Genomic DNA, 67,307 nt, shown 5'->3' with positions numbered 1-67,307 from the left:
CTGTTTGCACAGCAAACTGCAACTGTGCAGGGGATTAAGGGGGCTCCGGGGGAGGCCGAGGAGCCGTGTTGACAAAGCGGGGTGGAAATCCGGCGCCATCAATTCCGCGGGCGCCTCTGGATTTGGCAATGACACCGCGGGTGACTTTCCCGCTGGGCAGATGGAGGGGCGCTGACCCCTCCCCATCGGGGGGCAGATGGCCAGGAAAGGGGGACCCAACGGGGGGCTGGTGGCCCTGGGGATGCTGCAGCGGACTCCAGGGGGAGGTGACACGAGTTCGGTCCTGCCGTCCCAAAATCAAGGACAAATCTGCCCGTGGTCCCCATTGCTGCTGTCCCTTGGGGCGGTGGGACATTGTCACATTGGTGTCACATCGACAGCCAAAGGCTCAGAGCTCGTGTGGGTCAATGGCACCAAAGCATGGAGAGGGGACAGCTCCTTCATCCATCGGGATAAACCTCGGTGATAAACATCCTGGGAAAAGCCTCCTGGCACTGGGGTGTCCCATCCCACCGCCCCATCCTGGTGTGCCCCAGCCCAGTGTGTCCCACCCTGGTGTGTCCTGTCCTCGTGTGTCCCATCCTGGTGTGTGCCAGCCCAGTGTGTCCCATCCTGGTGTGTGCCAGCCCAGTGTGTCCCACCCTGGTGTGTCCTGTCCTCGTGTGTCCCATCCTGGTGTGTCCTGTCCTCGTGTGTCCCATCCTGGTGTGTGCCCCAGCCCAGTGTGTCCCATCCTGGTGTGTCCCATCCTGGTGTGTCCTGTCCTCGTGTGTCCCATCCTGGTGTGTGCCAGCCCAGTGTGTCCCATCCTGGTGTGTGCCAGCCCAGTGTGTCCCACCCTGGTGTGTCCTGTCCTCGTGTGTCCCATCCTGGTGTGTCCTGTCCTCGTGTGTCCCATCCTGGTGTGCCCCAGCCCAGTGTGTCCCACCCTGGTGTGTCCCATCCTGGTGTGTCCCAGCCCGGTGTGTCCTGTCCTCGTGTGTCCCATCCTGGTGTGTCCCATCCTGGTGTGTCCCAGCCCGGTGTGTCCTGTCCTCGTGTGTCCCATCCTGGTGTGTCCTGTCCTCGTGTGTCCCATCCTGGTGTCCCCCAGCCCACTGGGCCGGCCCAGTGCATCCCACTCTGGTGTGTCCTATTCCAGTGGGTCCCCTCCCATGGTCTCCAACCTGCTGTCCTGTCCCTCTGTCCCCATCCCTCTGTCCTGTCTCTCTGTCCCATCCCTGTCCCATCCCTCTGTCCTGTCTCTCTGTCCCATCCCTGTCCCATCCCTCTGTCCTGTCTCTCTGTCCCATCCCTGTCCCATCCCTCTGTCCTGTCTCTCTGTCCCATCCCTGTCCCATCCCTCTGTCCTGTCTCTCTGTCCCATCCCTGTCCCATCCCTCTGTCCTGTCTCTCTGTCCCATCCCTGTCCCCCTCCCTGTCCCCTCCCGGTGCCGCCGGGTTCCAGCGCGGTCTGGGATCGCCCTCTGGCGGTCACTGAGGGAACGGCTGCACCGGGACCGCACCGGGACCGCACCGGGACCGCACCGGGACCGCACTGGGAACTCACCGGGACCGCACCGGGACCGCACCGGGAACTCACCGGGACCGCACCGGGACCTCACTGGGATTGCACCGGGACCGCACCGGGACCGCACCGGGACCGCACCGGGACCGCACCGGAACCGCACCGGGATCTCACTGGGATTGCACCGGGACCGCACCGGGACCGCATTGGGATCTCACCGGGACCGCACCGGGATCTCACTGGGACCGCACCGGGACCGCACCGGGATCTCACCGGGACCGCACTGGGATCTCACCGGGATCTCACCGGGACCGCACCGGGATCTCACTGGGACCGCACCGGGACCGCACCGGGAACTCACCGGGACCGCACCGGGAACTCACCGGGACCGCACCGGGATCTCACCGGGACCGCACCGGGATCTCACTGGGATTGCACCGGGACCCTGCTTTGGGCCCCTGCCCTGCGGCCCCTCCCAGCCGGGATCCTCTGGGATCCGCTGCCCGGGATGATTCGGAGCTGGGATCCCCAAAACCGGGACCTCCGGATGCACCCGGTGGGATCGGCCCTGCCCGGCATGCCCGGCAATTAGCAACCTGTTAATTGGGATGGGGAGCTGGCAGCTGACTGCAGTTCTGCCACCTGGGATGTTCCTTAACTGGGATCCTCACTAAGTGGGATTGTAATTAACTGGGATTTTCATTAACTGGGATATTCCCTAACTGGGATCCTCACTAACTGGGATTGAAATTAACTGGGATTTTCATTAACTGGGATATTCCCTAACTGGGATCCTCCCTAACTGGGATCCTCACTAACTGGGATTTTCATTAACTGGGATTTTCATTAACTGGGATCCTCCCTAACTGGGATCCTCACTAACTGGGATCCTCACTAACTGGGGTGTCCCGTATCCCTGGGGATCAGGGATGGATCAGCACTTCAGGTGTCTTTGGGAGTCAGACCCTGATTCCCAAAAGCCAATTTTTTTCTGGAATTGGCTCCTTTGGCACCTCCAGCATCCAGAGGAGTTTGGGTACGGAGCAGGAGCAGAGTGGGAAGGGCAGGGCAGGAGCCCCAGGAGAACCACAGCTCCAAAAGCCCCAGAATAGAGATAAGGAAGATTATGGAGAAAAAACCAAAATCATCATTTTACCCTGAGGTGCACAGAAAAAGCTCTGAACATTACATAGCCCTGCTGAAGGATCCATCCCATCCCTGGGGTGACCAAAGCCAGCCCTGGGGGGACCTGTCCCACTCCCAAGGTCCCATTCCCAGCACCCAGCCCTGCTCAGGACAGCCCAGTTTGGGATTTGGGGCACGTTCTATCCCAGCTCATTCAGCTGTGGATGCCATGGAGCTCTCTTAGAGCTCCCAAGTTCCAAAAGCTCCTGTGTAAGGAGTTCCTCAGGTCAGGAAAATCTGCCAGGGTTTAAAAATTTATTTTTTCTTTGTTTTTCCTACATTTTCACCCTCAAACAGCCACGGTGACCTGTGCACCTGCTTGGGAAAACCTCCCTGGAGCTGGGTCAGGTCTTTGGAGAGAAGAAGTGGAGCTGCATATCTTAGGGTGCTTAAGGGAGGGCTTTGCTCTGCATCCCAAATGCGGGTGGGAGACCTTTAATAAGTGGGGAAAAAGAGAGGATTTTCTTGGGGCGGATGTAGAATTCTGATAAAATGATCCCACAGAGGACGAGGGTCAGGTGTGGATCCTCCTCAGCCACTTGATGGCAGTGGGTATCCAAACTCTTCCCTTTTCTCCAGGAATTGCAGCTGAATTGGTGGAAAATGTTCCTTTTCCCGGGGAGCTGGGGGTGTCCCTGGCCCCCAGGGGGGTGCAGAGGGATTTTGTGGGTGAAGGACTCCCAGAGCTGGGATGGACACCAGGACAGACGGACAGAGGGACGCTGCAGGGCAGGGGAAGGACACAAAGCCAAGGGGGCTCTGGGATCACCCCGAGCCTGACCAGGGATCCTGGAGGCTCCATCCCTCCCAATCCACACCTGCCCAGACGCCCCGGCCCAGGGCTAATGAGCAGCTTTGTCATTAATTAGCTCAGGAGCCGCAGCCTTCACCAATTAATCCTCAAAGCCTCCAAATTAGGCACGAGCCATGCCTGGATTCACATCAGGACCTGCTGGAAGGGTTTGTGGGCAGCGACCCCAACTCCAGCTCCCCGAGTTTCTGACACCCCCCTTCCACCTCTCCAGGACAGGATTCTCCCACCTGGAAAAGGAGGATGTCGAACAGCTCCTGGGTTCCTCTGGCTCCAGTTCACCCCGAGCTTTTGGATCCCAGCCCCACGGATCCCAAGCAGCGCTGGACACCAGAATTCCCATTTCAGCTCCACATCCCCGATCCCCCTGCATCCCAAAGCACCCCCGCGTGGCAGGATCCCCGTTTTGGCCCCCGGATCCCGATCCCACGGGTGCCAGCAGCATCCCACCCAGCCCAGGGGTGCTGGGACCACCCGGCCGTGTCGGGGCTCCAGGGATGTTTGCTGAGCTCCATCAAACCCAGAGGAAAAAGGGAACAGAAAAAGGGAAAGCACCTCCTATCCAAACACAGCCGAGCCCACCAAGGGCCTCCCGCCTTTTCATCTTCCCAAGGCCGTAATTAAGGCTCAATAACACCAAATCTGCCACCCTTTCATCTCTGCCCCCTCCCCAGCGCCTTTATTTGCCCGCTCCGGTGGGAGGGGTCCCGCAGCCGCTCCAGGGAAGGTGGCATCGCCCCCACCGTGCCCAGCTCGGGATTTTGCTGCTTTTTGGTGCCCAGACCCCCCCGGAGAGCTCCCACCTGCGGGCCGGGGGCAGTGCCGGGGGGCTGGGGTCCCCCAGAGCAGAGCAGAGCAGAGGATGCTCCTGCCCGGGGCAGCTCCGTAATGACTTTCCCAGCTCGGGTAATTCCCGTCCTGAGCGCTGCAGCCCGGTTCTGCCCCCCGGGAAACCGAGCGAGGGGGCTGCTGTGGCCCAGATGTGCCCCCGGCCCGGTTCTGCCCCCGGGGAAACCGAGCGAGGGGGCTGCTGTGGCCCAGATGTGCCTCCCCCAGCCCCATTTCCTCCCCAATAAAGCCCCGAGCCCCGGGGGAGTCTTTGACCGCCCCCCCGGCCGAGGTGTGACTTTTCCCAGCTCATTAGGGAAAGCTGCGGGGTTTTGAGGAATCTCAGCCCCTAATGACCATCTGAATCCCATCAGCCGAGCTGGGGGGCGCAGGGAGAGCCCCCCGCCCCCAGGGCATCCCTGGGCTCCCCCATCTCCAGGTGCTGCTCCCCCTCCTCAAAGCCAGGCCTGGCAAAGCCGGGCGTGTCCGGGCCGTGCCCAGCAGGGACCCCCGGCTGGAGCGGCACCGGCACCCGGGGGGGCGGGAGAGCCTCTGCTCCCTCCTCCCTGAGCCTCTGCCAGCAGGTGAGCCCCACCTGGCTCCAGCTCCTCCTGCCACCCCCAGGGAGGTTCCCCGGGGAGCTGGGACGTGTCCCTCAGCCTGGCACCCCGGGGGTGCCGATTGCAGCGCTTCCATTACAAGGGTGGGGAAACTGAGGCACGGCGTGGCTGTCCGAGAGCCAGGAAGTGTTTGAGCTGGACTCCAGCAGCAGGTGCAGGTCCAGCTCCTGGGACGCAGGGAGCAGATTTCCATCTTGTCAGGGATAGACTGAGCCCGGGGGGCCGTGGAGCAGGGTTAGGCTTAGGCTTAGGCTTAGAGTTAGGGTGAACAGCCGTGTTGGAAAGGCTTTACCCTTTGCTAGGCAGGAGTGTGGAAGGGAATTGGAGGAATCCCAGGCCTGGAAGTGTTCTACACACCTGGGAGTGGCCCTTGGGGACACGAGTTGGGTGTTGGGGACACAGGTTAGTGTTGGGGACACAAGTTGGGTGTTGGGGACATGAGTTGGGTGTTGGGGACACAGGTTAGTGATGGGGACACGAGCTGAGTGTTGGGGACACAGGTTAGTGTTGGGGACATGAGTTGGGTGTTGGGGACACAGGTTAGTGATGGGGACACGAGTTGGGTGTTGGGGACACGAGTTGGGTGTTGGGGACACAGGTTAGTGTTGGGGACACGAGTTGGGTGTTGGGGACATGAGTTGGGTGTTGGGGACACGAGTTGGGTGTTGGGGACACGAGTTGGGTGTTGGGGACACGGGTTAGTGATGGGGACACGGGTTAATGTTGGGGACACGAGTTGGGTGTTGGGGACACAGGTTAGTGTTAGGGGACAGGAGTTGGGTGTTGGGGACATGGGTTTAGTGTTGGGGACACGAGTTGGGTGTTGGGGACACAGGTTAGTGTTGGGGACAGGAGTTGAGTGTTGGGGACATGAGTTGGGTGTTGGGGACACGAGTTGGGTGTTGGGGACACAGGTTAGTGTTGGGGACACGAGTTGGGTGTTGGGGACACAGGTTAGTGGTGAGTGTGGTGGTGCTGGGTTAATGGTTGGACTCAATGACCTTTCCAAACCGAATAATTCCAATGATTCTGTGGTTCCCAGGTGAAGATCTGGTTCCAAACCCCGAGGATCAAGTGGAGGAAGCAAAGCCTGGAACAGCACCAAGCCAAGCTGGCCAGAATGGGTTTGGGCACCAGGCAGAGCAGCCCAAACTCACAGAGCCACCACGAGGAGGACGAGGAGATCACCCAGGGGACAGGCAGGAGGACACGTCCCTGTCCCCTGGCGCAGGGACAGCCCCTGCACACAGCGTGGCAGAGCTGGGAGCCAGCTGTGCGCATTACAGGATGTATCAGAGCAGCAATAGCTAATTTATCCAGGATATAAGGGCACCCCTGAGCCTTGGGGGTGACAAATCATTGTCGATGCAACTCTCGGGCTCATCCTTGCAGGAATAACCCCCCCTTTTCCTGCAGGGCTTCCCTGGAGCTGACCTGGGGGAGCAGCAGCCACCTGCAGCCTCAGCCCATCCCAGAGGCGTTGGGTCCCAGCTCAGGACCTGCACAGGGCCCCTGAACCCTGCAGAGGATTTGTGCTCAGAAATCCCAGTGCTGGCTTCCCCTGCAGGGACTGCAGGGCCAGGACAGGAGGGAAAATGCACCTGGAGGCAGAGCTGTGAGCTGAGCTCCTGGGGTGACATCTCAGCCGGGCAAGGATCAGCCAGGCTTGATTTTCACTCTTGGCCCTGCTCAGGCAGAGGTGGAGGTTTCAAATCCAACAGTTTTGGGATGGACTCTGAGCAGGGGATGATCCAAAGGTGGGATCCACGGGAAGCTGGGGCGCTCCTAGAAAGGTGCAAAGCAAGTGAGGGCCTGGGATCCCCCAGTGGGGACATGGGGCGCTCAGCTGGGCACTGCCAGCTCCTGGAACTGGACCTGGTCCCTGTCTGATGGGTTTGGAGCTGGGGAAAGGAGCCTCAGGTGGAGGATTGCGTTGGGCAGGTGTGAAACCTGGGGCAAGGACAGGGGGACAGTCCAGGGAAACGGGGGACAGCTATGGGGATGGTGCAAAGAGAAGGGATCGGTGCAAGGAGATGATGCAGGGTGTAATAAAGAATTAACACAGGGAAAAGGGGACAGTGCCAGGAGAGGGGACAGGACCAGGAGAGGGGGCAGTGCCAGGAGAGGGGACAGTGCCAGGAGAGGGGACAGTGCCAGGAGAGGGGACAGTGCCAGGAGAGGGGACAAGACCAGGAGAGGGAGGATAGTGCCAGGAGAGGGGACAGGATGAGGAGAGGGGACAGGATGAGGAGAGGAAGGATGGTGCAGGAGAAGGGGAATGATGCCTGGCAATGAGGATGGTGCAGGAGAAGGGGAATGATGCCTGGCAATGAGGATGGTGCAGGAGAAGGGGAATGATGCCTGGCAATGAGGATGGTGCAGGAGAAGAGGAATGATGCCTGGCAATGAGGATGTGTACAGAGGAGGAATGATGCTGGCAATGAGGATGTGCACAGAGGAGGAATGATGCCTGGCAATGAGGATGTGCACAGAGGAGGAATGATGCCTGGCAATGAGGATGGTGCAGGAGAAGGGGAATGATGCCTGGCAATGAGGATGTGCACAGAGGAGGAATGATGCTGGCAATGAGGATGGTGCAGGAGAAGGGGAATGATGCCTGGCAATGAGGATGTGCACAGAGGAGGAATGATGCCTGGCAATGAGGATGTGCACAGAGGAGGAATGATGCTGGCAATGAGGATGCCGCAGGAGAAGGGGACAGTACAAGAAGAGCCAGCACAGGAAGGAGGGACGCTGTGACGGAAGCTGTCCTTTGTCCCGGCTGCTGCAGGATTAGCCGGCACATCTCAAAGAGCCCAAACTGAGCTGAAGTCTTCTCATGTCTGCCGGGAGCCCGGCCCGGGCGCGGCTTTAATCCGCCCCGAGACAAGAGGGCTCCCGAGGCTGCTTCAATGCGGCCCGGCCGGGGGCTGAGCTGATTGCGGCTCTCTCCTTGTTCTCAGGACACCTTTAATCCCCCTCAGCCCCGGGCAGGAGCCGGCTCCTCCCGGGAGCGGTGGGGGACCCGGCCCGCTCCGGGGATGCTCCCGCAGGCTCTGCCCGGCCCTGCGGGGAACGGCTGGGCCGGGGGTGATTTAATTAAAACCGGGCTCGATCGGGTTCTTAAAATGTACTTGTGGAGGAGACGGATTAAATCACATTCCTGCGGCACCTCGGGGTTTGGCAGGGAGGTTTTTGTCCCTGAGGGGGAGCGGAGGCTCGGGGTGGCTCTGTTCCCTCGGGACAGCTGATGCCAGCCCTGGTCCTCCTCCCGGCCAGGGACTCACCTGGCCGCAGGTGCTCAGGCTGGGGAAGGGACTTGGACGAGGCAGGGATTGCTGCTGCTCCGGAGGGGATGAGGAGAGCCGAGCCCCCAGCTCTGCCCTGGTTACGGGATGGAGTGGATGGCTCGGAGAAAAGCTGGATTCTTCCCGATCGTTCTCTGTCCTGCTGAAGCCTGCGGGCCTGGGCAGGAGCTCGGTTCCCTCCTCTCCAGCCCGGCTGGCCCAGCTCGGCTCCACGAGGAGCGGGATCAAGGCTGGGCACTGGGATCCTGCTGTGCAAAATGAGCGACAGAGGTGCTCGGGAAGGTCCTGGGCTGGATCGATCCACAGGGCCTTGCTCCTCTCATCGCCCAGGAAATCTGTGTATAGGAATAGAGCCATAAAGAATAAAAAGCTGTGTGTCCTTCCCCAAATCCCCCCGCAGCCCAAAGACCCCGCCAGTCTCTCCCCACCCCACGGCTCTCAGAAAGACTCCGCTTTTTCACCTGTCTGCAAAACCCGGGGTGGCTTTGGGTGACAGATAATTAAAAGGAAGTGAGAATTAAGCAGCTTTATTAAGGGGATAAAGGTTATCTGCCAGACAGCAGCGCTGAGCCCTTCCCGACAAATCTCTGGGCTCCAGAGATCAGCGGGAGCTGGTGGGACCGGCAGGGAGAGCAGGGAGAGCTTTCCCAGGGACCGTGTGGGGATCGGGGGATGATTGATTGGGATGATTGATTGGGATGATTGATTGGGATGATTGATTGGGATGATTGGGATGAATGCAGGGCGCTGCTGAGGAGCTGCGAATGGCCGGGAGGGAGAATGGGATGGGATGGGGTGGGATTGGGATGGGATTGGGGTGGGATTGAGGTGGGATCGGGATGGGATCGGGATGGGATTGGGGTGGGATTGGGATGAGATTGGGATGGGATTTGGATTGGGATGGGATTTGGATTGGGATGGGATTTGGATTGGGATGGGATCGGGATGGGATCGGGATGGGATCGGGATGGGATCGGGATGGGATTGGGATGGGATCGGGGTGGGATCGGGGTGGGATCGGGGTGGGATCGGGGTGGGATCGGGATGGGATCGGGATGGGATTGGGATTGGGGTGGGATCGGGATGGGATTGGGGTGGGATTGGGATGGGATTGGGATGGGATTGGGATGGGATTAGGATGGGATTGGGGTGGGATTGGGATGGGATTGGGATGGGATTTGGATTGGGATGGGATTTGGATTGGGATGGGATCGGGATGGGATCGGGGTGGGATCGGGGTGGGATCGGGGTGGGATCGGGATGGGATTTGGATTGGGATGGGATCGGGATGGGATCGGGGTGGGATCGGGGTGGGATCGGGGTGGGATTGGGATGGGATTTGGATTGGGATGGGATCGGGATGGGATCGGGGTGGGATTGGGATGGGATTGGGATGGGATTTGGATTGGGATGGGATTTGGATTGGGATGGGATTGGGATGGGATTGGGATGGGATTGGGATGGGATTGGGATGAGATTGGGGTGGGATTGGGATGGGATTGGGATGGAGCCATTGGGGAGAGGATGAGCGGGTGGAGCTGAGCACTCAGGCTCTGAGGGTCCCCTCCCTGGGGGTCCCCTCCCCGCTCTCCTGTTCCTGGGGACCCCGCACCCCCATCCTGCTCCCCGGGCACCTGGAGCCCCTTCCCCGAGCCGCAGCCCCCGATTTTGGGGTCCCTCCGTGGGATGAGCGTGTCCCGAGCGGGGGCAGGGCTGCAGAGGTTCAAGGCAAAGCCCTGCGTGCTCCGGGCTCCATCCCCTCGTGTAATCTTGTTAAATGGTCAGGGAGCATTGCCCCGGCTTCTCCCGCCCCGCTAATTCCCGATTGAAACATCAAATAAGTTTCCCGAGGCTGCTGGGCGGCTCTGCCCGCTTTCAGTGGGAATATAAAACACACTTCATGAGCAACGGGAGGAAATCCCAGCACGTCCCGTGTTTTCCAGACCGGCTGGGATGGATTTACCCCAAGCTGCCTTGCACGAGGAGCAAAGGCATCACATGTTTACATTAAACACTCCTGGATACACGAAAATAAGGATGAAATGCCTGGAAATGCAGCAGAAGCGGTAAAACTGAGGATTCCCCTCTATGGACTGAGCATTGCAGTGACCAAAATCTTCGGGTTTAAAAATCCTGGGTTTAAACCAGTTCTGGTGAAATCAGCTGTTATGGGGAAAATAATAATAATAAAAAAGGAAATTTCACCATCTCCCTCTTTGACAAACGGTTTGTGGCAAAAAATAACCCCCCTGTCCCTGTGGCAGTGTCATCCCAGCATGGGCGAGCCGGGATTTCCCTGGGGGGAACCTGGCACCAGAACCCCTCTGCCTGATGAGATTTGATTGTAAAAAGCAGAATAAATCATTAAATCAAGCGATCTCTGCCGCTGAAGGATGGATACGGGTGACCTTGGTGTCCATCCCGGGCACGGGGTGATTTTATTGTAAAAACCGATTAAATCTTTAAATAAGTGAGCCCTGATGCTGTGGGATGGAAAGGGGATGCTGACGGAAGGTTTGCGACTGGCGGGCAGATAAACGCTTCCCAACGCTGCTAAAACCTCATCCTGGGGTTCATTTCACGGCTCTGAGGTTCCCGTGCCTCAGTTTCCCCGCCTGGGGCGCTGAGCCCGCTCCCAGCCCGCACCCCCGCCGGGAGCCGAGCCGGATCCGAGCCTCGGGTCGGCCCCATCCTCCCCCAGCCCATCTCTATTGATTTAATAAGATGGAGGGGAATTAACGGGGCCGGAGCATTGGGATAATGCGAGATGAACAAAGGGGCAGCGCTAGCAAAGATGCTGCCAGCTTTTAATGATGAGGCCGGGCAGATCCCCCGCCAGTTGTCCCTTTGGAGCGGCGATTAAGAACATACTGTTATTGTTAAGGCCCAGAGATAAATCCCCGCACCGTTTCTGATGTGATCAGCCGGGGCTTCTCCCTACAATTTGTGATCCTATTGTGGACGGTGTTTGCCCTGGGCAAGGAGAGTCTGGGAACCACTTATGAACCATCCTTTGGTCATTAGTCTCCTCATTAGGAGAGAACAATGTGGGGAAAAAAAAGATAATTGAAGGGAGCAGCGGGCTGATGGTGCGCTCAGGCCCGGCCCGGCGCTGCCTCAATCATTAGTTTGTTTATAATTCCCAATTAATTTTAAATGCGCGGGTTTGGGATGCTCTGGACACCTGGAATTGCAAGTCCTGTGAGCAGAGGCTCCGGGGCTGAGCGGGACGGGAGGAGCGCGGAGCATCTTCGGTATTCACTGATTTTGGGGGGTTCTCCCAGGCTTTGCCGTGGGCTGGACGTGATTCCCCACGGAATCCTGGAATTCTCGGCTTGGAAGAGACTTTTAAAGGCCTCCAGCCCGGGCACATGGCACTCGGCGGGGCTCGGAGGGACCCCAGGCAGCCGCGGTGGGGCTGGGGGTGCCGCACATCTGGCTGAGCTGTGGGGCCAGATGTGGCACCGAGGAGAAACCGGGAATGAGCCCGATGGAGCGGGGACATCTCCCCCGGGAGAAACCGGGAATAAACCCGATGGAGCAGGGACATCTCCCCGGGAATAAACCGGGAATGAGCCCGATGGAGCAGGGACATCTCCCCGGGAATAAACCCGATGGAGCAGGGACATCTCCCCGGGAATAAACCCGATGGAGCAGGGACATCTCCCCGGGGACAAACCGGGAATGAGCCCCTCGAGCAGGGACATCTCCCCGGGAATAAACCCGATGGAGCAGGGACATCTCCCCGGGAATAAACCCGATGGAGCAGGGACATCTCCCCCGGGACAAACCGGGAATAAACCCGATGGAGCAGGGACATCTCCCCGGGAATAAACCCGATGGAGCGGGGACATCTCCCCGGGAGAAACCGGGAATGAGCCCGATGGAGCAGGGACATCTCCCCGGGAATAAACCCGATGGAGCAGGGACATCTCCCCGGGAATAAACCCGATGGAGCAGGGACATCTCCCCGGGAATAAACCCGATGGAGCAGGGACATCTCCCCGGGAATAAACCCGATGGAGCGGGGACATCTCCCCGGGAGAAACCGGGAATAAACCCGATGGAGCAGGGACATCTCCCCGGGAGAAACCGGGAATGAGCCCCCTCGAGCAGGGACATCTCCCCCGGGACAAACCGGGAATAAACCCGATGGAGCGGGGACATCTCCCCGGGGACAAACCGGGGCACAAGGCGGCCCTGCCCCGCCCGGCTCCTGCCTCGACATACCCGGCTGATGAATCAGCCCCGGCTGGGCCGGGACCCTGCCCCGGGGAGCGGGAGGAGGGCGAAAAGCCCTAATTCCTCAGGATGCTCGATATTATCAAGTGCTAATGAGGCCTGGATGGGGCTGAGGTGCTTTGCAGGCCATTATCCCAAATTAACCTGACAATGAGGCCGGGGAGCGGTGTCTGAAGGGCGGCTCGGGTGTGTATTGCCTGTCTGGGCTGGGGACAGGGCGCTGCCTCCTCTGCCTCCCCCCGGCACAAACCGAGGCCCTTGGGCTTCGCAGGGGATTTTCCATGGCACGAACACCGAATCGTGGAATGGCTGGGGCTGGAAGGGACCTCAAGGACCATCTCGTTCCACCCCCTGCTTGGGCAGGGTCACATTCCACACTCCCGGGCTGCTCCAAACCCCCTCCGAGCTGGCCTCGGGCACCTGGAGTCAGCTCCTGGGGAGGTTTGACAAGCAGGAGAGAAAACGAGGTGACAAGGATGGAGAGAATGGGCACAGACCTTGGGACGAGGCTCTCCTGTCAAAGTGCCGTGTCCCCAAATTGTCCCGTCCATCCTCTGCTGACACCGGGCTCTGCCAGGGTCCCGGGCTGGACCTGGGCTCCCTCGCTGCGGTCCTTGGGGACCCTGAGAGGAGCTGAGGTGCCAGAAGCGACTCCTGGTGAATCCTGTCCCTCCTGCTGCAGGAGGACCCCACCCCAGCGCGGTGCTGAGAGGCTCCCGCAGCTGCCGGGGCCTGGCCGAGGGTGACACCGGCGAGGCAGGGGGGGCTCCCTGGCACCCACCTCCAGAACACCCTCACTAGAGCCGCTGGCCAGAGGAATTCACCTCTTCGAGGCCTTACACACACCCACGATCCTCCTGGGAGGAAACCCCCGCTCCTCTCCCAGTGCGAAGAGGGATCCCCGTTCCCCTCTCCCAGAGGATCCAGTTTGGAAAGGGTTAATCACAGCTCAGGGAGCCGTGGGCTTTGGGGACGCTCCTTTTTGCCCACAACTGGTTCATGGATTATTATTTACCGTCACTTTGGACTAGCACAGGAGAAACCTTAGCAGAAACCGGACCTAAACCCAAAAGTGGTGCTCAGAATCCCCATTTGAAGGCAATTTTCACTTAAAGACCCGAGCTGGGGGTTTCAGCCCCCTCGGGAGCGTGGGATCCACGGTGCCAGGGATGCTCCCGGGCCAGGAGATGCTGCCAGGGGGACTCAGCTCGGGCTCCACACGCACACAACCCCCGGCAGGGTTTTCGCCTGTGCTTGCTGCGGCTTTGGGGGAATTTCCGCCGCCCCTCTGGGGATGGGGATGGGTTTGGGAGAGGGATGGAAATGGAGCCGGGCTCTGCTCACCGGCCAGAGGCGAGGTGTGAAATTTCTCATGGGCGAACAAGTGAGAGCTGCGGGGTGCCCAGAAGAAGGGGGACAGAAAAGATGAAGCGGGGAGGGGGGGAATGAGGAGGAGGAGGAGAGAAAGCAGCAGCCAGGGAGGAACAAAAATCCCTAAAGCACCAACCTGGATTGAAGAGTGGGGCGTTTTCTATGGGGGGATTGTAAAATGCGCTCTCTCTTTCCCCTTGGCAGGGGGGAAAAGGGCCCCCCCTCTATCTGATAGTCATTAGCATCAATTAGCCCCGTTTGAAGTAGGCAACATCTTTGTCTCTTTGCAAAAAAAGAAATAAAAAAACCTTTCAGGGAGCCCATAATAACATCTGGAGCAGGAGAGGCTGAACTCCAGTTCCCCACTTTCATCTCTTGTCGAGGGACTTGGAATGTTAATGCAGCCTCATTCTTTAATGGAGTTATCAGGAAATGCTTTTCACCTCCTTCCCTTTGCTCGGGAGGGATGTTTACAAAGGGCTGGGGGCTTTTTGGGGGGCTTTTTTTGGTTGTTGTTTTGTTGTTGGGATTTTTTTTATTCCTTCCCTAAGAAACTCCCCCTAAGAGATTCCCCCCCCACACTTTTTCCCCCCTTTTTATTTTCTACGCTCTTGAAAAACAAAACAGGAATAAAATATAATGAATAGGATCTAGTGAATAAAATAAAGTATATAAAATAACCAGAAAAGCAGAGAGGATGGGATGCCATCCTTCCATGTCCCCTGGAGGCTCTGGAGCTGCTGTGGGCAGGGCAGGGGGGGATCCTGGCCAGAGCCCCCTGTCCCTCCCGGCTGCTGCATTTCCCAAGTCACTACCAGGAGTGAGAATTCCCAGCTTTCCCAGTAAAATGCGTTAGTGGAGCACACGGAACGGATGGGAACCGATGGGAACCGATGGGAACGGATGGGAACGGATGGGAATGGATGGGAATGGATGGGAATGGATGGGAACTGATGGGAACCGATGGGAACGGATGGGAACGGATAGGAACGGATGGGAATGGATGGGAATGGATGGGAATGGATGGGAATGGATGGGAACTGATGGGAACGGATGGGAATGGATGGGAATGGATGGGAATGGATGGGAACGGATGGGAACAGATGGGAACCGATGGGAACCGATGGGAACTAAGGGGGACCAATGGGAACCAATGGGAATGGATGGGAACCGGGACACGGTGCCAGGCAGCGCGGGGAAAGCCCAAGGGGAAAGTCAGCTGGGGTTTGGCATCCGTCTGTCCATCCCTGAGCTCCCTGTCCATCCCTGAGCTCCCTGTCCATCCGTCTGTCCATCCCTGAGCTCCCTGTCCATCCCTGAGCTCCCTGTCCATCCCTGAGCTCCCTGTCCATCCGTCTGTCCATCCCTGAGCTCCCTGTCCATCCCTGAGCTCCCTGTCCATCCGTCTGTCCATCCCTGAGCTCCCTGTCCATCCGTCTGTCCATCCCAACAGCTCCCTGTCCACCCATCTGTCCATCCCTGAGCTCAGTGTCCATCTGTCTGTCCATCCCAGCAGCTCCCTATCCATCCCTGAGCTCCCTGTCTATCCGTCTGTCCATCCCTGAGCTCCCTGTCCATCCATCTGTCCATCCCAGCAGCTCCCTGTCTATCCCTGAGCTCCCTGTCCATCCCTGTCCATCTGTCTGCCCAGCCCTGTCCATCCCTGTCCATCCCTGTCCATCCGTCTGTCCATCCCTGAGCTCCCTGTCCATCCCTGAGCTCCCTGTCTATCCCTGAGCTCCCTGTCCATCCCTGTCCACCTGTCTGTCCAGCCCTGTCCATCCCTGTCCATCTGTCTGTCCACCCATCCTGCAGGGGGATCCGTCAGCCCCCCTGCCCTGCCCACAGCTCACCTGTCCCAACACCCTCACCACAGATCTTCAATAATCGCAGCAGCTCTGGCGTGGCTTTCCCTGGGAATCACCAGCCAGGACTTGTGATAAAGAGCAAAAATCACGAACTGATCCCCTCTCAATGACCCTAAACCTCACGTAACGTGTTCAAGCCCACACATCCTCCCTCTGGTCCAGCCGAGCCGGGAGCTGTGAACCTCCAAGGATGTTTTTTGGGAGAGGCTCCAGCACTCGGCCAGCTCTGAACGTGTGATTCCAATTAAAGCCGCGCTTCCACGGCAGCGGGACCAGAGCTGCCTGTTTGGATAAGGAGCAATAAAGCAGCAGCTGTATTTATTCACCTATTTGGAAGCTGCTGGAGAAGGCAGGATGCTAAAAGGCAGGAAAAAACATGTTTTAAAGGCAAACTTTGGGGGCTCTTTTGTCTCCTGTGGGCATCCTCCTCCCTGGGGATCCTGTAGCCATCACCAGGGCGCTTCCTCATGAGCAGGATAATCCTGCCTGTGTATTCCCACTGCTTTGAAACGCTCAGAGATTTTTATGGTTATTTCTATGGATTGTGCAGGGTAAAGAAACTTTAAATGGCACGAATCCCTGTTTAAGGCAGGATTTAGTGGTTGTGGCCTGTGAGCCTGTGCATGCAGGGATGGTTAATGCCGGGTTATTAAACCACAGGGGATTTTTGCTCTGTTTATTAACCTGGAGGCTCTGGGATTTCTCTGTGTTTGCACACACCGGAGTGAATTTCCAGTGAGAATTTGGTGGGATTTGAGCAGGAATCCCAGCTGGGAGAGGCATCTGTGCCATCCCCAGCTCCCCGTGGCCGTGCCTGGCTCCAATGCTCACCCAGGGATGGCACCAGTTCCACTCCCAGAGCGCTCCTCACATCCTGGGTGAGCTCCTGATGTGCTTGTCCTGGATCACAGCTATTCCAGCACGGTCCCAGAACATTCCCCTCGGCACAGGGGCTCCGTGTGCCAGCACAGGGGGCCCTGGGGAACGGGGGGCTCCGAGGGGAGCAGGGGGCTCCTGGGGAATGGGGGGTTCCCTGGGGAGCGGGGGGTTCCCTGGGGAATGGGGGGCTCCGAGGGGAGCAGGGGGTTCCCTGGGGAGCGGGGGGCTCTGAGGGGAGCAGGGGGTTCCCTGGGGAGCAGGGGGTTCCCTGGGGAATGGGGGGTTCCTGGGGAATGGGGGGCTCCAAGGAGAGTGGGGGGCTCCAAGGGGAGCAGGGGGTTCCCTGGGGGAGCAGGGGGTTCCCTGGGGAATGGGGGGGTTCCCTGGGGAGCGGGGGGCTCCGAGGGGAGCAGGGGGCTCCCTGGGGGAGCAGGGGGTTCCCTGGGGAATGGGGGGCTCCGAGGGGAGCAGGGGGTTCCCTGGGGGAGCAGGGGGTTCCCTGGGGAGCGGGGGGTTCCCTGGGGAATGGGGGGTTCCCTGGGGAGCGGGGGGCTCCGAGGGGAGCAGGGGGCTCCCGGGGAAGCGGGGGGCTCCTGGCAGTGGGACTCAGGCGCTGTTTTTGCGGGAAGGAATCGGCGCTGCTGGGAGGGGACCACTGGGAAGGAGTTGGGGTGTTGGTTTGGATGTCTGAGGAAGGAACAGGTGCTGCTGTTGGGGTCCATGAGGAAGGAACCGTTATCCAAGGGGTCCAGGGGGGAAGAGCGCAGGTCACTGGGGGGAAGACGCAGGGCAGGGGACACTGGAGGTGACAGCAGGGAAAGAGGGGTGTCCCTGGGGCAACAGGGTGGAAGGAGAGGTGACAGGGGAGGAGAGGTGTCCCTGAGAGTGCTGACACGGAATGGGGGTGACTGTGGGGAACAGGGATCCGTGTGGAAGCAGGGCTCTCCATGGGGAACAGGGCACAGGGCTCTCCATGGCCATGGGGAACAGGGAACAGGGCTCTCCATGGGGAACAGGGAACAGGGCTCTCCATGGGGAACAGGGAACAGGGCTCTCCATGGGGAACAGGGAACAGGGAACAGGGCTCTCCATGGGGAACAGGGAACAGGGCTCTCCATGGGGAACAGGGCTCTCCATGGGGAACAGGGAACAGGGGTCTCCATGGGGAACAGGACTCTCCATGGGGAACAGGGAACAGGGCTCTCCATGGGGAACAGGACTCTCCATGGGGAACAGGGAACAGGGCTCTCCATGGGGAACAGGGCTCTCCATGGGGAACAGGGAACAGGGCTCTCCATGGGGAACAGGGCTCTCCATGGGGAACAGGGAACAGGGCCCTCCATGGGGAACAGGGAACAGGGCTCTCCATGGGGAACAGGGAACAGGGCTCTCCATGGGGAACAGGGAACAGGGCTCTCCATGGGGAACAGGGAACAGGGCTCTCCATGGGGAACAGGGAACAGGGCTCTCCATGGGGAACAGGGAACAGGGAACAGGGCTCTCCATGGGGAACAGGGAACAGGGCTCTCCATGGGGAACAGGGCTCTCCATGGGGAACAGGGAACAGGGCTCTCCATGGGGAACAGGACTCTCCATGGGGAACAGGGAACAGGGCTCTCCATGGGGAACAGGGCTCTCCATGGGGAACAGGGAACAGGGCTCTCCATGGGGAACAGGACTCTCCATGGGGAACAGGGAACAGGGAACAGGGCTCTCCATGGGGAACAGGGAACAGGGAACAGGGCTCTCCATGGGGAACAGGGAACAGGGAACAGGGCTCTCCATGGGGAACAGGGAACAGGGAACAGGGCTCTCCATGGGGAACAGGGAACAGGGAACAGGACTCTCTATGGGGAACAGGGAACAGGGAACAGGGCTCTCCATGGGGAACAGGGAACAGGGCTCTCCATGGGGAACAGGGAACAGGGAACAGGGCTCTCCATGGGGAACAGGGAACAGGGAACAGGGCTCTCCATGGGGAACAGGGAACAGGGAACAGGGCTCTCCATGGGGAACAGGGAACAGGGAACAGGACTCTCTATGGGGAACAGGGAACAGGGAACAGGGCTCTCCATGGGGAACAGGGAACAGGGCTCTCCATGGGGAACAGGGAACAGGGAACAGGGCTCTCCATGGGGAACAGGGAACAGGGAACAGGGCTCTCCATGGGGAACAGGGAACAGGGCTCTCCATGGGGAACAGGGAACAGGGAACAGGGCTCTCCATGGGGAACAGGGAACAGGGCTCTCCATGGGGAACAGGGAACAGGGAACAGGGCTCTCCATGGGGAACAGGGCACAGGGCTCTCCCTGGGGAACAGGGAACAGGGAACAGGGCTCTCCATGGGGAACAGGGAACAGGGAACAGGGCTCTCCATGGGGAACAGGGCTCTCCATGGGGAACAGGGCTCTCCATGGCCATGGGTGCTACAGGGGCCCATGGAGGAGCTGGAGTGTGAGGAGGGTTCCCATGGGAATGTCACTGGGGAGGAAGAGGGGTCTGTGGGGAAGCGGGGGTGTCCTTGGGAATGCTGATCGGGAAGCAGGGGTGTCTGTGGGGTGTCTGTGGGGTGTCGGTAGGGAAGCAGGGGTGCCGGTAAGGTGTCGGTAAGGTGTCGGTAGGGAAGCAGGGGTGCCGGTAAGGTGTCGGTAAGGTGTCGGTAAGGTGTCGGTACGGAAGCAGGGGTGCCGGTAAGGTGTCTGTGGGGTGTCGGTAGGGAAGCACGGGTGCCGGTAAGGTGTCGGTAAGGTGTCGGTAGGGAAGCAGGGGTGCCGGTAAGGTGTCGGTAAGGTGTCGGTAAGGTGTCGGTACGGAAGCAGGGGTGCCGGAGGGGGTGCTGCCGGCAGCCAGGGGTGTGTGCAGCCCGCGCCGCGCCCCCGCCGCCGCTTTGCATAGGAGCGCGGCTGTCCCCGGCCCCTGCCCTCCATAAAAGCGGCCGGGCCGGGGGTGGCAGCACTGGCCCGGCCATGCTGCAGAGCCCGGCTCGCCCCCGGCCCGGGCCGCCGCCCCACAAGACCCCGTTCCACATCGAAGCTCTGCTCGCCCGGGAGCCGCCGCGCCGCGGCCCCGCCGCCCCCGGGAGCCCCGGGAGCCCCGGGCCGGCCCCGCGCTGGCCCCCGCCGGGAGCCTCAGCCCGGGCCGGGCCGGCGGCAGCGGCAGCGGGGCTGGGAGCGCTGCCCGGAGCCTGGGCCTGGCCCTGGGCCTGGCCCGGTGCAGGTGAGCGGGGACCCCGGCCACGGGGAGGGACGCGGGGAGGGATGAGGAGCACGGGGATGGATGCGGGACACCGGGATGGATGAGGAGCACGGGGAGGGATGCAGGACACGAGGAGGGATGCGGGGATGGATGCGGGACACCGGGAGGGATGCGGGACACCGGGAGGGATGCAGGACACGAGGAGGGATGCAGGACACCGGGATGGATGCGGGACACGGGGAGGGATGCGGGACACGAGGAGGGATGCGGGACACCGGGAGGGATGCGGGGAGGGATGAGGGACACCGGGATGGATGCGGGACACCGGGAGGGATGAGGAGCACGGGGATGGATGCGGGGAGGGATGCAGGACACCGGGAGGGATGTAGGACACCGGGATGGATACGGGACACCGGGAGGGATGCGGGGATGGATGCGGGACACCGGGATGGATGCGGGACACCGGGATGGATACGGGACACCGGGAGGGATGCAGGACACCGGGATGGATGCGGGACACGGGGAGGGATGCGGGACACGAGGAGGGATGCGGGACACCGGGAGGGATGCGGGGAGGGATGAGGGACACCGGGATGGATGCGGGACACCGGGAGGGATGAGGAGCACGGGGATGGATGCGGGGAGGGATGCAGGACACCGGGAGGGATGTAGGACACCGGGATGGATACGGGACACCGGGAGGGATGCGGGGATGGATGCGGGACACCGGGATGGATGCGGGACACCGGGATGGATACGGGACACCGGGAGGGATGCAGGACACCGGGAGGGATGCGGGGATGGATTTAGGACACCGGGATGGATGCGGGACACCGGGAGGGATGCGGGACACCGGGATGGATACGGGACACCGGGATGGATACGGGACACCGGGATGGATGTAGGACACCGGGAGGGATGCGGGGATGGATTTAGGACACCGGGATGGATGTAGGACACCGGGAGGGATGCAGGACACCGGGAGGGATGCGGGAGCAGCCCCCGGGACATAACGTGGCCGGGCTCAGCCCCGAGCGCTCCCCCGCTGATCTCTGCAGCAGCCCCGAGCTGAAGCGCTGGGCTGCGGGACAGCGACAGGGACGGACAGGGAAAACTTTCCTGAAGGGTTTTTTCCTCCCTCTGTAAACGATCGATATAGCGAGACCAAAAATGAACATTTTCTGTGGATTGTTTTATATCGCCAGGCAGTTCCTAACGCAGCCGATGGCTCTGGACACTTTGAAAGAGCCCGTGGCTGATTCCTAAAATCGCTACAGGATTTTACTAATCCATCATTCGGTCCCCAGTCCAGAACCTGGGGAATATCCAAAATCACTGTTTGCACTTGAGACGGAGCCAAAAACTTGGAATAGATTTAATAGTAAAGTGACAGAGCTAAAAAAGAGAGAATTCCAGCGCCTGGGCTGGAGGGAGGTGTCGGAGGTTGGAACTGGATGATTTTAAAGGACATTTCCAACCCGAAGCAATCCGTGCTTCCATGAGATTTTATGGGTGACTTTACACACTCTGGCATTTATCTCTCATATATCAGGAAGGCACTTCACTGCCGGAGTTTTAATCAAAAACTTGCTGTAATTTCCCAAAGCTTCGCTCTCAAAATAAATTTCTTCACCTCTGCTGCTCTGTGGGTCCCTCTTCTCCCAAATTTGCCCTCATCCCTCTCTAATTTTGCTTTCCCTATAATTTTTCACTCACAGAAGTGAAATTGCCAAGTGTTTTGTGGCACTTGCCCCCAAAACTAAATATTTTTAGTGCAGAAGCATCTCAGGAAAAATGCTTTTGTTGATCCGTGGGTAAAATTTACACGGTGGTGATGGATGATACTCCCTGATCTGTCAGGCTCTATTCTCACTGGAACTTTTTAGGAACAACAACCAAGTGATTTTAACAAAATACCTCTGTTCTGAGTATTTTTCTTGAAATGAAGTATTCCTTTTTTAGCATTCAGAGCGTGATCTTGCTGTTGTCCAGGCAAAACCAGCAGCCAGGCCCATATTCCTTGTGTATAAGGAACTCCAGATTGGATCCTGATGCTGCACTATTCAGACACCAAAAGTATTATTTTTAATTTAAAACTCTTTTATTAAGTACCTGGCACAGCTGTTTTATGTATTATTTCTCTCACAAGACAGCACCTGCAGAATTGTGTTAATCTTTATATTATATCAAACATCCAGGTATGAAAACACAGTTAAACAATTTGCAGAGTGACTTCCACTCAACATTTCATGTTGGAAATTACACTTGCTATTATTCCAGTGTTAAAATAGAAACAAAAAGTGATGGGTGAAAAGATTTTAATGATGAAAATAGTTTTAAGTGCAATTACAGCTGTTAAGCTGTCAGGTCTCCGTCCCACAAATCCTTAAACACACGCAGAAATGACACCCAATTAATGAAAATAACTAGGTCAAGGTGCAGGTTTGTGCCTGGAGAACGTGACAAGATCAGTGATTAAAGGAGAGATAAGTAGCAGGTGTGAATGGGGATCTTTATGTGCAGTATTTCCATAAAAGATAGAGAAACCTGGCTTGCCACAATATTTTGCAACAGCAGAGATGGGGGAGCATTGATGGCCCGATCCTGCCTGTGCCTTCGGTGCTTTCCACATGGAAAATGCCAGTGGCTGTAATTAGTGGGGAATTTTAAAGTGAAAGCAGTGCTGGCCTTCCCTGGCTCCTGAAGCATTCCCGCTGTGCTCGGAGCCTGGAGGAGCTCTCTGGTGCAATCCTGGCCATGGAACCCAGGGGTTTGCAGCCTCTTGCAGGGAGCAGGGACATGGCAGGATCAGGGAGGATGATGAGGGATTCAGGAACCCAGGGGTTTGCAGCCCCTTGCAGGGACATGGCAGGATCAGGGAGGATGATGAGGGATTCAGGAACACAGAGGTTGGGGTTTGCAGCCCCTTGCAGGGACACAGCAGGATCAGGGAGGATGATGAGGGATTCAGGAACACAGAGGTTGGGGTTTGCAGCCCCTTGCAGGGACACAGCAGGATCAGGGAGGATGATGAGGGATTCGGGAACACAGAGGTTGGGGTTTGCAGCCTCTTGCAGGGACATGGCAGGATCAGGGAGGATGAGGAGGGATTCAGGAACCCAGGGGTTTGCAGCCCCTTGCAGGGAGCAGGGACATGGCAGGATCAGGGAGGATGATGAGGGATTCAAGAACACAGAGGTTGGGGTTTGCAGCCTCTTGCAGGGACACAGCAGGATCAGGGAGGATGATGAGGGATTCAGGAACCCAGACCTGCTCTCAGTCAGGTGCCAGTGGCAGTGCTGGTGCTGGATTGTATGTTAATTAATGCTAATTACAGTTATCCTCAGGCCACAGCTGGAGTGGAGACAGGTCAGATACACTCCTTAGTCCTGCTAAATGCTCAGCACCCCCTGGGAACTTTTCAGGGAGCAGAGGTGCAGGATGTGGTCCTGCATGAGAGCTGGACACTGAGCCCGTGTGCCAAAGGAAGGGGAAAAGCAGGGGCCAGTCTGGGGTAAACTCCCCCAAACGCTGAGCATTTGTGATTTGGGGTTTCTTGAGACAGAGGTGGGATTGCTGTGCTCTGCAGCTCTTGATACAATTTATTATCCTGTTACAAAGGTCCTGTGCAGGCAAAGGTCAAATCCTGCCCACCCCATTGAGTGCTCATTTCTTTGGGTCTGGCTGCATGTCCAGGATTGTCCTTGGTGGACCCTGAGGGTGAAACCACAGACCAGGCCCTCAAAAGTTCTTCTGCCCCAGCTTTTCATGGGAAAAGGAGCCCAGATGAGATGAGCTGGGTAGGGACAGGGCAGGGACATCCCTGCTGGGTTTGGTGCTACTTTCTCCCAGCCCCTTTAGTGCAGACCCCGTCAATTCTTGCTGCTTTCTCGCAGGTCTGGAGCTGTCTCACTGCATCGGGACCAACTCGCTGGGTCCCACTGGGCCTTGGAGGTCAGGGGGGCCCTGCAAGATGAAGAGAGTCCGCACAGTCTTCAAACCAGAGCAGCTGGAGCGGCTGGAGCAGGAGTTCCTCAAGCAGCAGTACATGGTGGGCACCGAGAGGGTGGACCTGGCTGCAACTCTGCACCTCACAGAGACCCAGGTGAGGGATGGGGGAGCTGATCCTGGGGCTGCTCCCTGCTGATGATCCCATTGTCCCTGCTGATGATCCCACTGTCCCTGCTGATGATCCCACTGCTCCCTGCTCATCATCCCACTGTCCCTGCTCATCCCACTGTCCCTGCTCATCATCCCACTGTCCCTGCTCATCATCCCACTGCTCCCTGCTCATCATCCCACTGTCCCTGCTGATCCCACTGTCCCTGCTCATCATCCCACTGTCCCTGCTCATCATCCCACTGTCCCTGCTGATGATCCCACTGTCCCTGCTCATCATCCCACTGCTCCCTGCTCATCATCCCACTGTCCCTGCTCATCATCCCACTGACTGTCCCTGCTCATCATCCCACTGTCCCTGCTCATCCCACTGTCCCTGCTGATGATCCCACTGTCCCTGCTCATCATCCCACTGCTCCCTGATCATCATCCCACTGTCCCTGCTCATCATCCCACTGCTCCCTGATCATCATCCCACTGTCCCTGCTCATCATCCCACTGCTCCATGATCATCCCACAGTCCCTGCTGATGATCCCACTGTCCCTGCTCATCATCCCACTGCTCCCTGCTCATCCCACAGTCCCTGCTCATCATCCCACTGTCCCTGCTCATCCCACTGTCCCTGCTCATCATCCCACTGTCCCTGCTCATCCCACTGTCCCTGCTCATCATCCCACTGTCCCTGCTGATGATCCCACTGTCCCTGCTCATCATCCCACAGTCCCTGCTGATGATCCCACTGCTCCCTGCTCATCCCACTGTCCCTGCTCATCATCCCACTGCTCCCTGATCATCCCACTGTCCCTGATCATCCCACTGCTCCCTGCTGATGATCCCACTGTCCCTGCTCATCATCCCACTGTCCCTGCTGATGGTCCCACAGTCCCTGCTCATGATCCCACTGTCCCTTCTGATGATCCCACTGTCCCTGCTGATGATCCTACTGCTCCCTGCTCATCCCACTGTCCCTGCATCATCCCACTGTCCCTGCTCATCATCCCACTGTCCCTGCTCATCATCCCACAGTCCCTGCTCATCCCACTGTCCCTGCATCATCCCACTGTCCCTGCATCATCCCACTGTCCCTGCTCATCATCCCACTGCTCCCTGATCATCATCCCACTGTCCCTGCTCATCCCACTGCTCCCTGCTCATCATCCCACTGCTCCATGATCATCCCACTGTCCCTGCTGATGATCCCACTGTCCCTGCTCATCATCCCACTGTCCCTGCTCATCCCACTGTCCCTGCTCATCCCACAGTCCCTGCTCATCATCCCACTGTCCCTGCTCATCATCCCACTGCTCCCTGCTCATCATCCCACTGCTCCCTGCTCATCATCCCACTGCTCCCTGCTCATCATCCCACTGTCCCTGCTCATCCCACTGTCCCTGCTGATCCCACTGTCCCTGCTCATCATCCCACTGTCCCTGCTCATCATCCCACTGTCCCTGCTGATCCCACTGTCCCTGCTCATCATCCCACTGTCCCTGCTGATGATCCCGCTGTCCCTGCTCATCATCCCACTGCTCCCTGCTCATCATCCCACTGCTCCATGATCATCCCACTGTCCCTGCTGATGATCCCACTGTCCCTGCTGATGTTCTCTGTCCCTGCTGATGATCCCCACTGTCCCTGCTGATGATCCCACTGTCCCTGCTGATGATCCCACTGTCCCTGCTCATCATCCCACTGCTCCCTGCTCATCATCCCACTGCTCCATGATCATCCCACTGTCCCTGCTGATGATCCCACTGTCCCTGCTGATGTTCTCTGTCCCTGCTGATGATCCCCACTGTCCCTGCTGATGTTCTCTGTCCCTGCTGATGTTCTCTGTCCCTGCTGATGTTCTCTGTCCCTGCTGATGATCCCCACTGTCCCTGCTGATGATCCCACTGGGAAGCATGGTGGGAGGAGGACACTGTGAAAAGTGACCTGTGGAACACCCTGCTGCCAGGTGACATTGAAGAGATGTGCCTGGAGTTTGGATGGTTTCTGGATAAGATTTCTGAATCCAGGAAGTGGAACAAAGAGCATTCAGGAGCACAACCCTGCTGTGCTTTAGAGTTCAAGCTGGGTTGGTTGCTGTGTCTGCACTGTCACAATCCTCTGGAGACTGTTTCAAGTGTCCTTTTATGACACTGGATGTAATTATTTCCCTGCTCTGCCGTGTGAGCTCCTGCTCCTCCCACTGTGAACTGCTTGTTCAGTGTGGAAAGAAGGAGCCAGGTGATCTTCCACAGTGGGATCTAAATTCGCCTTGGAAAAAGGGAGAGCAAAACAAGGCCAGTTCTGGGGGGACAAGGGATGATTATTGGGGCTCTCATCATGCCCTGTAGCAACTGCAGTCCTGGGGATGGGTTCAGGGGCTCCTTAGGGAGCTGCTTCCTTCACTTCCCTGTCCAGACCCCTCTCAGTGCAGCTGCATCCCCCTCCCCCTGATCCTTTCCCATCACTGCCCTGCCCTCCGTAGCTTCACCTCCTCCTGTTCTTGTTCATATTCCCTGAGGGAATAATGCACATCCAATGCCACGTGGCATTGGAAAAGGGCTGCTTGGATGAAGCTGTTGTGCCATCTCCCACCCAGGTGAAAGTGTGGTTCCAGAACCGGAGGATCAAGTGGAGGAAGCAGAGCATGGAGCAGAAGGCAGCAAAGCTGTCGCAGTTTGGGGTGATCCAGCCCGCGAGCGCCGACTCCACGGACAGCAAGGACCACGAGGAGGACCCTGTGGACGTGGAGCTCTGAACAGCCGAGGAGATTGGGCTGTTTTTGATGCCTGGGGATGTGTCTGTGCTGCTTTGGTCCAAGCAAGACTGATCTGAGAGCTGGAGCTACAGGACTGAACTGCAGCTGGCTGGAAGGAACCCCCCGAATTTCTTTGGCTGCTGTTTGGTAGCCAGGTGCTCTAATTCCTGGGGCTTCATCACTTGATGGCAGGTGATCTGTTTGCTAATGAAGCACCAGGACACACAGCTTCCAGCTGAGAGGCTGGGGTGACAATCAGGGTGTTTCTGGTGCTGGGGTGAGAACTGGAGAGTGACTGATACTGGGACAACAATCAGAGAGTGATTGTGGTGTGGGGGTGACAATCAGAGGGTTACTCTGAAGCTGGGGTGACAATCAGAGGGTTATTCTGAAGCTGAGGCAATGGGATGCTGTCTCTGATGGCTCTGAGCACAAGGACATTTAAAAGCAGGGTCACTTATATGTGCCTGTGTGCTCCAAGGAAGAAGGAGAATCTCCCTGATTGTTTTTTCTTCTCAACTTGACTCCCACACTTGATGTTCAGATCAATCACAACCAAAACACCCCCAAAGGGCCCTTTGTTCCCACCCATGGACTCCAGCAAAGCGATGATGAGCAGGGTCTGATCCTGCCCTGGAGCAGAAGTGCCTCCCCCTGGCAGTGCCTTGGTGTATCTGTGCCTTTTTCACAGCTTCTCTGAGCTGCATTCAGCCCTGGCAGCCTCTGTCCTGGTACTGCTGTCCTTGCCCAGGGTGTGTGCTGCTGCTGCTGCTGCTGCAGCTGCAGGGCTGGAGGCTGCAGGAAAAAGCAGCTCACAGCCCCTGTGCTGCTGCAGACTGCCCCCTGCCCCACACCAGATGTGCCACCAGACAGCAGCAGCTCTGTTCTCTGCTCATTATCCCTGCAGGTGCCCTGGGACACAGCAGCTGCGGTGCTCAGAGCACATCTGGAGCAGCCTGATGCAGTTAACAGCTGGATTTTTGGGGTGGGGAGGGCTTTGGGGGGCCAGGACTAAGGACTCAGGCTGCCCAGGGCAGCAGCCACCACGGCCCATCAGCTCAGGATAATTTATTCTGTCTCTTTCTGACCTAGAACACTGTATATCACTTTACTCTTATATTGTTATTTATAGAAATATCTTTTTTTTTTTTTGCCTTAATACATGTCATTTATTTATTTGCTTTGTCTTTTATTAAAAATCGAATTAATTTTAAAAAGAGAGATGGAATGAATGTAAAAAAAAACAACAAAAAAACAGACAGAAAACTTTCCAAGTACTCACTTTAATTTTCAAATGAAATTAGCAACAAAAAAAATCAAACCAAAACCAAGTGTACTTTCATCCTTCCCCAAAGAGGGTTTTTTTCTTAATAAACTATTTTGGACAAAATATGTACTAAAGATCTTTTTTTCAATTGATTGATGATCCCATATCAAAGCAGATGACAGGAGTTACTAGCTTTGGGCAGGATCCTGCAGAGATAAAACCGCATTTTCAGTAAGAGCAGTCATGCCTGGTGAGTATGGGGTGCTCAGGCCCCTGGAGAACAAGAACCTGTGAACGAATGGCCAGACCTCTGCAGCTCCTGCTCTGCCAGCCTGAGGGGCTGGAGCGTGCCCAGGGAAGGGAATGGAGCTGGGAAAGGCTGGAGAATTGCTGAGGAGCTGGGAAAGGCTGGAGAATTCCTGAGGGAGCTGGGAAGGGGCTGGAGAATTCCTGAGGGAGCTGGGAAGGGGCTGGAGAATTGCTGAGGGGCTGGGAAGGGGCTGGAGAATTGCTGAGGGGCTGGGAAGGGGCTGGAGAATTGCTGAGGGGCTGGGAAGGGGCTCAGCCTGGAGCAAAGGAGGCTCAGGGGGAATTTCTGGCTCTGCACAAGTCCCTGGCAGGAGGGGACAGCCGGGGGGATTTGGGATCTGCTCCCAGGGAACAGGGACAGGAGGAGAGGAATCCCAGAATCACCGAGGCTGGAAAATCCCTCCCAGCCCATGGAGTCCCCCCTTGTCCCCAGCCCAGCCCTCAGTGCCACCTCCAGGCCCTCCCTTGCCCAGGGATGGGCACTCCAAACCTCCCTGGGCAGCCTCTGCCATTCCACCCCTTTCCATGGGGAAATCCCTGAGGAAAGGGCCTCAGGTTGAGACAGGGGAGGTTTATATTGAATGTTGGGGAAAATTCATTTACTGGAAGGGCTGTCCAGCCATGGCACCGCTGCAGTGTTGGAAACCCCATCTCTGAAGGGATTTAAAAACCATGTGGATGTGGCACTTGGAGACATGGCTCAGTTGTTTCCTCGGCAGTGCCAGGGAATATTGGACTCGTTACTCTTCGAGAGCTTTTCCCACATAAATATTCCATGAATCGCTGAGTTTGTAATGGCAACAGGAGTCACGGCAGCATCGCTCCACCTGTGCCTCGTCCCTGTGGTCGCAGCCACGGTCACGGTGCGATGGAGCTCGGCCTGCGCTGGCTCCCACAGCACAGCGGGGAACGCGGCCCCGGCAGCCCGGCTGTCCCTCATCCCCCGGCCGGAGCCACGGCCGGCCCTGAGGCCGTGCTCCAGCTGCTGGCCCGGCAGTGGAGGTGACAGTGCAGCCATGTCACCCGGTGTCCCCGGCACGAGCCGACAGTGACATCTAGTGACACCAAATGGCTCCCGAGACCCCGAGCTCGGAACCGTCCCCGGCTCCCAGCGCCGCTCCCGCCGCCGGACCAGCGAGCACCGGGGCTGTGCCGCAGCGCTGCGAATTAGGAAATGCAACCAAAGACGCTTTTCCGTGGCCTTTAAGGCTTTGCACACCTCCGAGCAGGAGGCAGCGAGGGCAGAGTGGCCTCAGTAGCGTGTTTTGAAGGTTTTTTTTGGGGAAAGTCGGGCCAGTTTTGGGTGCGCAGGGCAGCGGGCGATGCCTCCTCTCTCCACGAGGGGAGACCTCAGGTGAGGAGGGGAACTTCTGTTCCGCCTGACAGGGCTGTGACGGCTATTCCTCTACTATTAAATAATAATAACTGACTGGGGAGACACAGCAAACTCTTGTAGGATTTGGGGCGGGAGCGCCCCGGCCCCGTTTTTGGCTGTTTTGGGGTGTTTTGGGGTGTTTTGGGCTGTTTCCAGACGCTGCCGGGGGGCTGTGGAGGGGGGCCAAGATGGCCGCCGGCCCCCGCGCGCCCCGCGGCTGAGGGGGGCGATGGCGAGCGCGGGTCCCTGAGGGGCGCAGGGGGCGGGGGCGGAGGAGGAGGAAGAGGAGGAGGAGGAGGAAGAGGAAGAGGCGCTGCCCGGCGGGTCAGGGCGGGGAAGTCGCCGCCCGAAGATGGCGGCCGCGGCGGGGCCACACGCCGGGGCTGCGGCGGAGGCGCGGTTCATCAGCAGCGCCAAGGTGAGCAGCCCGCGCTCTCCCCTCCGTGAGGGTCCCTCCCTTCCCGCCCGGCCCGGGGGGCGCAGGGAGCTGAAGCCCGCAGGGTCCCTTCGGGATGGAGGAATTCCCTCAGCTCCCGGCTATGACTCGGCTTCGGGCGCGTCCCTGAGCCGCGGTTGTCCCTCGGCAGGGAAAGGGCTTGTTCGCCACCAGAAACATTCGCAAAGGGGAAACAGTCTTCGTGGAGAGGCCGGTGGTGTCATCCCAGTTCCTCTGGAATGCCCTGTACAACTACCGAGGTGAGCGGCTGGCGCTGCTGGCATGTCCCCGTCCCTGTCACCTGTCCTGGTGGGGTGACCGCGGGACCCCAGAGGAGCTGCCCGGTACCAAGGGAAGGGTTTGGGTTCATCTTAGCGCCTTATAAAGGTGGCCTTGCTGCCTTTTCTGCCTCTGCACTAAACTGTTGACAAGTTCGGGTGTCATCTGAGGGATGGTGACTTCAGTCAGCCCTGGAGGAATATGGCAGGTGCCACCATGGAATGTTGGAATGGGATGGGGTGAAGGGGCCTTAAAGATCCCATTCCACCCCTGCCATGGGCTGGGACACCTTGCCCTAGCCCAGGTTGCTCCAAGCCCCATCACTTTGCTCCTCTCTGGTGTTGGTACCAGTTGTGTTGCCTTGTTCTGGGTTCTGGCCCCTTTCCTTTCCAAAGGCTTTCCTGTGCCTGCCATCCATCCATCCATCCATCCCTCCATCCATCATCCATCCATCATCCATCATCCATCATCCATCCATCCATCATCCATCCATCCATCCATCCATCCATCCATCCATCATCCATCCATCCATCCATCATCCATCATCCATCCATCCATCCATCATCCATCCATCATCCATCCATCATCCATCCATCCATCCATCCATCATCCATCATCCATCCATCCATCCATCCATCATCCATCCATCCATCATCCATCATCCATCCATCATCCATCCATCATCCATCCTTCCATCATCCATCATCCATCCATCATCCATCCATCCATCCATCCATCCATCCATCATCCATCCATCCATCATCCATCATCCATCCATCATCCATCCATCCATCCATCCATCATCCATCCATCCATCCATCCACCATCCATCCATCCATCATCCATCCATCCATCACCCACCCACCCACCTGTGTCCCCACAGCCTGTGATCACTGTCTGCGGGCGCTGGAGACGGCGGAGGAGAACGCCCAGCGCCTGCTGGGGAAGAGCTCTCTGGTGCTGCCTCACCCGGAGCAGTGCAGCATCCGGAAAGACCTGCACCAGCAGTGTCCCCGCTGCCAGGTACGGCACTGCCTGGAGGGACCGTGCTCTCCTTGGGATCGCTGAGTCCTTTCCATCCAGCCAGCCTCTTGTGCTGTGTGCCTTTCCGTGCTAAGGGCCAGGCTCTGCTGGTCAGGGAGGGGGCACAGCTGGCTGGAGGAGCCCCTTTTCCTGCTGCCACAGCCAATGCCAGCGCTGTCCCCTCGCTCTAGGTGATGTACTGCAGTGCAGAATGCAGGCAGGCAGCTCTGGAGCAGTACCACCAGGTCCTCTGCCTCGGCCCATCCCGCGACGACCCCACGCACCCCCTCAACAAGCTGCAGGAGGCATGGAGGTAGGGCCAGACCTTCCTGCTGCCCCACAGGCAGGGGAGCTGGCTCTCCTGGGCTGGCTCCTTGCTCCAGGTGGCTGGAGGGTGGGGATGGCCGTGGGACACTGCCCAGCTCTTCCTCCTGGTTGGGTGTTGTGATGTTGGCAGCCCAAGGGTTTGGACACACAGCTGAGCACTCCTTATTTTTCTCCCACTAAAGAGCTACGAAACACTGAGCTGCACATCACTCCTGCAGTTTTACAGTGCTCCTGCAGATCTCCAGCCCCTGGGAGATCCTCCTGGTAGCATCCCATGGGTCCTTCTCTCTCCCTGCTTTTGAAAAAAATGGTCCCAAAGGGGAGAGGCAACACCCCTGACCCAGATCTTGTCCCAAGCCCCAGCAGAGTGAGCAGGATGGGAGGGGGTTGTATGGTTGGAGCAGGAAGGTGGGTGCAGGTTTCTCTCCACTGGACCCCCACAGCAATGCTGCGCTCACCACTTTGGTGTGATGGATCAACACAGGCTGACCACACCTATGGCAGCTGCCTCTGCCTCCCTCCAGCTCTTCATTCCCATGCCAGCCCTGATCTGCTCATCTCTTCTCCATTTTAATCCCACAGGAACATGCACTACCCCCCAGAGACTTCCAGCATCATGCTGATGGCCAGGATGGTCGCCACCATCAAGCAGGTACACTGGGTGGTTTTGTTATCCCGTTGTGGATGTTATTCCTAAGGCTCTGTTTCCTTGGGCTGGCTTTCTCAGCATTTATCTGACAATTCTCCCTCTCTCTGTGGGCTGGGGAGGAAAGTGGTGTTGGTGCAATGCCTCTGCTTGATTCTTTTGTCAGGCTAAGGACAAGGAGTGGTGGATCAAGGCCTTCTCCCAGTTCTGCAGCAAGACAGCAAATGAAGAAGAGGAGATTGTGCACAAGCTGCTGGGGGACAAATTTAAGGTAAGACCCAGCAGTTCTTGAATCCTTGAGCCTTCCTTCTGCCTGTGTCTGTGAGCCCACAGATGCAAAAGCCTCATTACAGCAGGGATAGGAAACACTGGAAACACCAGGCTCAAAGGGAGGAAGCAGCACTCCTGACAGTGAGGAAGCAGTTGCTTAGAGGGTTCTGGCCTTGTGATGCTTCCATGGGATATGCTGCTCCTTCCTGTGGGGGAGATGTTCCTGCTGTGGGCTGGGACAGCATGATGATATTTAGCTGCTGAGTAGGTGGCTTTTGCTGCTAAAATGGGTGAATTTCACGGCTGTGAGGGCAGCAGCCTCCAGCCGTGCAGGGCAGGCCGGGGAGCCCAGGTCCTTCCTGAGCCTCTGGCCTGTGCTGGGCTCAGCCTTAGCCCGGGGCTGACACCCACAGCACCTCCCAGCCTGACTGTGCTGCTGTGTCCTGCCAGGGCCAGCTGGAGCTGCTGCGGCTGCTCTTCACCGAAGCCCTTTATGACGAATATCTCAGCAGGGTGAGTGGATCTGCCTCCCAGATAGCCCAGGAGCATTGCCCAGGGCTTCCCCTGGGACTCTGCTCCTTCCTTGCTTCCCCCAGAGCTCCCTGTGGCATTTACAGCATTGCAGAGCGAGTTCAGGCTGGCCTGGGCTCAGTTCCTTTGTTCTCTCCCTTCTGCAGTGGTTCACTCCAGAAGGATTTCGATCCCTCTTTGCCCTCGTGGGGACCAATGGCCAGGGCATAGGAACCAGGTACTGGGGCTTTGTGGGTGCTCCTCGCAGGGCAGGGGACATGTGGAGTGGGAATGGCTGTGTTCAAGAGGTGGGGAGAGGCAGACTTAAAAACTTCATCCTGGCTGTGTCCAACCCTTTCACATCGCTCTGTCAGACCTTGGCTGCTCAGAGCCACCTTGGATCTTCTCTGCAAGGTCCCACCGTGTGCTGACAGCACTGTGGGACTGTGACAGTGTCCCACTGCCCCCTGACAGCACCATGGGACTGTCACAGTGTCCCACTGCCCCCTGACAGCACCATGGGACTGTGACAGTGTCCCACTGTGTGCTGACAGCACCATGGGACTGTGACAGTGTCCTACTGCCCCCTGACAGCACCATGGGACTGTCACAGTGTCCCACTGCCCCCTGACAGCACTGTGGGACTGTGACAGTGTCCCACTGCCCCCTGACAGCACTGTGGGACTGTGACAGTGTCCCACTGCCCCCTGACAGCACTGTGGGACTGTGACAGTGTCCCACTGCCCCCTGACAGCACCGTGGGACTGTGACAGTGTCCCACTGCCCCCTGACAGCACCGTGGGACTGTGACAGTGTCCCACTGCCCCCTGACAGCACTGTGGGACTGTGACAGTGTCCCACTGTGTGCTGACAGCACTGTGGGACTGTGACAGTGTCCCACTGCTCCTTCACAGCACTGTGGGACTGTGACAGTGTCCCACTGCCCCCTGACATCACTGTGGGACTGTGACAGTGTCCCACTGCCCCCTGACAGCACTGTGGGACTGTGACAGTGTCCCACTGCCCCCTGAGAGCACTGTGGGACTGTGACAGTGTCCCACTGCCCCCTGACAGCACCATGGGACTGTGACAGTGTCCCACTGCCCCCTGAGAGCACTGTGGGACTGTGACAGTGTCCCACTGCCCCCTGACAGCACCATGGGACTGTGACAGTGTCCCACTGCCCCCTGACAGCACTGTGGGACTGTGACAGTGTCCCACTGCCCCCTGAGAGCACTGTGGGACTGTGACAGTGTCCCACTGCCCCCTGACAGCACCATGGGACTGTCACAGTGTCCCACTGCCCCCTGACAGCACTGTGGGACTGTGACAGTGTCCCACTGCCCCCTGACAGCACTGTGGGACTGTGACAGTGTCCCACTGCCCCCTGACAGCACCATGGGACTGTCACAGTGTCCCACTGCTCCTTCACAGCACTGTGGGACTGTGACAGTGTCCCACTGCCCCCTGAGAGCACTGTGGGACTGTGACAGTGTCCCACTGCCCCCTGACAGCACCATGGGACTGTGACAGTGTCCCACTGCCCCCTGAGAGCACTGTGGGACTGTCACAGTGTCCCACTGCCCCCTGACAGCACCATGGGACTGTCACAGTGTCCCACTGCCCCCTGAGAGCACTGTGGGACTGTCACAGTGTCCCACTGCCCCTGACAGCACCATGGGACTGTGACAGTGTCCCACTGCCCCCTGAGAGCACTGTGGGACTGTCACAGTGTCCCACTGGTCCCTGAGAGCACTGTGGGACTGTCACAGTGTCCCACTGCCCCCTGAGAGCACTGTGGGACTGTCACAGTGTCCCACTGCCCCCGACAGCACCATGGGACTGTGACAGTGTCCCACTGCCTCCTAACAGCACTGTGGGACTGTCACAGTGTCCCACTGGTCCCTGACAGTGTCCCTTTTCCCCCCAGCTCCCTGAGCCAGTGGGTGCACGCGTGTGATGCACTGGATCTGCCCATGCTGCAGCGGGAGGAGCTGGATGCCTTCATTGACCAGCTCTACAAGGACATTGAGAAGGGTGAGTGTCACTGTTGGACACCAAATGAGTCACACGGACACAGTTCCAGGTGTGGTGAAACAAAAAGAGAGCTTTATTCTTCCTTTCAATATTTATAAGTTTCTGCCCACGACCAGGGGTTGGATAGTCAGGTTAACACCTTCCCAACCACACTGGCTGTGAGAGATGTCCATCAAAAGTCATATCTTTAATGGAATGTATAAACACCTATGTTTATAGTTACTTTCTTGGGAAAGTGGCTAGAACTTGTGAAGAACAATATCAAGGGCCTGATTCTCAGGGCGACAGGTGAGGCTCTGTGGGAGTGCAGGGACAGGACAGCCTCGGGATGTGAATCTGTGGGAGGGAAAGGCTCTTTGGGAATCACCCTGCAGCACCTGGCCCCAGAGCAGTGCTGCCCGTGGGTGCTGTGTGTTGATGGGTGTTCCTCTGTGCTCGAGTGGGAGAGCTGGAATGGACCATGCAGGGCTCTAACCCCTCTCTCTGTGCTGCAGAGTCGGGAGAGTTCCTCAACTGCGAGGGCTCAGGGCTCTACGTGCTGCAGAGCTGCTGTAAGTAACACAAGGACTGGGAGGAAAACCAGTAGTGAGGAGGGAAATGTCCTGTGCTAGGCTGGCTCGCCTCTTCCCCTGGAGAAAGGGGTTTGTGCTTGCCATCCATGGGCTGGGGTGGGGTGGATGTGGTGGGTACTGCTCTCTGTGTCCCCTGGCACCTTGCCCAGCTGTGGAATGGCCAGTCCTGCCGTGCATGCACTCAGATGGGATGTGGTTCCAGGAGCCACTTAGGCCTTTAGCAAAGAGGTTGTATTGCCTGTAGGTAACCACAGCTGCATCCCCAACGCTGAGACATCCTTCCCAGAAAACAACTTCCTCCTGCATCTCACTGCTCTGGAGGACATCGAAGCAGGAGAGGTGAGACAGCAGGGCCTGGGTGGACCTGAGGTGACATCACACCATGGCATCGTCCCTGTCCCCAGCATCCTCCATGGACCCCAGCCCCAAAACCTCCGTGTCCTGCATCATCTTAGCAGAGGAATTCAATCCCCATCCCGTGTAGGGGCTGCCAGACCCCATGTATTTGCCTGATTCTGAGAGGGACTGGGACAAAATCCTGCTGCTTTGGGATCATGGGGAGCGATTCTGAGCCCAGCCCATCTCTGTTTGCTCACAGGAAATCTGCATCAGTTACTTAGACTGCTGTCAGAGGGAGCGGAGCAGACACAGCCGCAACAAGATACTCAGGTAGGGGCTGCCTGGGGGGGAACTCACAGCCCCTGTCACCCCCAGGTCCATCAGAGCAGCATCCCCACCCTGGGGCTGTGTGTGCCTTGGGGTGTGGCTGTGCACAGGCTGCTCTGGCCTGTGGTGGGCTCGTGGTGTGTGCAGCACACGGTGCTTCTGGTGCTTCGAGCTCCTTGTTATGTGTTCTAGCCCTGGGGACCGAGGATTTGGGTTCCCCCCTCTCTCTGCAGGCTTACACCTGCAGACCCTTCCTTTTCCTTCTCTGTCCCTCAAGTGCAGAGGTTCCTGCTGGGGGTCACTGTCCCCCTGTCCCATCACCCCTGTGGGGCTGAGAAATCCCCCTGTCCACCCGGGGTACCTTTAGGGATGGAACCCCCAAACTCCTCTGGGTGTGGCAGAGTTCTAAACCTCTAAACCTCTAAACCTGTGGCAGAGCTAAACCTCTGGGTTTAGCCCCTTCCTGGCTGTTCTCTTCCCGACCCCCTGCCCAGCAGCAGTGTGGGGTTGTACCTGTCTCATCCCTCCATGTCCTGCCTGCCCTCCTGCCAGGGAGAACTACTTGTTTACCTGCTCGTGTCCCAAGTGCCTCGCGCAAGCCGACGACGCCGACGTGACATCGGACGAAGAGGAGGAGGGCGAAGGAGAGACGGATGATGCGGAGCTGGAGGATGAGATGACTGATGTGTGATCCTGGCCCCAGAGGAGAGGGAAGGGAGGGGCCTGGAGGTTCCTCCAAGAGGCAGCAGCTTTAATACTAGAACAGGCTTGTGTTGTGGGGTCGGGCGGGCGCTGTGCCGGAGCGGGGCGGCCGGGAGCCGGAGGCAGGCCCTGCTCCCGCCTGTCCGTGTTGTCCCTGTGTGTGTGTGTGTGTGTGTGTGTGTGTGTGTGTGTGTGTGTGTCAGGCTGTCCCTGTCCTCCCTGTGAGGACAAGCTGTGAGCCAGCAGCCCTCCACCACATCCCAGTTCCCAGCAGGGCTGGCTGGAGGAGAGTGGGGTCAGCCAGCCCTGGGCACCCGCGAGGTCGCTCCGCTGTGTCTGTGCAGGCTGTGCATGCGGAGGAGCTTGTCCTCCCCACCCTGCAGGGACGAGGGGAATGCGTGTTGTGTGTGTGTCCGTGTGTCTGTGCACGAGGGTACTATTTAATGTCTATATTAGCACTATCTACACACCATGGAGCTGGGGCCCTTATATATCCTCCATTCCACGCCTTGGCCAGCAGTGAGGGGCAGGAGGATCGTGCAGGGAACGCCCTGGAGGGTGGCCCAGAGCTGGAGTCCAGCAGGGAGCACAGAGCTGACCCTGCAGGCACCTCCTTCCTTGCTCAGCCCATCCTCCCCATGACGGAGCCCTGGGCAGCGCTTGCAGGACCGTTTGGGGATGGAGAACAGCCAGGAGCTGACATGGGCTGTGGTGCCAGCCCAAACGCAGAAGACACTTTGGGATTTGCAGGGAGCGAGTTGTCCCTCCCTCCCTCCAGCTGTGGGACAGGGATGTGCCCGTGCCTGGGGATGCAGCGTGTGCCAGGTGCTTCCCTGCACCCAGTGCCACCACATGGAGACGTGCCTGTGTAGTGGCCCCACTGGATGTGTGTCCCCTTGTCATCCATCCCCTGCTGCCACCCTCAAGGCCACAGCACGTGGCGCTGTCCCTGTGTGCAGACATGTGGCTGGAGGGACAGCACGGCTCCAAGTGACGCACAGGCAGCAGCTCAGGGATGCAGCCGGGGTTATTTCCTTCCTCTGTGGATTTTGGGGAGCTGTTTTCCTGCTGCTGTGCCCGTGGCAGCTGGACTGTGGGACCGAGGGTGGCACACCCGTGACACTGCCAGCCCTGCCTCCCGCTGCTTGTCCCCGGCCGTCCCGGGGCCGCATTCCCTTCAGTGTTCGTAATAAACCGAGACTGGTGACAGCTGGGACCTGTGCTTTGTGTTGGTGGGTGCTGAGTGCTGTGACCCAGGGGACAGACACCTGTGCAAGCGTGGGCTCTGGGTTTGTCACCAGCCCTGGGGACAGGTGCTGGAGGCTGTGCTGTCCCATGAAGCTCTGACTGAGCCCTGTTCTTGGAGAATTTCACTATGAAAAAAATGTGAGGATGAGATTTATCCCTTCATCTGCTGACTGCTGGAAATAAAAGAGAAACTTCCCTTTCTCTAAAACTTTAAGACTTCATTAGCTCAGACAAAAATATACAGACAGCGGGTGAGCCCTGCCAGTACAGACCAAGGCTGTATTGCTCTCCTCCCATCCCTGCCAGTCCTGCATTCCTCCAAAGCAGCAGCACAAGGTCAAATGTTTCCTGGGAAGTGCAGGCCTGCTCTGGGCCCTCACCTCCCTCCCACACAGTCACAGCTTGGTGCCAGGCTCGAGGTTTTCCCTGGCATTGGTGTTTGCCCGTGGCCACACACCGGTGCCAGCAGAAAGATGTCCGGAGCATGTTGGGATCCTTTCCTCAAACCTGGTCCTTAGGGCAAGATCCTGGGATCCACCAGAAGTCCTCGATCCGCCACAGCCTTTGGCTGCTACCAGAAGGTCCAGGGGGGCTGCATCATCTCGTAGGTGGGAATGCTGGTGACGTTGACAGGAATGGAGATGACGGCCCAGGGGAGCCCGTGCTGCTCCAGGGAGCGCCTGATCATGTACCTGGAGGGATGCAGGGGTGACAGGTGTTCCCAGGGCTGGGGGGTGCAGCCAGACCCGAGCACAAACCACAGCCCAGCTCAAACTCTGCCCAGTAACCAGGACTGAATCCATGCAGAGCCCAGCAGGAGCCACGCTGAGCACTGGGAGCTCCCTGTTGTGAGGGACAGAGGTGTCACCCGCCGTTGCCAGGAGCTGTCCCAGCCCTGGGGAGGCGGCCCCAGCACGTACCCGTCCCTGCCCAGCAGGAAGAGCGCGGGGATGTCGGCCGTGCGCCGGGAGCTGTCCTGGATCATCTCGATGTAGAAGCTGTCGTTGTCGTAGGCGTTGTCGGCGATGATGACGGCCCGGCCGCCGTGCTCCTGGATCACTCGCGTCTTGGACAGGAACGAGCAGCCCCTGCGGCACACAGCGACCAGCACTGACCGACCTGTGCTGGCCACGTGCCAGAGAGTGCCTGGAGACACCCAAACTAGGGATTGTCTCCCCAATCCCACACCTCCTCCAAAGCCTGCTCCCCTGAGTCTCTATCTTAGGCACAAGCCACCCACAATCCTAAAAAAATAGGAAATCTTGGAATGGTTTGGGTTGGAAGAGACCTTAAAGTTCATCCAGTTCCACCCCCTGCCATTGCAGGGACACCTTCCACCATCCCAGGGTGCTCCAAGCCCAGTCCAGCCTGGCCTTCGACACCTCCAGGGATATGAGGCATCCAGAATTTCTTTGGGCAATCTGTGCCAGGGTCTCACCACTCACAGAGAAGAGTTCTTTCCCACTGTCTGACCTAAACCTACTCTTTTTCAGTCTGAACCTGGACAGGGTTTTTTTTTCTACCTTACCACAGGCTAAAAAATGCAAGATGCAATTCTCCAGGGTAGGAACACCCTCACGTTTCCCTGGTTTATCCCTGTGGGGAATGGCGCAGGAAGAATCTGGAGGTGATGGGGAGATGTGGCCAGGGCTCCCCTCCTGCCCAGCAGGGTCCCCCAGCAGCTCCCACCATGCCAGACCTACCCCCTCTCCACCAAGGCGATCTGGTCCTGGATGAAGACCCCATTGTTGAGCTCTCCGCAGGCCTCCGGAGGATCCGCCGGGACCAGGTGGATCTGCTCGTACCTCGTGTTCTCCGAGGAGACAGGCAGGGGTGAGCCGGGGGAACTGGAGCTGCTCCCCCTCCCGACCCTGCTCGGCTGTCCCACACCCTGCTCGTCCCTCTGGGGGACATTTGGGCTCCCGGCAACAGGGACACCAGGAGCCAGCCCTCTGGAATCCTGCTGAGGCTGAGGATGCTTGTGGAAGAGCAAGGAGCTCCATTTTAACCAAAACTCCAAATCTCCGAGTCCCAGCAAGGAGCAATATCAGGATGGTGGGACCCAAAGTGACAAATTCAGTTTTTAATACTTACAAACACGCCACCGAAATCCTTGGCTGGGGTGGCAGTGAAGATGTAGCGGATGTCTCCGGGGCTCAGCACTTGGAAGTACAAATACTCATGGATGCGTAAACCTGGGGGTGAAAGGACAGAGCTGAGAGGCAAGGGAAACTAAAGGCAAAATCCCTGAAAAAAGGGGAAAAATCTCAGTTATCGCTCCAGAACCGTGGGAGAGAGAGCAGGCCCTTGAGCAATGCCAAATCCTGGCTGGGCCCAGGACCCAAAACGCCCCAAAGGTTTTGGGGTGTTCCAAGGGCAGATGTGGCAGTTCCCAGGGGCTGAGAGGGGATGGGGACAGGAAAAGTTCCGGGACTGGGGTGCTCAAGGGGAAGGGAGGGAAAACGCTGCTGGACCATGGAGGGGAGAGGGGTGATAGCACCCAGCCTGAGGCAGATAGAAAACACACCAGGACCACAAGGGAAAATGCACTTGGATTGGGATGCAGCAGGAAATGCAAAGGAGCTGGGGCAGTGATGGGAAATGGATCACAGGGCCCAGAGGGGAAATCCAAGGGGCTCAGATGCAGCGAGAGGAAATGCTGCTGGGCTGGGGGGCTGCGTGGGGAACTGCACCGAGGGAACTGTACCGAGGGAACTGCACCGAGGGAACTGTACCGAGGGAACTGCACCGAGGGAACTGTACCGAGGGAACTGTACCGAGGGAACTGTACCGAGGGAACTGTACCGAGGGAACCGCACCGAGGGAACTGTACCGAGGGAACTGTACCGAGGGAACTGTACCGAGGGATCCGCACCGAGGGATCCGCACCGAGGGAACTGTACCGAGGGAACCGCACCGAGGGAACCGCACCAGCACCGGGATGCAGCAGGGGAAATGCACCCACGTTGGGATGCAGGAAAGGAAATGCATCCGGATTGAGGTGTAGGAGGAGAAATGCACCCGGATCGGGATGCGGGAGGAGAAACGCAATTAGATGGGGGCGCAGCGAGGGGAAATGCCCCCGTACTGCGCTACGGCTTCAGGAGATGAACAGAACGGGGCCGGGAGGGGAAATACACCGGGACAGAGACACAGGAGGGAACAGCAGCGGGGCCGGGAGAGGAAATACACCGGGATCACGGTGCGCCGAGCGGGGAGGCGGCCGGCCCGGGATGCTTGGGGTGTGTGCGGGGTGCGGGTGCGGGGTCCGGCTCGTTGCGGGGCGGGCCCGGCCGCTGTCCCCGCTCCGTCCCTCCCTCCGCCCCTCACTCACCGCGGGCCGGGCAGCAGCAGAGCCACAGCCAGAACCAGAGCCAGAGCAGCATGGCTGCGCCACGCCCCGCCCACCGGGCCGCCCCGCGCTTCCCATTGGCGGATCGTCCCATCGCTCTCCTTCCTATTGGTCTGCGCCGCCATCAATCAGGCGCGAGCCGGCGCGGGCAGCTCGCTGTCACCGCGGTGTCCGCTGCCAAATAAAGCTCCATTACAATTGCGCCCTCTTCCCTCCCTGCCAAATAGTGATCCATCGCGGCCCGCCCCGGGAAGGTTCTGGGCGTGCGCGGTGCATTGTGGGGGGCCGGGAGCCAGCAGCCGCCGCGATGATGGTGAGTGACCGCGGGCCGCCATCCGTCCATCCGCCGCCATCCATCCATCCATCCGCCGCCATCCGCCGCCATCCGCCGCCATCCCCGCCTCCCGCCCCGCCGCACGGCCCGCGGGGCCCCGCCCGCCCCCGGGGCCCGGCTGTGGAGCGGTCACGGCGGGCCGGGCTCGGGGATGGACAGCGCGGGCCTGGCGGTACCCGGGCTGTGGCGGGCGGGCCGGAGCCGGGCTGAGGGGATGGGAGCGGCGGCCCGGAGCTGCCCTCGGCCCGGAGCTGCTCCCGGCCCCGGAGCTGCCCCCGGCCCGGAGCTGCCCTCAGCCCCGGAGCTGCCCGGAGCTGCCCCCGGCCCGGAGCTGCCCTCAGCCCCGGAGCTGCCCGGAGCTGCCCTCTGCCCGGAGCTGCCCCCGGCCTCGGAGCTGCCCCCGGCCCTGGAGCTGCCCTCGGCCCGGAGCTGCCCCCGGCCCCGGAGCTGCCCCCGGCCCCGGAGCTGCCCTCAGCCCCGGAGCTGCCCCCGGAGCTGCCCCCAGCCCCGGAGCTGCCCCCGGCCCGGAGCTGCCCCCAGCCCCGGAGCTGCCCCCGGCCCCGCGGTGATGCGGGAGCTGGATGTGTCTCCAGCCTGACTACCCCGGGGAGAAACGGTTCCTTTTCTCTTGAGGTTCCTGCTGTGCTGGGTGTGGAGGGAAGCTGTACGTTTTCTTCCACAGAATCTTCCCAGGTTTCGGGAATCACAGAACAGTCAGGGCTGGAGATGACTCAGTTCAAGCCCTGCCCAGGCAGGGGCAGCTGGAGGGTGACAAGGGGATATCCCGGTGGGTTTGGGATGTCTCCAGAGGGGAACACTCCAGGCTCTCCTGTGCAGCTGTCCCAGGGCTCTGTCACCCTCCCTGGAAAGAAGTTCTTACGTTGAGATGGAACTTTTTGGTTTAATTTATGTCGTGTTATTGGGCACCACCAAAAAGAGTCTGGCACCAACCTCTTGGATGGTCCACTGCCTTGGAGAGATTTGTATGGATTGATGGGATCCCCTCTCAGCCTTCCCTTCTGCAGCCTGACCAGGCCCAGCTCCCGCAGTCTCCTCATGGCAGAAATGCTCCAGACCCCAAAGATGTTCCTTGTGCCTGTCACTGATCCCTCTCCAGTAGCTCCTTTTCCTGTTCTTGTGCCCCCTCAGTGCCACAAGCACAGTTTATATGATAATTCCATGCCTGCTGGCAGCTGTTCCGAACCGGTGCATCCCAGGTTTGGCTGGGTTTGGGCTTTGTCTGAGCTCTGCCTGTCAGATGGTTGCAGCATTCATGGGATGGTTTGGGTTGAAAGGACCTTAAAACCCAGCCAGTGCCTCTGTCCGTGCCACGGGCAGGGACCCCTCCCGTCATCCCAGATTGCTCCAAGCTTCGGTGTCCACCCTGCCCTTGGATGCTCCCGGGGATGGAGCAGCCAGAGCTTCTCTGATGCTTCCAGCACCCAGATTTGGTTCTTGGCTGTCTCAGTAACTCCTGCATGTTCTGTCTCCTGCAGGCCAGCATCAGATCAGAGCCTGGCTGGGCAGGGCTGCCCCAAGGAGCTGCTGATATTTTTGGGACAGTCAGTGGGAGCTGCCAGGGCTGTGGGAGCAGGGGGAGGCGGCTGGCTTGTGTGGAGCACAGGAATTGGGAGTGTGTTTTTACTCAGTTCTTGCTGAGTCTGTCAGGGAGTTTGTGTGGGGGGTTTGTGTGGGGAGTTTGTGTGGGGAGTTTGTGTGGGGAGTTTGTGTAGGGAGTTTGTGTAGGGGGTTTGTGTGGGGAGTTTGTGTGGGGAGTTTGCTGCGGGTTGTTGCCCTTGGGATGCGAGCTGTGCTGTGCTTGTCCTGCAGCCAACACCGGTTATCCTGCTGAAGGAGGGCACGGACACCTCGCAGGGCATCCCGCAGCTGGTCAGCAACATCAACGCGTGCCAGGTGATCGCCGAGGCCGTGCGCACCACGCTGGGCCCGCGCGGCATGGACAAGCTCATCGTGGATGATCGGGGTACGGCGGCTGCTCGCGCTGACGGGGGCACGGGGCACTGCAGCAGCCACAGCCACGCTGGGCTCGGCCTCACAGCACAGCCTCAGCTCTGCCTCCGTGTCCCTGGAAAGGCTGCTCCAGCCTGAGGGTCCCTGTGAGCTCCCTGGGGATGTGCAGAGTCACTGGGGCTGGGTGTACCCAGTGTAGTGACAGTGCAGGACATGTCCCTGGAAAGGCTGCTCCACCCTGGGAGTCCCTGTGAGCTCCGTGGGGATGTGCAGAGTCACTGGGGCTGGATGTGCCCAGTGTAGTGACAGTGCAGGACATGTCCCTGGAAAGGCCAGTCCATCCTGGGGGTCCCTGTGAGCTCCCTAGGGAGATGCAGTCACTGGGGCTGGATGTGCCCAGTGTAGTGACAGTGCAGGACATGTCCCTGGAAAGGCCAATCCAGCCTGAGGGTCCCTGTGAGCTCCCTGGGGATGTGCAGAGTCACTGGGGCTGGATGTGCCCAGTGTGGATCTGTGCAGGACATGTCCCTGGAAAGGCTGCTCCAGCCTGGGGGTCCCTGTCAGCTCCCTGGGGATGTGCAGAGTCAGAGGGGCTGGGTGTACCCAGTGTAGTGACAGTGCAGGACATGTCTCTGGAAAGGCCAGTCCATCCTGAGGGTCCCTGTGAGCTCCCTGGGGAGATGCAGGGTCACTGGATGTGGCTGGATGTACCCAGTGTGGGTCTGTGCAGGACATGTCCCTGGAAAGGCTGCTCCACCCTGGGGGTCCCTGTCAGCTCCCTGGGGAGATGCAGTCAGAGGAGCTGGATGTACCCAGTGTGGGTCTGTGCAGGACATGTCCCTGGAAAGGCCAGTCCAGCCTGAGGGTCCCTGTGAGCTCCCTGGGGAGATGCAGTCAGTGGGGCTGGATGTACCCAGTGTGGGTCTGTGCAGGACAAACAGAGAGTCTGGAACCCATCTTCAGGTATTTTTTGTCATCTCTGATTTTAAATGAGGCTCATGATAGCTGTGGAGTTACTCAGCAGTTGTGGCTGAGTGTGAGGTCAGTGGATGTCTCTGGGTTGGTTTTTAATTTTTTTTTTTTTCTGGGATGCGATTTAGAGATGAGCTTTGCCCTCACTTTGAAAAGATTTTGAGGAAGTCACCAAATTAATTATTTTTTATTTTTGTTACTGAAGGGTGGAGTGAAAAGGCTTAATATTGTCTTTAAATAGCTTTTACAAATAGGAACTGTAAGAAACCATGTTTCGAAAAGATCATTTGATTTAAATGTATCTTATGATAGATAATACAATTTCTAGGCTCTTGCTTCATGCAAGTATCAGACTAGAATATGGTTTTATTTGTCTGGGGAGGCCTTTGAGAAGAGGAAAATTAATTCCAAGCCTTTGTTGGTGTGGAAAGTTGTTCTGCTGTCAGACTGACCTCACTGAATCTGCTCCACAAATGGGCTGGAAGGACTCGGTTCTGGTGGGGCAGAGGAGCCTGCTGAGCTCTCCTGAGAGCCCCAGATACAGGGTTTTACCCCTGGTAGTGTCAGGCTGCCTTTAACTTCCTTTTGTCCATCAACCCCAGGCAAAGCCACCATCTCCAACGATGGGGCCACCATCCTGAAGCTGCTGGACGTTGTCCATCCTGCCGCCAAGACCTTGGTGGACATCGCCAAATCCCAGGATGCAGAGGTGGGAGGGGAGCCTGGCTGTGCCTGGGGTGCAGCACGGAGCAGCTCGAGTGGCATTGCTGCCCTGGGCTTGCTGCTGGCTGCTGGGAATTGCTCTTAGAGTGCTGGGATGTACTCTGTCTGCTCTGGAGCCAGGCTGGGGGAGCTGGGAATGTTCCCCTGGAGAAGGGGAGGCTCCAGGGAGAGCTGGGAATGTTCCCCTGGAGAAGGGGAGGCTCCAGGGAGAGCTCAGAGCCCCTTGCAGGGCCCAAAGGGGCTCCAGGAGAGCTGGAAGGGAATAGGGACAGGAGCCAGGGAATGGCTGCCAGTGCCAGAGGGCAGGGCTGGATGGGATTTGGGCAGGAATTGTTCCTGGCAGGGTGGGCAGGCCCTGGCACAGGTGCCCAGAGCAGCTGGGGCAGCCCCTGGGTCCCTGGCAGTGCCCAAGGCCAGGCTGGACACTGGGGCTGGAGCTGCTGGGACACTGGGAGCTGTCCCTGCCATGGCTGGGGTGACACTGAGTGGGGTTTGAGGTCACTCCAACCCAAACCACTCTGAATCACTGAGGAATTCAGCCACAAATCTGTGAGCAGAGAAAATCCTGAGCTCTGGAAGCTCTCAAGTGGTTTTACAGCTGCTCTCAGGTGTTCTCTGCAGTGTGAGGGTGGCACAGCGTGGGGGTGGCACTGTGGGGGTGACACTGGGGGTGACACAGGTACTGTGGGGGTGACCCAGTGTGAGGGTGACACTGTGGGGGGTGACACAGGTGCTGTGGGGTGACCCAGTGTTGGGGTGACACTGTGAGTGTGACACTGTAGGGGTGACACAGGTACTGTGGGGGTGACCCAGTGTGAGGGTGACACTGTGGGGGGTGACACAGGTGCTGTGGGGTGACCCAGTGTGAGGGTGGCGCTGTGGGGGTGACACTATGGGGATGACCCAGTGTGAGGGTGACACTGTGATGACCCAGTGTCCCCTGTGGCTGCAGGTGGGGGATGGCACCACGTCCGTGACCCTGCTGGCAGCCGAGTTCCTGAAGCAGGTGAAGCCCTACGTGGAGGAGGGGCTCCATCCCCAGATCATCATCCGAGCCTTCCGCACGGCCACGCAGCTGGTGAGCCACGGGGGCTGGGGCAGGCACACCCTGCCAGGGAAAGGCACCTGGCACTGCCTGTGGGGACTGCCCACAGCCCTCTCCTGCTGCCAGTGCCCGCTGCCACCACTCTGTACCTCTGCAGTGCTTCCTTTGGGGCTCTTCCCAAGCAAGGAGGAATAAATGGAAAGCTCGTTTTCCATTCTCCTGTTCTCTGCCATCCTTTGTTGAGCCATGTTGGGCCCATTAAGCTGATTCTTGGAGGTTCATTCCCCAACAGCCCTTTGATTCCCAGGATCTCTGCTGAAAACAGAAACAGCAGAGCAGCTCTGAGCCTGCTCCTCATTTATTGGTGTATCCTTGGAATTACTGAGCTGGCAGGGGTGGAATAACTTCAACACTTGTAACTTCAGTTGGAGCAGAGAACAAAAGATACAAAGAGGGAGTTTGGAGCTGTCACCAGCTCAGGAACATAAATCATTAATCCAGCTGTTGCCTTTTTGCCAGGCTGTGAACAAGATCAAAGACATCGCTGTGTCTGTCAAGAAGGAGGATAAAGAGTAAGTTTCCCTTGGAGGTGACCTGTTTGTGTCCTGAGCTCCAGCTGTCAGGTGCTCCTGAATCCGGGCTCCAGGTGGCTCCTGGAGCTGCAGCCCCACAGTGGGGTCGTTCCCAACATCCCTGGAATTCCCTGCTCCCCCAGGGGCAGTGCTGTGCCCTCACTTGGCTGCAGGGGATGATGTAGGGCTGTGTCTCCCAGCGCTCAGGGAGGAAGCTGGGCACCAAAATAAGTGGCCTGATTTCTTTTTTGCAGCGGTGGAGTCTTGGAGCTCTTGCTGCAGTCAGTGGCAATGTTAAATCTCAGCACTTCCCTGAGGATCAGATCCCTTTTTAGCTGTCACACAGCAAGGTAGATAGCTCATAGCAGTGACCCCTTCAGCTGAGGTGAGAATACTGGAGTTCCTTTCCTCCCTGGATTTTAACCTCTTGTTTACTTGATCTTGCTAATACCTGCAGTTAATTTGAAGTATTTCAACTGCATAAGCATCTTGAATAAACCAAAATGGGCTGTCCAAACCCAAGTGCTAAAACAGAAACGCTGGGAAAAATCCCAGATGTGATCCTGTGATGGGAAATAGAGTGGTTCCTACGGGGGACAGAGCCTGGCAGCTGGAGCCACACCTCCCACCCCCTGTGTGTCACCCCTGAGCTGCATAAGCATTACCTCAGTTAGTGCTTCAGGCAATCTGCTGCCTTTAGAGGCTCTCAGAAACACCTTCCTGCCTTGGCATGAGGGAAGGCACCTGTGATTTTGGGATTTTAGGAGCATAAAAACCCATCAGCCTCGTCAGGGCTGGGCTGCTGCTCCAGCTCTAAAGAGGAGACTGGGATTTGTCAGTCTGGGATTTGTCAGTCTGGGATTCTTCTCCCCATTGACAGGAGGGAGCTGATCTTTGCTTCTGCCAGGATTTTGGGCTCCTCATGACAAGAAGCACCCTGAGGGGCTGGGAAGGGGCTGGAGAATTGCTGAGGGAGCTGGGAAGGGGCTGGAGAATTGCTGAGGGAGCTGGGAAGGGGCTGGAGAATTGCTGAGGGAGCTGGGAAGGGGCTGGAGAATTGCTGAGGGGCTGGGAAGGGGCTCAGGCTGGAGCAAAGGAGGCTCAGGGGGAATTTCTGGCTCTGCACAAGTCCCTGGCAGGAGGGGACAGCCGGGGGGGATTTGGGATCTGCTCCCAGGGAACAGGGACAGGAGGAGAGGGAACGGCCTCAGGGCAGCTCAGGGTGGATTTTGGGAATATTCCTCCATGGAAAAGGCAGGGGTGGGGTGGAGTGCCCATCCTTGGGGGGATTTCACAGCCCCTGGATGTGGCAGTCGGGGACGTGGTGCAGTGGTGGCCTGAGCAGTGTTGGACTGAATGATCTTAAAGGTGTTTTCCAGCCTAAACCTGTGTTTGGGGTTTGTGAAAAGATCTGGCAGGTGACCAAACCTTTGTTTCTCCTTTCCTGCAGTGAGCAGAGGAGTCTCCTGGAAAAGTGTGCAGCCACAGCCCTGAGCTCCAAGCTCATCTCCCAGAGCAAGGAGTTCTTCTCCAAGATGGTTGTCGATGCTGTGATGATGTTGGACGACTTGCTGCAGCTCAAGATGATTGGGATAAAGAAGGTGCAAGGAGGAGCTTTGGAAGTAAGTGCTGGAGCCTTCCTGAAGGGCTGGGGGACAGAAATCCCAGCTCTGGGGCTGCCTTGGCTCTAGCAGAAGTGCAGCCTGGCTTGACAGTGCCTGTTGGGGAATAAATTCCCAAAGTGGAACCAAGCTGTTGGTGTGGGGAGGAAGCTTGGCAGATGGGGCTGGGTGTCTTTTCCATAGGTAGGGGTTGTGGTTTTTGAGATAAATATACTCTTCACCTCACTGCAGCAGAAGCTGTACCTGATAAAATTCCATTTATCTCACCACAAATATTTTATTTCTTTTTTTTTCGTGGGAAATCTTTGTTATTTCTGGATCCAAAAGTCCTGGTTGCATGTAGGATGACTGGGTTGGGAAAAATGCAAGGAAGACCTCATGATGCTGATTATTGGTGGGCAGGGAAGGTGGGAGGTGTGGCTGGAAAAGCTGTTGTGCCTGGGATACGGGGCAGGGGATTGGTCCTGGCTGTGGGACAGCCCCTGGGGAGAGGGAGATTCAGATCCTGACTTCTTCACCCAGGAGATGGAGGAGCTGCTGCCAGGGAATGGTGTTGGACAGGGCTCTCCTGCTGCAGAAAATCCAGCAGGTGGTGATGGAACTTGGAAAGACAAATCAGAGGAAAAACCAGCCCCCAGTGGGGCTGTGAATGAGAAACATCCAAAAGTTCAAAGGGGAGGAATGGGAAAGAGATCAGGCAGAGAACTGATCGCTCCTCTCCTTGATCTTCGAGATGTGTGAGGAGTTTTTGGCTGTGGAGTTTTGAGGGCTAGAGAGGAAACTGCTTTTGTGAGCTGAAAGAAATCCTTGCTGCTCATTTCCTCCAAAAGTGGGTTAATCAAAGGAGACAGTGCTTCATTTGTAAATGAGGCCTCTGGAAGCAGGGAGTGTCCTGTGGGAGTTGTTATTAACCCTGTGCAGAAAGCCTCAGGAGCTGAGCCTGAGGCAGATCCCTGTGTTCCAGGACTCCCAGCTGGTGGCTGGAGTTGCCTTTAAGAAAACTTTCTCCTACGCTGGGTTTGAGATGCAGCCCAAGAAGTACCAGTCCCCCAAAATCGCCCTGCTCAACGTGGAGCTGGAGCTGAAAGCTGAGAAGGACAACGCCGAGGTCAGAGTCAACACGGTGGAGGTAAGAGCCACAGGGGAGCCTGGCCTGGCTCCCTGGCCCTGGCACACCTGGGGCTGCTCATCCCCCGGGGAGAGATGAGATGAGATGAGATGGGAGGGCTGGAGCCAGGCTGGGAGGGCTGGGAATGTTCCCCTGGAGAAGGGGAGGCTCCAGGGGGAGCTCAGAGCCCCTTGCAGGGCCTGGAGGGGCTCCAGGAGAGCTGGAGAGGGACTGGGGACAAGGGATGGAGGGACAGGACACAGGGAATGGCTCCCAGTGCCAGAGGGCAGGGATGGATGTGATCTTTGGAAGGAATTCCTGGCAGAGAGGGTGCTGAGGCCCTGGCACAGGTGCCCAGAGCAGCTGGGGCTGCCCCTGGATCCCTGGCAGGACCCAAGGTGAGATGGGGTGGGGTGGAAGGTGTCCCTGCCCATGGCAGGGGTGGCACTGGATGACCTGTAAAAGGTCCCTTCCCACCCAAAGCATCCCATGATGAAGGGGTTTGCCTTCTGCCCACGTTTGGAAGCGCCTGGTGGGCTGTGCTGCCCTTGGGAATCCCAGCAGGTTCAGGACACTTTGTGGCCCCAGCTGTGCTGAGCCAGCAGCTCAGTGCCGAGTGGCCTCGCAGGGTCAGCTTGTGCAGCAGGTTTGGGGTGCTGCAGGAGCCCCTGAGGGTCAGCAGGCGTTGGGCAGTGCTGCAGAGCTGCTCTGGGCCAGGGCTGCATGTGTGGCACCCCTGGCACAGGGACACCTGTCCCTCTCCCCTCCTGCCAGGATTACCAGGCCATCGTGGATGCAGAGTGGAACATCCTGTACGACAAACTGGACAAAATCCACAAGTCAGGGGCCAAGGTGGTGCTGTCCAAGCTGCCCATCGGGGACGTGGCCACCCAGTACTTCGCAGACAGGGACATGTTCTGTGCTGGCCGCGTCCCGGAGGAGGATCTCAAGAGGACCATGATGGTGAGAGCTGGCCTGGCCTGCAGGAAAGGCTTTGTTCTCAGCTCTGACAGCCCAGGCTGGGCACAGCTGCTCGCTGATCTCACTGCTCCTCAGGGGGATTTGAAAGGACAAGGCTGTTCCTGGTGGGATGAACAGTCCCACACTGCTAGCGTGGTGGGACATGGAAAGATCTGATCAGTGCATCAATGGAGGTTTATTTTCCTGAGTTCTTCCCTGTTCCATCATGAGTGGTTTTTTCCGAGCTTTCAGTGTGTATCTCCTGGCCTCTGGAGCCTGTGAGTCAGCACCTTGAAGCTGTATAACCTTATTTTCCTGCCGAGGGTTGGTCTGGGTCTGAGGAGAGGGAGGGAAAAGGGTTTTCCTGAATCTGCAGGATGTGTTTGCAGCAGCTCAGCAGCTGGGCTGTCCCTGAAGAGCAGAGCCTGCAGGGAGGTTGGTGTGGATTGTCAGCACTGGTCATTTGTGTGTCTCCATTCCCTGCAGGCCTGTGGGGGATCCATCCAGACCAGTGTCAACGCCCTGTCAGATGATGTGCTGGGCCACTGTGAGCTCTTTGAGGAGACCCAGATTGGGGGAGAGAGGTAAAAACCCCAGCTGCAAACCTGTAATGCTCTGCAAGCCCTCTCAGAGCAGGTGGAGAAGGTGGGGTCAAAGCATTGGCAGGGTCAGCATCTCTCAAGCTGTTGAGATGAAAACAAGGTTGTTCCAAAATGTCTATTTTATTGTAGCCAGAATTGAGGCTTTTTGAGGCTGAGGGAGGGGGCAGGAGCAAGATTTTATTGAGTTCAAACCTCTTGTAAATGCTGTTAAAATCCACGTTTATTCTGCAGTGCCGTGTGAAAGGCACAGAGGTACTGTTGGTTTGTAATGGGAAACCAGCACATTTTGGGGCTGATTGTGGCACTCCTGTGATGGCCCAGCTTGACACTCCCAGGTGAAGCTGGGGACAGCTCCTGTTGCTGGAGGAGCAGTCCTGTTTGGGGCTGGCTGCTGCCCTCCTGAGAGCAGCAGTTCAGTGTCAATCCCTGGCAACAGGAAGAGGATGGATTTTCCTGGGTCAGCTGGAATTTCACTTCGGTGTTCCCTGGCTCGGCTCCTCCTCAGCCTGGGATCCTCTGTGAGGGCTGTGAGGCTGCAGGGTTGGCTCTGTTCCCACACTGCCTGTGCAGCTGCAGTAGCTTCTCCTCCACACCACACACTCCCTCTGGCAGGTACAACTTCTTCACGGGCTGCCCCAAGGCCAAGACGTGCACCATCATCCTGCGCGGGGGCGCCGAGCAGTTCATGGAGGAGACGGAGCGCTCGCTGCACGATGCCATCATGATCGTCAGGAGAGCCATCAAGGTGAGCCCTCGTGATGGTCAGGAGAGCCATCAAGGTGAGCCCTCATGATGGTCAGGAGAGCCATCAAGGTGAGCCCTCGTGATGGTCAGGAGAGCCATCAAGGTGAGCCCTCATGAAGGTCAGGAGAGCCATCAAGGTGAGCCCTCGTGGTGGTCAGGAGAGCCATCAGGGTGAGCCCTCATGGTCAGGAGAGCCATCAAGGTGAGCCCTCATGGTCAGGAGAGCCATCAAGGTGAGCTATCATGATGGTCAGGAGAGCCATCAAGGTGAGCCCTCGTGGTGGTCAGGAGAGCTATCAAGGTGAGCCCTTATGGTGGTCAGGAGAGCCATCAAGGTGAGCCCTCATGGTCAGGAGAGCCATCAGGGTGAGCCCTCATTATGGTCAGGAGAGCCATCAGGGTGAGCCCTCGTGATGGTCAGGAGAGCCATCAAGGTGAGCTATCATGGTGGTCAGGAGAGCCATCAAGGTGAGCCCTCGTGATGGTCAGGAGAGCCATCAGGGTGAGCTATCATGATCGTCAGGAGAGCCATCAAGGTGAGCCCTCATTATGGTCAGGAGAGCCATCAGGGTGAGCCCTGAGCTCCCCTGCCCTGCCAGGACATTGGCACAGCCACAGCTGCTGAGAGCTCCTCACGCCCCAGGCCGTGCTCAGGGCTCTGGACACTGGGCAGCATCTCCTGGCCTGACTCAGGTGTGGTTCCTTGGTGGTGTTTCCAGCTGCTTTCCAGGCATTCCTGCACTTCTGGACAGCTGGAGCTCGTGGAGCTCCATCCTCCCCCCTGAAGGGAGCAATCTGGCTGTGCTGGGTGGATCTTCAGGAGATTGCACAGCAGATTGATGGCACGTGTGTGTCCACACCCATAAAGCCACTTGAGCCCTCTCTTGGTGTCCCCTCTGAGGGCACGACAGTCCCCTGGCTCTGAGGGCAGGCTGGGGGCACCACAGAAAGTCCAGGGCCTCTCTGGGTGGGTGTTTGGTCCTGGGTGGCACTGCCAAGCTCTGGGTGTTGCTGGGTGTTGCTGGAGGAGTGGCTTCTGGTGGAAGCAGCTCTGAGGCTGCATGTCCTGAGGGCTGGGGAGAAGCACATCAGGAATTTTGATCTCCTGAAGAAACAGCTGCAAGGTGCCACTGCCAGTTTCTTTAGTTTTGGATGCCTCTTGGAAGCGAGGGAAGTGTCCCTGGCCCGAGGTGGCTGTGAGCTGCCATCCCTCCCTTTGGGTGGGTGCGGTGTCCCCAGCCCTGCTTTGTCCCGTGCTCAGCTGGGCTGAGCTGCTGGAGCTGCCCTTGGTGCATCCCTGTGGTGCTGTCAGAGGGTCCCAGAGGCTGCAGGACCTGACAGAGCCCTGACAGCCCTGACACAGCCCTGACACAGCCCTGACACAGCCCTGACACAGCCCTGACAGCCCTGAAAGCACCTGACAGAGCCCTGACAGAGCCCTGACAGAGCCCTGACAGCCCTGACACAGCCCTGACACAGCCCTGACAGAGCCCTGACAGAGCCCTGACACATCTGACACATCTGACACAGCCCTGACAGAGCCCTGACAGAGCCCTGACAGCCCTGACACAGCCCTGACACAGCCCTGACACAGCCCTGACAGCCCTGACACATCTGACACATCTGACACAGCCCTGACACATCTGACACATCTGACACAGCCCTGACAGAGCCCTGACAGAGCCCTGACAGCCCTGACACAGCCCTGACACAGCCCTGACACAGCCCTGACAGCCCTGACACAGCCCTGACACAGCCCTGACACATCTGACACAGCCCTGACACAGCCCTGACAGCCCTGACACAGCCCTGACACAGCCCTGACACAGCCCTGACACAGCCCTGACACAGCCCTGACACAGCCCTGACAGCCCTGACACAGCCCTGACAGCCCTGACACATCTGACACACCCTGACACATCTGACACAGCCCTGACACATCTGACACAGCCCTGACACATCTGACACACCCTGACACATCTGACACAGCCCTGACACATCTGACACAGCCCTGACACATCTGACACACCCTGACACATCTGACACAGCCCTGACACAGCCCTGACTGAGCCCTGACACATCTGACACAGCCCTCACACAGCCCTCACACAGCCCTCACAGCCCTGACACATCTGACACAGCCCTGACACATCTGACACAGCCCTGACACATCTGACACAGCCCTGACACATCTGACACAGCCCTGACACATCTGACACATCTGACACAGCCCTGATACAGCCCTGACACAGCCCTCACACAGCCCTGACACATCTGACACAGCCCTGACACATCTGACACAGCCCTGACACAGCCTGACACACCCTGACACAGCCCTGACACAGCCCTGACACATCTGACACAGCCCTGACACAGCCCTGACACATCTGACACAGCCCTGACACAGCCCTGACACAGCCCTGACACATCTGACACAGCCCTGACAGCCCTGACACAGCCCTGACACATCTGACACAGCCCTGACACATGTGACACACCCTGACACAGCCCTGACACATCTGACACAGCCCTGACAGCCCTGAAAGCACCTGACACAGCCCTGACAGAGCCCTGACAGAGCCCTGACAGCCCTGACACAGCCCTGACACAGCCCTGACACAGCCCTGACACAGCCCTGATGCATCTGACACAGCCCTGACACAGCCCTGACACATGTGACACAGCCCTGACACATGTGACACAGCTCTGTCTGAGCCCTGACTGAGCCCTGCTGCTCTGCCGTGTCCCTGCAGAATGACTCGGTGGTGGCAGGTGGCGGGGCCATCGAGATGGAGCTCTCCAAGTACCTTCGGGACTACTCACGCACCATCCCGGGCAAGCAGCAGCTGCTGATCGGAGCCTACGCCAAGGCCCTGGAGATCATCCCCCGGCAGCTCTGCGACAACGCCGGCTTCGACGCCACCAACATCCTCAACAAGCTGCGAGCCAAGCACGCCCAGGTACGGCCCTGGGCTCCCAGGGTTCCTCTCCTGGAGCCCATCAGGGCTGGTGTGTGCAGCTCAGCCATGTCCCCAAGGGTCCCAGGGTTCCTCTCCTGGAGCCCATCAGGGCTGGTGTGTGCAGCTCAGCCAGCTCAGCCGTGTCCCCAGGGGTGCCAGGGTTCCTCAGAGCCCATCAGGGCTGGTGTGTGCAGCTCAGTCATGTCCCCAAGGGTCCCAGGGTTCCTCTCCTGGAGCCCATCAGGGCTGGTGTGTGCAGCTCAGCCAGCTCAGCCATGTCCCCAAGGGTCCCAGGGTTCCTCTCCTGGAGCCCATCAGAGCTGGTGTGTGCAGCTCAGCCATGTCCCCAAGGGTCCCAGGGTTCCTCTCCTGGAGCCCATCAGAGCTGGTGTGTGCAGCTCAGCCATGTCCCCAGGGCTCCCAGGGTTCCTCAGAGCCCATCAGAGCCGGTGTGTGCAGCTCACCTGTGTCTCCAGGGGTCTCAGGGTTCCTCAGAGCCCATCAGGGCTGGTGTGTGCAGCTCAGCCATGTCCCCAAGGGTCCCAGGGTTCCTCTCCTGGAGCCCATCAGAGCTGGTGTGTGCAGCTCAGCCATGTCCCCAGGGCTCCCAGGGTTCCTCAGAGCCCATCAGAGCCGGTGTGTGCAGCTCACCTGTGTCTCCAGGGGTCTCAGGGTTCCTCTCCTGGAGCCCATCAGGGCTGGTGTGTGCAGCTCAGCCGTGTCCCCAGGGCTCCCAGGGTTCCTCTCCTGGAGCCCTTCAGGGGTGGTGTGTGCAGCTCAGCTGTGTCCCCAGGGGTGCCAGGGTTCCTCAGAGCCCATCAGGGCTGGTGTGTGCAGCTCAGCCAGCTCAGCCGTGTGGGAGCTGTGTCCCCAGGGGTCCTAGGGTTCCTCTCTCCTGGGGCCTGTCAGAGCCTGAGTGTGCAGCTCAGTCATCTCAGCTGTGTCCCCAGGGGTCCCAGGGTTCCTGTGTCCTAAAGCTGCCTCCTGGAATCTGTCAGAGCTGGTGTGTGCAGCTCAGCCAGCTCAGCTGTGTGGGAGCTGTGTCTCCAGGGGTCCCAGGGTTCCTCAGAGCCCATCAGGGCTGGTGTGTGCAGCTCAGCCGTGTCCCCAGGGGTCTCAGGGTTCCTCAGAGCCGGTGTGTGCACCTCAGCCGTGTCCCCAGCCAGCTCAGCCGTGTCCCCTTTGGTTAAATGCCCTGTTTGTGTCACATCACAGCACCTGTTTGTGTGGGCCTGGCACGGGCTGCTAGAAATGGAGAGGAGCTGTGTTCCTCTGATCCCAGCTGGCTGCTGACAGCCTGAGCTGTGGTTTGCTCTCAGAAGAGCAGTTTGTCAGGAAGGTGCTGCTGTGTTGAGCATTGAAGGAAGCAGAGTGCAGGGATGGGCTGAGCCGAGCGTTTTACACAGAGCTGCAGGCTGGAGGTCCTGAGTGCTGATCCTGGGGACATCCCAGCTCCAGTGCCGGGAGATTGTCCCTTGGATTCTGTCACCCCCAGCACCTTTCACCCTGCTGCTGATGGTGAGGCCCAAAGGGAGGGTGCAGAACCTGGGCAGTGAGGCAGGAGCACAGGGACACTCAGAGCTGTGGGACAGCACAGGGACACTCAGAGCTGTGGGACAGCACAGGGACACTCAGAGCTGTGGGACAGGAGCACAGGGACACTCAGAACTGTGAGGAGCAGCACAGGGACACTCAGAGCTGTGGGACAGGAGCACAGGGACACTCAGAGCTGTGGGGCAGGAGCACAGGGACACTCAGAGCTGTGGGACAGGAGCACAGGGACACTCAGAGCTGTGGGGCAGGAGCACAGGGACACTCAGCTGTGGGGCAGGAGCACAGGGACACTCAGAACTGTGGGGCAGGAGCACAGGGACACTCAGCTGTGGGGCAGGAGCACAGGGACACTCAGAGCTGTGGGGCAGGAGCACAGGGACACTCAGAGCTGTGGGACAGGAGCACAGGGACACTCAGAGCTGTGGGGCAGCACAGGGACACTCAGAGCTGTGGGGCAGCACAGGGACACTCAAAACTGTGAGACAGGAGCACAGGGACACTCAGCTGTGGGGCAGGAGCACAGGGACACTCAGCTGTGGGGCAGGAGCACAGGGACACTCAGAACCGTGAGACTCCCACGGCTGCAGGGCAGGGGATGCCCAGGGAGGTTTGGAGTGCCTGTCCCAGGAGGTGTCCAGGGAAGGACTGGAGGTGGCACTCAGGGCTGGGCTGGATGCTCTGGAAGGGCTTCTCCAGCCTCGGGGACTCTGTGATGCTGAACTGGAGCGGCCTGCTCTGAGAAGGCATCAGTGGCTCTGGTGGCTGAAAGCAAAGACTTCTCACTTCGTGTTTCTGTGCTTTCCTCACACACTTTGTGTTTCTGTGCTTTCCTCACACACTTTGTGTTTCTGTGCTTTCCTCACACTTTGTGTTTCTGTTCCTTCCTCACACACTTTGTGTTTCTGTTCCTTCCTCACACATTTCCTTCACAGCGGAACACGAGGGTGGCTCCGGCCTCTCCCTTCACCTTTGCCACCCAACCCATGACCTTTGTCCCCCTTGTCCCCCCTGTCCCCCCTGTCCCCCAGGGCAGGATGTGGCACTGACCCCTGTGTCCCCAGGGCGGGATGTGGCACTGACCCCTGTGTCTCTGTGTCCCCAGGGTGGGATGTGGCACTGACCCCTGTGTCCCCAGGGCGGGATGTGGCACTGACCCCTGTGTCCCTGTGTCCCCAGGGCGGGATGTGGTACGGTGTGGATGTCACCAACGAGGACATAGCGGACAATTTCTCGGCGTGTGTGTGGGAGCCGGCGGTGGTGCGCATCAACGCGCTGACGGCGGCGTCGGAGGCCGCGTGCCTGGTGGTGTCTGTGGACGAGACCATCCGCAACCCCCGCTCCAGCAGCGAGCCCGCGCCCCGCGGCCGCGCCCGCGCCCGGCCCCACAACCACTGAGGCCACCTGTGTGCTCATTAAACCTCATTAATTAACAGCCATTGAACCTCGTTAATTAACGGCCTGGCCCCACAGCCACTGCCCTCAGCCCACAGCCACTGCCCCCGGCCCGGCCTTACAGCCACTGACCCCGGCCTGGCCCCACAGCCACTGAGGCCACCTGTGCGCTCATTAAACCTCATTAATTAACGGCCATTGAACCTCGTTAATTAACGGCCTGGCCCCACAGCCACTGCCCTCAGCCCACAGCCACTGCCCTCAGCCCACAGCCACTGCCCCCGGCCCGGCCCACAGCCACTGACCCCGGCCCACAGCCACTGCCCTCAGCCCACAGCCACTGACCCCGGCCTGGCCCCACAGCCACTGAGGCCACCTGTGCACTCATTAAACCTCATTAATTAACGGCCATTGAACCTCGTTAATTAACGGCCTGGCCTCACAGCCACTGACCCCGGCCCACAGCCACTGCCCCCGGCCTGGCCTTACAGCCACTGACCCCGGCCTGGCCTTACAGCCACTGACCCCGGCCCGGCCCCACAGCCACTGACCCCGGCCTGGCCCCACAACCACTGAGGCCACCTGTGCACTCATTAAACCTCATTAATTAACGGCCATTGAACCTCGTTAATTAACGGCCTGGCCCCACAGCCACTGCCCCCGGCCCACAGCCACTGCCCCCGGCCCGGCCCCACAGCCACTGACCCCGTCCTGGCCCCACAGCCACTGACCCCGGCCCGGCCCCACAGCCACTGACCCCGTCCTGGCCCCACAGCCACTGACCCCGGCCCACAGCCACTGCCCCCGGCCTGGCCCCACAACCACTGACCCCGTCCTGGCCCCACAGCCACTGACCCCGGCCTGGCCCCACAGCCACTGACCCTGGCCCAGCCCCACAACCACTGAGGCCACCTGTGTGCTCATTAAACCTCATTAATTAACGGCCATTGAACCTCGTTAATTAACGGCCCGGCCTCACAGTCACTGCCCTCAGCCCACAGCCACTGACCCCGGCCCAGGCCCACAACCACTGAGGCCACCTGGTCATTAATTAAACCTGGTTAATTAACGGCCATTAAACCTCATTAATTAATGGCCCAGCCCCACAGCCACTGACCCTGGCCCAGCCCCACATCCACTGAGCGTAGTTCATTAATTAATTAAAGTCTGTGGTAATTAGCGGCCCAGCCCCACAGCCACTGGCCCTGGCCTGGCCCCACAGCTGCTGGGGGTCATTAATTCATTAATTAAAGCCTGCAGTAATTAGCAGCCACAGGCAGCTCTGGGCCCTGGGCTGTGGTGGGCACTCCCTCGGGAGTGTTCCTGGCTGGAGGTGGCACAGGGACAGCTGGGGCTGGAGTGGCACAGGGACAGCTGGAGGTGGCACGGGGACAGCTGGAGGTGGCACGGGGACAGCTGGGGCTGGAGGTGGCACAGGGACAGCTGGGGGTGGCACAGGGACAGCTGGAGGTGGCACAGGGACAGCTGGGGCTGGAGGTGGCACAGGGACAGCTGGGGGTGGCACAGGGACAGCTGGGGCTGGAGGTGGCACAGGGACAGCTGGGGGTGGCACAGGGACAGCTGGTGGTGGCGTGGGGACAGCTGGAGGTGGCCCAGGGACAGCTGGAGGTGGCACAGGGACAGCTGGAGGTGGCACAGGGACAGCTGGAGGTGGCCCGGGCACAGCTGGGGCTGGAGGTGGCACAGGGACAGCTGGAGGTGGCACAGGGACAGCTGGAGGTGGCACGGGGACAGCTGGGGCTGGAGGTGGCACAGGGACGGCTGGAGGTGGCACAGGGACAGCTGGAGGTGGCACGGGGACAGCTGGGGCTGGAGGTGGCACAGGCACAGCTGGAGGTGGCACAGGCACAGCTGGAGGTGGCACAGGGACAGCTGGGGCTGGAGGTGGCACAGGGACAGCCAGAGGTGGCACGGGGACAGCTGGAGGTGGCACGGGGACAGCTGGGGCTGGAGGTGGCACAGGGACAGCTGGAGGTGGCACAGGGACAGCCAGAGGTGGCACGGGGACAGCTGGAGGTGGCACGGGGACAGCTGGAGGTGGCACAGGGACAGCTGGAGGTGGCCCGGGCACAGCTGGAGGTGGCACAGGGGCAGCTGGAGGTGGCCCAGGGACAGCTGGAGGTGGCACGGGGACAGCCGGAGGTGGCCCGGGCACAGCTGGCCCTGTTTGTGCTGCTCTGTTTCTCCTGCTGGGCACTGTAAAGCCCGGCTCCAGCACCACAAACCCCGCTGGGCTCGGCAGGTCGGGCTCTCCTCGGTTCTCTGCTCCGTTCTGCACGGTGACAGCTCAGGGCTGCAGCTAATGAACCTTTCCTGCTGCTTTTTGCCCCGTTTGAGAGCAGGTGCTGTGCTGGAGAGCAGGACAGGCTGGGCACGTGCCAGGAGTGCTGGCATGGAGCACCTGTGTGGGTGTGCTTGGAGCTCAGGGGTGTTCTCTGACATTTTACCTGCCTTCTCTCACTGGGACATTTTCATTTTCCTGTGTGCCTCATGGCAGGAGGCTCGGGGCAGCAGCCGTGTGACAGCTCCGAGGATGGATCCAGGCATTTGGGGGGACTCTGACAGGAAAAGGGTGCTGGGAGAACCAGGGGGGACTGGGGTCTGCTGGGTTACAAGGGTTAAATGAGGACAGTGGAGGAAATACAGAACCATGGGATGGTTTGGGTTAGAAGGGACCATAAAGATCATCCAGGGACAGCTCCCACCATCCCAGGCTGCTCCAGCCCCGTCCAGCCTGGCCTCGGACACTGCAGGGATCCAGGAGCAGCCACAGCTCCTCTGGGCACCTGTGCCAGGGCCTGCCCACCCTCGGTGCCCCCCTGGGCCCCCCTGTGTTCCCTGGGCCCCCCTTTGTTCCCTGGGCCCCCCTGTGTTCCCTGGGCCCCCCTGTGTTCCCTGGGCCCCTCTGTGTTCCCTGGGCCCCTCTGTGTTCCCTGGGTCCCCCTGTGTTCCCTGGGTCCCCCTGTGTTCCCTGGGCCCCCCTGTGTTCCCTGGGTCCCCCTTGGTGCAGTGCCCCGTGGCAGAGCCCTGGGACCTGCAGGGGAGGCAGGGGGACGCTTCCAGGGGACCCCAAACTGGTGTCACTGGTGTGGGTCCAGTGTGACCCCCGGCAGAGCGGAAACCCAGCTCGATCTCCAGAGTCTTTATTCAACACCGAGTCATAAAATAGCTCTTTACACGCTTCGCTGGGGGTCGTTTCTCTGTAATTCTTTAAATACACATTGTTTACACTTGCCAAAGTTTCAAAGCAACAACATCAAAGTGCGTCTACAGGTGAGAGTTCCAACCAAAGTGCTAAAAACACGGACTCCTGGCCGGAGCTGGGCCCTGCTCCCACCAAACCCCCGGCTCTCCCCCGTGCCAGCCGCGGCTGCTGCCCCATCCCGGAGCTCCCCAGGACACGGCTCCGGCAGATCTCGCACCAAGGGCCCGCTTCAGCACCGAGGGACCAGGGGATGGGGGCAAAAAAAGGGATGTTTGGTTCTCCAGACACTGGCACATCGCTGCAGAAAGACTAAAATAGACCTAAATTTATATAGAGTTAAAAAAATAACTTGGGAGGCCACGGGCACCTCTGGGGAGGGGAGGTCGCTGTTCAGGGCCCCTGGGGGCTGTAGGGAATGATTCCAGCTCCTGGATTTATATATCTCTATTCTCTGCACTGATTATCTCCTCTGATTATCTCAAAGCAAAGTGTGCATCACCCCTTCCCTTCCCAAAAACTGCCCCACACCATTGCACCCACTTGTCCCCGGCCCCACGCTGCCTCGCTCCCCTCCAGGGGCTCCATCCCGAGGCTGCATTAGAAAACCCCTTTTTTTTCCCTTGCTTTTGGGCAGTTTTCCCTCCTCGCTGCTGCAGCAGCTTTTCCCCAGCGCTCTCCCACCCTCCCCAGGGATGATTTTGCCTCCCGCTGATGGGGGAGGTCCATCACCACCTCAACACCCTGCAATGCTTGGCTCACAACAAACCATCTCAGCTTCCCAAAATCCCCCTGCTCCCTGGCATTTTTTTTCCCTTTTAAAGCACTTTCTCATTTGGCACCAATTCCTGGATGTTTTTGCTCCACCCCACCCTGCTGCTTCCCACCCCTAAACGAGGCTGAAGCGATGCTCCAGCTCCTGGGCTGGGGCCTCCCCTAAGAGCTGAAAATAACATCTGTTAACCACTTTGGGAGCCAACACTTCTCCTGGGGTTTTTTGGTTCTGTTTTCCCTAAATCCAGGCTCCTTTGGAGGATCCAGACAAGCCCCTGCCATGCCCTTGGTGGCAGCAGGGACCAGGACACGCTGCAAGAAGAGGGACAAAGGTTTCAAACCTCGCTGGGCAGAGCCAGCCTGGGGGCTCCCGTTTCCCCCAGTCCCCGACACCCCGGAGCCCCAGAGCTCAGGGATAAGGCAGGAGGAGGCAGCTGATCCCCAGAGCATTCCTGGGGCTTGGAATGATGGGCAAGAGTGAAATCCAACAGGAGGGAGACACAAAAACACGGATTTGGGATAGCTTTGGACCCCGAGCTGGCTTTGGTGATGTTGTTCCTCTTGAAATCCCTGACCAGTACCCAAACTCAGGGGAATGCTGGGAACATCAGCCATGGGGAAACTTCAGGAAAACACATTAGAAAAGGAATAAATCTCCCCAAAAGCGGCCCTGCAGGAGCCAGGCTCGGAAGCACTGTGCACGCAGCCCTGGCAGCTCTGACCCCAACCCTGTGAATCCGTGGATTTCAGCGGGGATTGTCATCGCAGAGCTCCTCTGGCACGTCCCAGGAGAGCTGAGCTGAACGTGCTGCTGTGAGATTTGAAGGCTTTCCCAGGAAATCTGGATTTTCTGGCTGTTTCCATCCCTTCCAGAGGGCCGAGGCTCCGAGGCTGAGGGGAGAATCCGTGGCTGGAGCCTCACACGGGGCAGGACAAGCAGCAGGGGCAGGATCCATCTGACATCTCAGAGCCGCTAATGAGCTCGTTAGCAAGCTGGGCAATTAGGAGCCACCAGGAGGACCCTCATTCCCATCACTCCTGTCACTGTGCCTTCATCCCCAGCTGAGGAGGAGGAGGAGGATGAGGAAGGGATCCATTCCAGCCCAAGCAAAACAGGGAGAAACCTCCACGTTCCATCTTCTACTCCTTGAACCTGCTCAAGGCCTCGTGGCATCAGAGTTTTGTAAAAAGGGGGCTTTGCTGAGCTGGATGTTTTGGGAACACCCCAAGGAGAGGTGATGGTTTGATCTGCTCTTGGGGATGCACCAAAGCACCCAATCCAGGTGAGGATCCTGCTGAGGATCCAAAGCCCTGGTGGCAGCCGAGGGATGGGGATGTCACAGAGTCACCCACGCTCCACACGCACAGCACTGACCCCACTGGCACAGAAATCTCCTCTGAGGGTCCTCAGCACCTCCCTCCTTCCATCACCTCATCCTCACCTTCCCCAGGAGAGGGGCCAGGCACCGGAGCATCCAGGCTTGGCCCAGGGCTGGGCCACCAGAGTCTTTAAGCATAGAGTGTATAAACATGCTGAGTATATCATTTTCCTTTAAAATCTTTTTTTTTTTTTTTTTTTTTCCTCTTCTCTTTATAGAAATAAATACGTACTTTGTTTAGTTTTGAAGGGAATTTCACAGGTCCCTGCAGGGTGGTGGTGACATCTCAGCTGGGCCGTGCTCCTGGCCAGGGCTGGAGGCTCCCCGGGGGTTGGAGCTTTGCTGGGTGGTTTTTTGCTGGTTGGGACATCCCTTGCTCCTCCTGGCCCTGGATCAGGAGTGTCCCAGCTCCCCGGGGTGGAGGTAAAGCCACGGCAGGCGTGGCAGGGAGCTGGTCCCGGTGCGGGGAGCTCAGCCCTGGGGACCTGCTGGGGTGCAGGAGTCGGGGCTGCCCCACTTTGTGCGTTCAGGGACAGCCTTCTCCTGGAAAGCTGCATCCAGGTGCTTCCCACGGCCACAAAACCCTGACCCTGTGTCGGAGCAGACAGCACAGCTGGGCTGAAGGGTGGCTGAAGGGTCTCCAGGTGGGGTTGGAGAACCACGAGCAGCCTCAGCGGTTTGGGGGTGATTTTCCTTCCTCTGGGGATCCCCACGGGCTGGCTGGCAGCCCCAGCCGAGGGCAGCAGCTCTTGTGCCATGGGTGAGGGGTGTGGAGCTGGCTCTGCAGCCCGGTCCCTCCTGGGGGGACGCTCTGGGAGGTGTCCCCTCACAGCCAGGCTGGCCAGCAGGCACCAAAACCTCCAGCGCTGGTCCAGAGGAGAGGGAAAAGCCCCAAATCCATTTTCCCAGTCGCTTCCTCTGCGCTCAGCCCGTCGGCTCCGAGGACACGGGGCTGGGCTGTGGGTAAGGCTGGGGTGTCACTGATGGCTGTCCCCAATCCCAGCAGCACCTCCTGGTACCTTCAGGGTCCGGATCCTCACCCTGCTGGATGCCTCTCCAAAGCCTTTTCCTATGGATAAAGGATATCTGGGGGATGATGATGTCCTTGCAGGCAGAGGACACTCAGAATTAAAATCAGATTTCAAAAACGGTGGCTGTAGATAAAGGTCAGCCAGGGCTGTTGGTTGGTGCTTTTCCCAGGACAATTCCAGGATGATCTGGCCAGGGTTTCTCCTTCAGGCTGCTCGGGAAGGCCATGGGATGGCAAATGTGGGTGTCCCGTGACTGTCCCTCTCTCCACGTGGGACAGCGGAGCCCGGATGGAGACTGGCTGGGGATGGTGTGTGACCTGTGAGCCGTGTTTCCTGCTGGATGAGGATTCTGGAGATGGTTTATTGCCTTGGCAGGAGGGTTTTGGTGGAGAAGAAGTGAGGCTGGAGACCTCTGGAAGAGCTCCCATGTCTCCTGGTGTCCTGTGGCTCCCCAAGCCCCCGAGGTGCAGCTCTGCTCTTTGTGCTGGTTTCTGGGAGCGTTTCCCCAGCTTTGGGGGCCCCTCTGTCAAACCCAAAGGAAAACGAGGGGGAACCCTGCTGTGTGCTGGGCCCTGGGCAGGAACAGCCCCTTCCACCCCCCTCCATCGCCCCTCTGAGCCCAGGGGCAGCCCAGGCTCAGCCCCAGAACCATCCTCAAACGGGCAAAGAGCCCAAACCAGAGTTTGACGGAACAGCCATCCCCGAGCACGGATCCTTGCAGAGGAGCAGAGCAGGGGTTCGAAGCCATCTTCCCCCCAGGAAAGAGCACGGCCCCAGCTCTTGGGGCAGCCAAGAAATGTCCTTGAGTAGCACCTTCTCGCCCGCGAGCGGCCCCGGGGGCCTGCGAGAGTTTGGGGTTCCTTGTGCACGAGCCGGGGGGACCCTGCTCCGGCCCACGCTGGGCTGGGGCTCAGGGGCTCCGCCAGGCAGAGCAGGGAATGTGCTTTGGGTTCCCTGAAGGGCTAACAGCCTCCTTCCACCTTGATGTGTAAAATCTTGGAGAAGCCGGGTCTTTTCCTCAGGGCCTGGAAGAGGAGCAGACAGTGGGGCTGGGGGCAGCCAGCAGTGCCCTGCTCCGTGGGGACAGGGAGGGAAGGGGACAGCTCAAACCCCTGCATGGGAAGGGCATGGGGAGAGGGAGGGAAGGGGACAGCTCAAATCCCTGCATGGGAAGGGCACAGGGACAGGGAGGGAAGGGGACAGCTCAAATCCCTGCCATGGGAAGGGCACAGGGACAGGGAGGGAAGGGGACAGCTCAAATCCCTGCCATGGGAAGGGCACAGGGACAGGGAGGGAAGGGGACAGCTCAAATCCCTGCCATGGGAAGGGCACAGGGACAGGGAGGGAAGGGGACAGCTCAAACCCCTGCATGGGAAGGGCACAGGGAGGGAAGGGGACAGCTCAAACCCCTGCATGGGAAGGGCACAGGGACAGGGAGGGAAGGGGACAGCTCAAACCCCTGCCATGGGAAGGGCACAGGGCAAGGGAGGGAAGGGGACAGCTCAAATCCCTGCCATGGGAAGGGCACAGGGACAGGGAGGGAAGGGGACAGCTCAAACCCCTGCCATGGGAAGGGCACAGGGAGGGAAGGGGACAGCTCAAACCCCTGCCATGGGAAGGGCACAGGGCAAGGGAAGGAGGAGCAGGGATATCTCCAGTTCCTGCCTCAGGGAAGACATGGGGTGAGGAAGGGAGAGGGGGAACATCATCTCAAATCCCTGGCACAGGAAGGAAAGAGGAAAGGGAGGGAGAGGGGGAACATTTCTGATCCCTGCCATGGGAAGGAGCCAGGGCTGGTGACACCGGTGTTAGCTGGGGCTGGGGTCCTTTACCTGGAGTTTGTTCACCATTTCCTCAAACATCTTCCTGGCTTCGGGGCTGTGGGGCTCCTTGAAGTAATCCACAATCCCCACCTGCACCACGATGGACTTGAGGTTCCGGCACACACCTGGGGCACAGACAGCACTGGCTCTCACACCTGGGGACAGGCCAGCAGGGACCCCAGACCCCACCCCGTGCTCCTCAAGGCCCTCTGTGTGTGGGGATCCTCACCCTGGAGATGGAGGAGACCTGGCCAAGGTCTCTGAAGGGGCTGTGAGGTGGCCCCTGGCTGCCCTGTCCCAGCCCGGTGTCCTCCTGCTTCCTTGGCAATCCCTGCCTGCCATCCAGAGGGGTGGGCTCCAGCCAGCCCCACCCCAGCCCCCGAGCTGTGAGCACCAGGACAGGCTCTCCTGGGGCTGGGAACCTCCTGTCCTGGCCAGGGACTGCAGCAAACGCACAAACCCCGGGTGTGGCACAAACAAACCCCGGGTGTGGCACAAACAAACCCTGGGTGTGACACAAACAAACCCCGGGTGTGGCACAAACAAACCCCGGGTGTGGCACAAACAAACCCCGGGTGTGACACAAACCCCAGGTGTGACACAAACAAACCCCGGGTGTGGCACAAACAAACCCCGGGTGTGGCACAAACAAACCCTGGGTGTGGCACAAACAAACCCTGGGTGTGACACAAACCCCAGGTGTGACACAAACAAACCCCGGGTGTGGCACAAACAAACCCCGGGTGTGGCACAAACAAACCCTGGGTGTGGCACAAACCCCGGGTGTGGCACAAACAAACCCTGGGTGTGGCACAAACA

General features: G+C 58.9%; 5 protein-coding genes across 15 annotated transcripts in view; 3 read left to right on the top strand and 2 right to left on the bottom strand.

Annotated features, from left to right (window-relative positions):
- The first annotated feature begins 19,585 nt into the window (after positions 1 to 19,585).
- Positions 19,586 to 28,072, top strand: LOC111929161 (homeobox protein not2). 2 transcript variants are annotated; one of them, XM_086891008.1, is made up of 4 exons: positions 19,586 to 19,835; positions 23,099 to 23,116; positions 23,711 to 23,919; positions 26,522 to 28,072. In XM_086891008.1, the coding sequence occupies exons 1-4, from the start codon at positions 19,586 to 19,588 to the stop codon at positions 26,678 to 26,680; spliced, it is 636 nt and encodes a 211-aa protein (XP_086747134.1). In that variant the 3' UTR covers positions 26,681 to 28,072. The 2 variants fall into 2 exon arrangements, 1 of the variants encoding a protein (XP_086747134.1); XR_015287415.1 differs by lacking the exons at positions 19,586 to 19,835; positions 23,099 to 23,116; positions 23,711 to 23,919 and adding an exon at positions 26,110 to 26,163 and having other exon boundaries at positions 26,522 to 26,599.
- Positions 28,073 to 29,885: 1,813 nt separating this feature from the next.
- On the top strand, positions 29,886 to 38,310 carry SMYD5 (SMYD family member 5). The gene is made up of 13 exons (XM_086891006.1): positions 29,886 to 30,049; positions 30,219 to 30,327; positions 31,230 to 31,369; positions 31,561 to 31,682; positions 32,279 to 32,348; positions 32,509 to 32,613; positions 33,063 to 33,125; positions 33,290 to 33,360; positions 35,053 to 35,159; positions 35,654 to 35,710; positions 35,976 to 36,070; positions 36,330 to 36,400; positions 36,950 to 38,310. Exons 1-13 carry the CDS (start codon positions 29,984 to 29,986, stop codon positions 37,086 to 37,088), a joined length of 1,215 nt encoding a protein of 404 aa, XP_086747132.1. The 5' UTR covers positions 29,886 to 29,983; the 3' UTR covers positions 37,089 to 38,310.
- A 234-nt stretch (positions 38,311 to 38,544) lies between these two features.
- Positions 38,545 to 41,776, bottom strand: PRADC1 (protease associated domain containing 1). Its single transcript, XM_086891007.1, has 5 exons — positions 41,682 to 41,776; positions 40,442 to 40,542; positions 40,051 to 40,160; positions 39,268 to 39,435; positions 38,545 to 39,039 (listed from the first exon to the last, which is right to left on the bottom strand). Exons 1-5 carry the CDS (start codon positions 41,731 to 41,733, stop codon positions 38,919 to 38,921), a joined length of 552 nt encoding a protein of 183 aa, XP_086747133.1. The 5' UTR covers positions 41,734 to 41,776; the 3' UTR covers positions 38,545 to 38,918.
- A 32-nt stretch (positions 41,777 to 41,808) lies between these two features.
- On the top strand, positions 41,809 to 58,302 carry CCT7 (chaperonin containing TCP1 subunit 7). 10 transcript variants are annotated; one of them, XR_015287414.1, is made up of 15 exons: positions 41,847 to 42,012; positions 43,864 to 44,017; positions 45,579 to 45,685; positions 46,652 to 46,777; positions 47,264 to 47,316; positions 47,571 to 47,666; positions 48,767 to 48,938; positions 49,903 to 50,067; positions 50,821 to 51,009; positions 51,493 to 51,590; positions 52,221 to 52,619; positions 52,922 to 53,736; positions 54,109 to 54,532; positions 55,037 to 55,312; positions 58,043 to 58,302. XR_015287414.1 is itself a non-coding variant. In XM_086890999.1 (13 exons), the coding sequence occupies exons 1-13, from the start codon at positions 42,007 to 42,009 to the stop codon at positions 58,259 to 58,261; spliced, it is 1,725 nt and encodes a 574-aa protein (XP_086747125.1). In that variant the 5' UTR covers positions 41,832 to 42,006; the 3' UTR covers positions 58,262 to 58,302. The 10 variants fall into 10 exon arrangements, 8 of the variants coding, with proteins under 8 accessions (XP_086747126.1, XP_086747125.1, XP_086747123.1 ...); XR_015287413.1 differs by lacking the exons at positions 47,571 to 47,666; positions 52,922 to 53,736; positions 54,109 to 54,532; positions 58,043 to 58,302 and adding exons at positions 55,798 to 56,030; positions 56,089 to 56,413; positions 56,463 to 56,588 and having other exon boundaries at positions 41,836 to 42,012; positions 52,221 to 52,353; positions 55,106 to 55,533; XM_086890999.1 differs by lacking the exons at positions 52,922 to 53,736; positions 54,109 to 54,532 and having other exon boundaries at positions 41,832 to 42,012; positions 52,221 to 52,353; positions 55,106 to 55,312.
- Positions 58,303 to 63,800: 5,498 nt separating this feature from the next.
- FBXO41 (F-box protein 41) overlaps positions 63,801 to 67,307 on the bottom strand; it is a 19,326-nt gene continuing 15,819 nt past the window's right edge. The window contains exons 11-12 of the mRNA XM_086891005.1: positions 66,498 to 66,613; positions 63,801 to 65,690 (exon numbers count right to left, since the gene is read on the bottom strand). Of these exons, the coding sequence (XP_086747131.1) occupies positions 65,628 to 65,690; positions 66,498 to 66,613 (179 nt within the window). The 3' untranslated portion in view covers positions 63,801 to 65,627. The remainder of the gene's footprint in view (positions 65,691 to 66,497; positions 66,614 to 67,307) is intronic.

Source organism: Cyanistes caeruleus, chromosome 5 (genome assembly GCF_971803275.1).
Source record: "Cyanistes caeruleus chromosome 5, bCyaCae1.hap1.1, whole genome shotgun sequence".
Lineage (NCBI taxonomy): Eukaryota > Metazoa > Chordata > Aves > Passeriformes > Paridae > Cyanistes > Cyanistes caeruleus.
This window is presented reverse-complemented; position numbering and strand designations above follow the sequence as displayed.

What these genes read in the sequence shown, in the direction of transcription:
- SMYD5 (XM_086891006.1), top strand. Translation starts at nt 29,984, where the DNA reads ATGGCGGCCGCGGCGGGGCCACACGCCGGGGCTGCGGCGGAGGCGCGG. An exon ending in GGCCAGGGCATAGGAACCAG is followed by an intron (nt 33,361 to 35,052) that starts GTACTGGGGCTT and finishes TTTTCCCCCCAG; the next exon opens with CTCCCTGAGCCAGTGGGTGC. An exon ending in AGGACATCGAAGCAGGAGAG is followed by an intron (nt 36,071 to 36,329) that starts GTGAGACAGCAG and finishes GTTTGCTCACAG; the next exon opens with GAAATCTGCATCAGTTACTT.
- LOC111929161 (XM_086891008.1), top strand. Translation starts at nt 19,586, where the DNA reads ATGCTGCAGAGCCCGGCTCGCCCCCGGCCCGGGCCGCCGCCCCACAAG. An exon ending in TGCACCTCACAGAGACCCAG is followed by an intron (nt 23,920 to 26,521) that starts GTGAGGGATGGG and finishes TCTCCCACCCAG; the next exon opens with GTGAAAGTGTGGTTCCAGAA.
- PRADC1 (XM_086891007.1), bottom strand. Translation starts at nt 41,733, where the DNA reads ATGCTGCTCTGGCTCTGGTTCTGGCTGTGGCTCTGCTGCTGCCCGGCC. An exon ending in ATCGCCTTGGTGGAGAGGGG is followed by an intron (nt 39,436 to 40,050) that starts GTAGGTCTGGCA and finishes TGTGTGCCGCAG; the next exon opens with GGGCTGCTCGTTCCTGTCCA. An exon ending in TTCCTGCTGGGCAGGGACGG is followed by an intron (nt 39,040 to 39,267) that starts GTACGTGCTGGG and finishes GCATCCCTCCAG; the next exon opens with GTACATGATCAGGCGCTCCC.
- CCT7 (XM_086890996.1), top strand. An exon ending in TCAGAGTCAACACGGTGGAG is followed by an intron (nt 50,068 to 50,820) that starts GTAAGAGCCACA and finishes CCCTCCTGCCAG; the next exon opens with GATTACCAGGCCATCGTGGA. An exon ending in ACCCAGATTGGGGGAGAGAG is followed by an intron (nt 51,591 to 52,220) that starts GTAAAAACCCCA and finishes TCCCTCTGGCAG; the next exon opens with GTACAACTTCTTCACGGGCT.